Here is a 72,089-nt window from a genome sequence, read left to right as displayed (position 1 = left end):
TATACACTGTTTGTATCATTACATTCCCTAAAAGGGGAATAAAACATAAAGTGAAATGAAAAATTGTATTAGAAAAAAATAAGGCATGAAAATTTCCCAAATATAACTAAAGACACAAACTTACAGATGAGAGAACCCAAACATAAGAAACACAAAGAGATCCATCACAAGACACATAATAAACTGCTTAAAATTTAAGAAAAAGAAAAAAAATTAAAGCACCTAGAGAGAAATGTGTAATTACCTATATAGAAAAGCCATATTAAAAACAGTGGATCACTTATTTGAAATCATTAAGCCAGAGAGTAATGAATAGGATTTTCAAGTGATGAAAGAAAAAGACTCTCAATCATAAATTATATTCTTCTATTCTCAATAATTTTATAACCATTAATGAAATGGAAGTCATAATTTAAAACCTCCAAAAAAGAAGTCACCCAAACAATATTGTTTCACTGCAAAACTATTACCAAATGTCGAAAAAGAATAAGGAAAAAATTCTGTAGTTTTTATAAGAAAATAGAAACATTTTACAACTTACTTTATGAGACCAACATTACCCTTATACCAAAACAAGATGGAGAATATATTTCTTTTAAAAAGTCAGTATATCTCATGAACATAAACACAATATTTTGCAAAGCAAAATATTAGCAGCCAACATTCAACTATGCAAACAAGTGTGGTTCACCCCTGGTATGCAAGTTTGGTTTATCTTTTAAAAAATCAACCAATAACTAAATACCTAGTAGAACAATTAATGGATTAGAAGTTAATTTTATTTATTTTTATTTTGTATTTTTATTTTTTATTTTTTTTATTTTTTATAAACATATATTTTTATCCCCAGGGGTACAGGTCTGTGAATCACCAGGTTTACACACTTTACAGCACTCACCAAAGCACATACCATCCACAATGTCCATAATCCCACCCCCTTCTCCCAAACCCCCTCCCCCCAGCAACCCTCAGTTTGTTTTGTGAGATTAAGAGTCACTTATGGTTTGTCTCCCTCCCAATCCCATCTTGTTTCATTTATTCTTCTCCTACCCACGTAAGCCCCCATGTTGCATCACTACTTCCTCAAATCAGGGAGATCATATGATAGTTGTCTTTCTCTACTTGACTTATTTCACTAAGCATGATACACTCTAGTTCCATCCATGTTGTCACAAATGGCAAGATTTCATTTCTTTTGATGGCTGAATAGTATTCCATTGTGTATATATACCACATCTTCTTGATCCATTCATCTGTTGATGGACATCTAGGTTCTTTCCATAGTTTGGCTATTGTGGACATTGCTGCTATAAACATTCGGGTGCATGTGCCCCTTTGGATCACTACATTTGTATCTTTAGGGTAAATACCCAATAGTGCAATTGCTGGGTCATAGGGCAGTTCTATTTTCAACATTTTGAGGAACCTCCATGCTGTTTTCCAGAGTGGCTGCACCAGCTTGCATTCCCACCAACAGTGTAGGAGGGTTCCTCTTTCTCGGCATCCTTGCCAGCATCTGTCATTTCCTGACTTGTTGATTTTAGCCATTCTAACTGGTGTGAGGTGATATCTCATTGTGGTTTTGATTTGTATTTCCCTGATGCCGAGTGATATGGAACACTTTTTCATGTGTCGGTTGGCCATCTGGATATCTTCTTTGCAGAAATGTCTGTTCATGTCCTCTGCCCATTTCTTGATTGGATTATTTGTTCTTTGGGTGTTGAGTTTGCTAAGTTCGTTATAGATTCTGGACACTAGTCCTTTATCTGATATGTCGTTTGCAAATATCTTCTCCCATTCTGTCAGTTGTCTTTTGATTTTGTTAACTGTTTCCTTTGCTGTGCAAAAGCTTTTGATCTTGATGAAATCCCAATAGTTCATTTTCTCCCTTGCTTCTCTTGCCTTTGGCGTTGTTCCTAGGAAGATGTTGCTGTGGCTGAGGTCGAAGAGGTTGCTGCCTGTGTTCTCCTCAAGGATTTTGATGGATTCCTTTCGCACATTGAGGTCCTTCATCCATTTTGAGTCTATTTTTGTGTGTGGTGTAAGGAAATGGTCCAATTTCATTTTTCTGCATGTGGCTGTCCAGTTTTCCCAGCACCATTTATTGAAGAGGCTGTCTTTTTTCCATTGGACATTCTTTCCTGCTTTGTCGAAGATTAGATGATTCTAGAGTTGAGGGTCTATTTCTGGGCTCTCTATTCTGTTCCATTGATCTATGTGTCTGTTTTTGTGCCAGTACCATGCTGTCTTGATGATGACAGCTTTGTAATAGAGCTTGAAGTTTGGAATTGTGATGCCACCAACGTTGGCTTTCTTTTTCAAAATCCCTTTGGCTATTCGAGGTCTTTTCTGGTTCCATATAAATTTTAGAATTATTTGTTCCATTTCTTTGAAAAAGATGGATGGTACTTTGATAGGAATTGCATTAAATGTGTAGATTGCTTTAGGTAGCATAGACATTTTCACAATATTTATTCTTCCAATCCAGGAGCATGGAACATTTTTCCATTTCTTTGTGTCTTCCTCAATTTCTTTCATGAGTACTTTATAGTTTTCTGAGTATAGATTCTGTGCCTCTTTGGTTAGGTTTATTCCTAGGTATCTTATGGTTTTGGGTGCAATTGTAAATGGGATTGACTCCTTAATTTCTCTTTCTTCTGTCTTGCTGTTGGTGTAGAGAAATGCAACTGATTTCTGTGCATTGATTTTATATCCTGATATATTACTGAATTCCTGTATAAGTTCTAGCAGTTTTGGAGTGGAGTCTTTTGGGTTTTCCACATTTAGTATCATATCATCTGCAAAGAGTGATAATTTGACTTCTTCTTTGCTGATTTGGATGCCTTTAATTTCCTTTTGTTATCTGATTGCTGAGGCTAGGACCTCTAGTACTATGTTGAATAGCAGTGGTGATAATGGACATCCCTGACGTGTTCCTTACCTTAGCAGAAAAGCTTTCAGTTTTTCGCCATTGAGAATGATATTTGCTGTGGGATTTTTATAGATGGCTTTGATGATATTGAGGTATGTGCCCTCTATTCCTACACTTTGAAGAGTTTTGATCAGGAAGGGATGCTGTACTTTGTCAAATGCTTTTTCAGCATCTATTGTGAGTATCATATGGTTCTTGTTCTTTCTTTTATTTATGTGTTGTATCACATTGACTGATTTGCGGATGTTGAACCAACCTTGCAGCCCTGGAATAAATCCCACTTGGTCGTGGTGAATAATCCTTTTAATGTACTGTTGAATCCTATTGGCTAGTATTTTGGTGAGTATTTTCGCATCTGTGTTCATCAAGGATATTGGTTTATAGCTCTCTTTTTTGATGGGATCCTTGTCTGGTTTTGGGATCAAGGTGATACTGGCCTCATAAAATGAGTTTGGAAGTTTTCCTTCCATTTCTATTTTTTGGAACAGTTTCAGGAGAATGGGAAATAGTTCTTCTTTAAATGTTTGGTAGAATTCCCCCGGGAAGCCGTCTGGCCCTGGGCTTTTGTTTGTTTGGAGATTTTTAACCACTGTTTCAATCTCCTCACTGGTTATGGGTCTGTTCAGGCTTTGTATTTCTTCCTGGTTCAGTTGTGGTAGTTTATATGTTTCTAGGAATGCATCCATTTCTTCCAGATTGTCAAATTTGTTGGTGATGAGTGCTCATAGTATGTTCTTATAATAGTTTGTATTTCTTTGGTGTTAGTTGTGATCTCTTCTCTTTCATTCAGAATTTATTTATATGGGTCCTTTCTCTTTTCTTTTTGATAAGTCTGGCCGGGGGTTTATCAATTTTATTAATTCTTTCAAAGAAGCAGCTCCTAGTTTCGTTGATTTGCTCTATTGTTTTTTTGGTCTCTATTTCACTGATTTCTGCTCTGATCTTTATGATTTCTCTTCTCCTGCTGGGCTTAGGGTTTCTTTCTTGTTCTTTCTCCAGCTCCTTTAGGTGTAGCTTTAGGTTGTGTACCTGAGACCTTTCTTGTTTCTTGAGAAAGGCTTGTATCGCTATATATTTTCCTCTCAGAACTGCCTTTGTTGTGTCCCACAGATTTTGAACCGTTGTATTTTCATTATCTTTTGTTTCCATGATTTCTTTCAATTCTTCATTAATTTCCCGTTTAACCCATTCATTCTTTAGAAGGATGCTGTTTAGTCTCCATGTATTTGGGTTCTTTCCAAACTTCCTTTTGTGGTTGAGTTCTAGCTTTACAGCATTGTGGTCTGAAAATATGCAAGGAATGACCCCAATCTTTTGATACCGGTTGAGTCCTGATTTAGGACCAAGGATGTGATCTATTCTGGAGAATGTTCCATGTGCACTAGAGAAGAATGTGTATTCTGTTGCTTTGGGATGAAATGTTTTGAATATATCTGTGATGTCCATCTGGTCCAGTGTGTCGTTTAAGGCCTTAATTTCCTTGCTGATCTTTTGCTTGGATGATCTGTCCATTTCAGTGAGGGGAGTGTTAAAGTCTCCTACTATTATTGTATTATTGTTTATGTGTTTCTTTGATTTTGTTATTAATTGTTTTATATAGTTGGCAGCTCCCACGTTGGGTGCATAGATATTTAAATTTGTTAAATCTTCTTGTTGGACAGACCCTTTTAGTATGATATAGTGTCCTTCCTCATCTCTTATTATAGTCTTTGGCTTAAAATCTAATGGATCTGATATAAGTATTGCCACCCCTGCTTTCTTCTGATGTCCATTAGCATGGTAAATTATTTTCCACCCCCTCACTTTAAATCTGGAGGTGTCTTCGGGCTTAAAATGGGTTTCTTGGAGGCAACATATAGATGGGTTTTGTTTTTTTGTCCATTCTGATACCCTGTGTCTTTTGAGAGGGGCATTTTGCCCAAATATTCAGGGTAACTATTGAAAGACATGAATTTAGTGCCATTGTATTGCCTGTAAGGTGACTGCTACTGTATATGGTCTCTGTTCCTTTTTATCTACCACTTGTAGGCTCTCTCTTTGCTTAAAGGACCCCTTTCAAGATTTCCTGTAGAGCTGGTTTGGTGTTTGCAAATTCTTTCAGTTTTTGTTTGTCCTGGAAGGTTTTAATCTCTCCTTCTATTTTCAATGGTAGCCTAGCTGGATATAGTATTCTTGGCTGCATGTTTTTCTCGTTTAGTGCTCTGAAAATATCATGCCAGGTCTTTCTGGCCTGCCAGGTCTCTGTGGATAAGTCAGCTGCCAATCTAATATTTTTACCATTGTATGTTACAGACTTCTTTTCCCGGGCTGCTTTCAGGATTTTCTCTTTGTCACTGAGACTTGTAAATTTTACTATTAGGTGACGGGGTGTGGGCCTATTCTTATTGATTTTGAGGGGCGTTCTCTGAACCTCCTGAATTTTGATGCTCGTTCCCTTTACCATATTGGGGAAATTCTCCCCGATAATTCTCTCCAGTATACCTTCTGCTCCCCTCTCTCTTTCTTCTTCTTCTGGAATCCCAATTATTCTAATGTTGTTTCATCTTATGGTGTCACTTAATCTCTCGAATTCTCCCCTCGTGGTCCAGTAGCTGTTTGTCCCTCTTTTGCTCAGCTTCTTTATTCTCTGTCATTTGGTCGTCTATATCACTAATTCTTTCTTCTGCCTCATTTATCCTAGCAGTGAGAGCCTCCATTTTTTATTGTACCTCATTAATAGCTTTTTTGATTTCAACTTGGTTAGATTTTAGTTCTTTTATTTCTCCAGAAAAGGCTTTTATATCTCTCAAGAGGGTTTCTCTAATATCTTCCATGCCTTTTTCGAGCCCGGCTAGAACCTTGAGAATTGTCATTCTGAACTCTAGATCTGACATATTAACAATGTCTGTATTGATTAGGTCCCTAGCCTTCGTTACTGCCTCTTGTTCTTTTTTTTGTGTTGAATTTTTCCGTCTTGTCATTTTGTCCAGATAAGAGTATATGAAGGAGCAAGTAAAATACTAAAAGGGTGGCAACAACCCCAGGAAAATATACTTTAAACAAATTAGAAGAGATCCCAAATAGTGAGGGGGTAGAAAGTGATAAAAAGAGGTTCAAAAAGGAAGAAAGAAAAAAAAATAAAAAAGAAAAAAAAACAAAAGAAAAGAATTTAAAAAAAAGAAAACAAATAAGAAAAAAAAAAAATATATATATATATATATATATATATATATATATATATATATATATATATTGGATAAACTAGTTAAAAAACGTTAAAAAAGAAAAAGGTAAAAGTTAAAAAAAAATTACCAGAAGGCGAGAAAAAAAGACAAAAAATGAAAAAGAAAAAAATAAAATTAACTGCAAGACTAAAAAAAATCACAGAAAAAAAAGCCATGAGTTCCGTGTTTTGCTTTCTCATCCTCTGGAACTTTGCTGCCCTCCTTGGTATTGAAACCACACTCCTTGGTAGTTGAACTTGGTCCTGGCCGGATTTCTTGTTGATCTTCTGGGGCAGGGGCCTGTTGTAGTGATTCTCAAGTGTCTTTGCCCCAGGTGGAATTGTACCGCCCTTAACAGGGCCGGGGTGAGTAATCCGCTCGGGTTTGCTTTCATTGCTTTTGTTCCCTGAGTGCTTTCCGTAGAGTTCCGGAGGACGGGAATACAAATGGCGGCCTACTTGTTTCCTGCCCTTTGGAACCGAGAGCCCAGGGCCCCACTCCTCAGTGCGCCCTCAGATAACAGCGCCCAGTTACTCCCTTCTGCCTGACCTCCGGCCGCGCTCCAAGCTCACCGAGCCTGCGACCGGTTCAAGGTAACACCGAGGTGTGAGCTTACTGTTGGCTCTGTCTCTGTAGCCGGCTTTCCCATTCCAATACCCGCAAGCTCTGCGACACTCAGACACCCCCGATCCTTCTGTGACCCCGCAAGACCTGAGGCCACGCTGACCCTGTTTGGGCTTCGCCCCAGTTTAGCCTCTGGAGCGATGTCCCTCAGCGGAACAGACTTTTAAAAGTCCTGATTTTGTGCTCTGTTGCTCCGCCGCTTGCCGGGAGCTGGCCCCTCCCCCCGGGGTCTATCTTCCCATCACTTTGGATTCACTTCTCCGCCGGTTTTACATTTCAGAAAGTGGTTGCTTTTCTGTTTCCAGAATTGCTGTTCTTCTTCTCTTCGATCTGCCGACGGATTTTCAGGTGTTTGCAATCTTTAGATAAGCTATCTAGCTTATCTCCAGCTAGCTGAAGTAGTCTCAGCCGAGAAGTTAGTTTTATTTTTAACTTTTTGAGGAACCTCCATAATTTTCCCAAAGAATATAAAAATACTAATTCAAAAGGATATATGCACCCCAAAGTTTTTAACAGCATTATCTACAATAACCAAATTACTGAAAATCTTGCCATTTGCAACAACATGGATAGAGCTAGAGAGTATTATGTTAAGCAAAATGAGTCAATGAAAGACAAATACTCTATTATTTTACTCATATGTGGAATTTAAGAAACAAAACAAATGTGCAAAGGCAAAATAAGAAAGAGAGGCAAACCAAGAAACAGATTCTTAACTGTAAAGAACAAACTGGTGTTTATCAGGGTGGTGGTAGATGGGGAGATATGTTAAACAGGTGACAGAGAGGAGTTCTTTATAGACCTGGGATATCAGCCCTTTGTCCATAGTGTCATTTGAAAATATCTTCTCCCATTCCATGGGTTGTCTCTTTGTTTTGCTGACTGTCTCCCTTGCTGTGCAGAATATTTTTATCTTTTTTAAAAAAGATTTATTTATTTATTCATTTGACAGACGGAGATCACATGTAGGCAGAGAGGCAGGCAGAGAGAGAGAGGGAAGCAGGCTCCCTGCTGAGCAGAGAGCCCAATGCGGGGCTCAATCCCAGGACACTGGGATCATGACCTGAGCTGAAAGAAGAGGCTTTAACCCACTAAGTCACCCAGGTGCCCCGAATATTTTCATCTTGATGAAGTCCCAAAACTTCATTTTTTGTTTTTGTTTCCCTTGCCTTTATACAATGGAATATTATTCAGCTGTCAGAAAGCATGACTAACCACCATTTTCAATGACATAGATGGAACTGGAGGAGATTATGCCAAGTGAAATAAATCAAGCAGAGAAAGACAGTTTTCATATGGTTTCATTCATATGTGGAGTGTAAGGAATAGCGTGGAGGACATTAAGAGAAGGAAGGGTAAAATGAAGGGGAGGGGGAATTGGAGGGGGAGATTAACCATGAGAGACTATGGATTCTGGGAAACAAACTGAGAGTTTCAGAGGGGAGGGTAGTGAGGGAATGGGTTAGCCCAGTGATGGTTATTAAGAAGGGCACATATTACATGGCGTTGGGTGTTATACACAAACAATGAATCATAGAACACTACATCAAAACCAAATGATGTATTAAAGAAGATGGGATTGGAAGGGAGACAAACCATAAAAGACTCAATCTCAAAAAACAGACTGAGGGTTGCTGGGGGAAGGGGGGATGGGAGATGGTGGTGGGGATCTGGACACTGGGCAGGGTATGTGCTATGATGAGTGCTGTAAATTGTGTAAACCTGGAAATTCACAGACCTGTACCCCTGGCGATAAAAATTGTTATATATTTATTTAAAATAATTAATTAATTAATTTTTTAAAAAATGATGTACTGTGTGGTGACTAATGTAACATAATAAATATTAATTAATTAATTAATTCTTCCATAATAAAAGAAACAAACAAAAAACAAAGGTCACCTGCAAATTGGAATATTTCCAATTGTAAAGTGCTTTGTACACAAAGACCTTTGTCCAAAATCTCCCTCATCATTTATATCTCAATAATTTCACCCAAATGCCCTAACAGAAGTTACAAGGGGTCATTGTTCTATTATAGCAGGATATCCCTGGAGTGCTCAACTTCCTCACTCCAATTTCTTGATTAACCTTTAAAAGAAACTCAGGTAGAGACACCTCAATTAATGGCCAGTCAGCTAATCTATTATGGAAATATTATGATTAGCTTCATTTGTAAGATAGATAAATGAATATTGATGAGGTGACTTGATTTGCTTTAGGAGATCCAATCGATTATTGATAGGGTTCTATTTGCTTCCAATGTTTTCCCTTCCACAACTTTGGTCCTTCTTTCTGAACAGAATTAGTACTCAGAGCATACTGAAAGTTATACAAAGAGAAGGGTTCCAAGAAACCCTGAGTGAACATAAAGTAGCACCAAGAAAGCAGTCTGACAGATGTGCCCATGTCAGTAAAGAAGTTTAATTTGACTACTTGCATCCCTAGCCCTCTCTGCCACAGACCACATGGCATTTACACTTGGATTTAATGGAAAGGGAACCTAAAACTCAACCATGCAACCAATTACTACACAGTGCTTCTCTTTGTTTTTAGAACTTTCATGTAATATAATATTCGTCATCCCAAAGATTTCTTCCTTTGCAATGCATCCTTCTCACCCTTCCCTCATTCTAACTCCTCACATTACAACCATCCTCATATAATTACTAAGGTGTTTTATTCAAAAATTAGTTTGCATATTCTAAAATTTTAAATCAAGGGCATCATTATCATTTGTGATATATTTGGCTTCTTTCAATCAACAAAATTATTTTGAGATAAATTTATATGATCGTGTGGATCTATAGTTTTTTTAATTGTTCAGTAGTGTTCTATTGCATAAATGTACCACAATTTTTCCCCCATGGACAATTCTAGCAAACATTTTTTAAAGTATGTATATATGTATATATCTCAAAGGTCAGAGGTTCTACAAGATTTACAGATGTTCCTGGAGTATATAAGTGGCGGCAGCAGGAAATTGGTAGCAGCTAAGAACAACCTGATAGTCCAGTTTTGTAAGCAAGGCCTTGGGTTTCTATCTGCCCAATTGTACTTATCAGGCAGTTTTCTTATTTCCAGGATACCTGCTTCAACTTGATGGTTCTAGGATCTGGGTCTAGACAGTGAAGGCACAGAAAATGTCACAGAAATGGAATGTAAAGTCTTCTAATGTGAAGTTTTCTGACATCAGTTTTGTTGATCCCTGGGTTTGTTATACATTTCCATATGGGAAAGCACCAACAGACTTTGGAAATGGCTTTATAGCTGGACTTTGGTACTTTTGGTACTGAGCAACAACTATACAATTGTTTGATTTAGTCAAAGAATTATTTCAGCAAGCACAAAGTCCCCTTCCTACCCAGGCTCAGAGCAAAAATTTTCCAATCCTTGTCCTCAAGCACACATAACAGATTTATATCTTCCCAATACAAACACAGACATTCATACATACACTTAGCTCCACAGTTTTCTAACACATACAGATGCACACTCACCACCCCAAAACCAAGATTTATATACCTCTAAAATGCATACATTTTCACCTCCACACAAACACATAGCAGCATACGTTCATGCCTATGCATGCTCACATATTCACACTGTACACATATTGGAAAGATGACTCTACTGTCCCTGATCCTGAAGTGGAAATTATAAAGAAAGATGAGTAAGGCACATTTTAATCTTTGAGATATTCATATTCCAGTGAAGTATGGAATATAGTGAGTATAAAGGTCAAAAGATAAATACACAAATAAAGGTAAAACAGAGGAAACTGTAAACATGCTCTAGAGGTTGCTGGAGAGGAGGTGGGAAGGGGGATGGGTTAGGGGATGGATTTTTAAGGAGAGCTCTTGTGTATATTGCATGGAGCACTGGGTGTGGTACATAAACAATGAATCTTGGAACACTGAAAAAAAATACCCTCCCCTTAAAGAAAGGAGGGCACTTGTGATGAGCACTGGGTGTTGTATGTAAGTGATGAATCACTGAAGTCTACACCTGAAATGAATATTACACTGGATGTTAACTAACTAGAATTTAAATAAAAATTTAGAGAAAGAATAAAAATAAGCATGCTGTTAGAGATGTATGACCAAATTTCCCACAGGGTTTCAATGAAACAAAAGATAATTCTTAGCAGTGGACATTGAAGAGATCTTGGTGGAGAATTCATTGGACAATTTCTCTAAAGAAAAGATGGATTTCAATAGTTTTTCTCATTTTCATCAAGTATCTCAGTCAATTTGGGATAAGTTTGAATTGAATAACATTCTTTATAAAGTCAAACACATGGAAGGTAGACTGTTTTTTAATCCCAGTTGTATTGTTTTTTGCTAAGCATCTTTGGTAAGCAAAAGCCTCTATCCTGAGACTCAGTTTTCTTGTCTACAAAATGGGAATGATATCTCTATGTCACAAGATTGCAATGAAGTTCATTTGAGAGAATGAATGTTCATTTGAGGTGACAGATATTATATTAGTCCAGGTAGATCAATTACTCTACTAAGAAACTACAAAAACTTAAAAATTCTGTTGCTTTAAACAATACTTTTTTTTTAAGATTTTATTTATTTATTTGATGGACAGAGATCACAAGTAGGCAGAGAGGCAGGAAGAGAGAAAGAAGGAAGCAGGCTCCCTGCTGAGCAGAAAGCTCTATGAGGGACTCCAGTCCAGGACCCTAAGATCGTGACCTGAGCTGAAGGCAGAGGCTTAACCCAATGAGCCACCCAGGAGCCTTTTTTTTTTTTTTTTTAACCCACTAATTTTACAACCTAATGCAGTTTAGTGGGGACTTTGCTGTACATAGTCATTAAGGGGTCCAGACTCATTCCATCTTGTGGTTCTACACTCTTCTTGGTACTTGGATTACTCTTCATTCAGATGTTGGATAGGAAAATTGAGAGAGGATTGCACAGGGAAATTTGTTAGGATTAAATTTCAGAATGATATACATTACTTCTCACATTATATTAAGCAATTTCAGTCATATGGCTGCACCCAAGGACAAGGGAATTTGGGAAACTTATGCCCAGGAAAAAAGATTTTTTTAAAATGGATAATAATGAGTATCGATAGGACCAATAATCTCTGATATTGATGTAAAAGATCATGGTTAATTGTGAGAACCTATTCATATTATCAGACATTATGTATCATTTTAAACATGTAGCCTCCTCTGAGCCCCTATCTCAATTTTCACTGGGTTGGAGACAGGCAAAACTGAACTCAGTTAAGTAAAATTGAAGCTGGGGTTTCTTTAATTCAGTGTTTCCTCAACTCTTCTGATAATGAGAATTATCTGGTGAACTAGTAAAAATTCACATTCATTTTTTAAAGATTCTATTTATTTGACAGAGAGAGAGAGAGAAAGGCAGCAACAACAGAGGGAGAAACAGATTCCCCATTGGGCAGGGAGCATGATAGCATGATGCAGGGCTCAATATCATGACCCTGGGATTATGACCTGAGTCCAAGGCAGGCACTTGACTGAGCCACCTATGCACTCCTCAAAATTCACATTCAAAAATCCTAACCCAGAACTGTTAAATCAGAATTTTTGGAGAAGAGTTATGGTAACCTGTATATCTAGCTAGTGTTCCAAATAGTTATCACAAGGGAAGCTTGAAAAACACTGTTCTAGAAGAAGTCAGTTACTGTGACATATAACCTGAGTTTCTATGCATTTATTCATCAATTTGCTTATTCATCTACTGCCTATTTTGTACCAGTCACATGCTAGGCTGAGAGAGTCAATACAAAAAAGTCAGGAAATGAGCCCTGGGTGTTATACTTAACTGATGAATTGTTGAACACTACATCAAAAACTAATTGTGTATTATACAGAGGCTAACTAAATGTAAAAAAAAAAGTCAGGAAATACGAGCAAGGGAGTAGAAATCAATTTCTAAGTAAATTTAAAATTAAGAGAACATGCACATCATTGATATTTCTACTTCATATGCCCCATTTTGTTAGGAAATTTTACTGTGATAGACACCCTGTCATAGTTGCCTTCTTAACTGTCAGCTCCTCAAGGTAAGTGGCTATATCTTACTTCTTCCCAGTCTATTGCAATCTAAGGTTAATTAAAGAGAATTCCTGAGTTTGTTGTAGATAAGTCACTTCACTTTCTCTGAACCTCATTCTGTTCCTTTGTTTCAACAGGGATGCTGCAGGACTAAATGAGTGGAAAAACTGGGAAAATATCTCCACCAACTGGCAGACACTGGTTCAAAATGATATTTTTCCCCCTAATTTTGCTTGTGCTTTACAGGAATGTGCTGTCTTATGGCCCCCTTTCCCCAGTTATAACACGAAAGTTCTGAGGCTTTTGGGCACTGAGCAAAAAAGATAGAATGCATACCCCTTGTCATCCCTTTACCAGAGACTATTAGATTTATCATTTATTTTATTCCCCTAGGGTTCATTATTGCCAGTTCCCAAAGCATGTATTTGAACTTTTGAGCTTCATGATTTCTGACTCCTGAAACAAACACAACATCTTTGAGGTTCAAAATCCATTTACTCTTGGCAAAGTCACAACATCTTGTTTCAAAGAAAAAGGGAGTGAAAGAATTCTAACCCACAAAATCTTAGGGAGTTTTATAACCAAAACTTATAAGACATTTTTGGAGCTGAGTCCACTCTTAAAACAGAATTTTTGGATGATTTAAGTATAAATGAATCAGGAGAGTCCAGATCGGATTTCCCTTGAAATATACAAAGTTTAGAAATGGAAGGCATAGATCCTCAGCCAAGAGCATTCTCTGAGAAGAGCCCCCAGGGAGGTTGGGATCATACAGTATTTGAGATTTCCCACAAGGACAAAAGTGAGTCCTAGAGAACTGTAACATTAAGCAGCAGAGGACTCTAGGCACCTTTCTCAATCATTAAGCCTGTTCCCTGGCCACCCAAAGGCCATGGAGTCTCCTGGGTAAGGGACTGCCAACTTCCAGGAATGCTTCTACAAATGAGCATCTCAGGATATAAGAGAAAAAAAAAAAAGCAAAGTTTTCCTTCCAACTTAGAGCCCCTTAACACAGTAGTACAGACAAACAGAGTACATAGGATGTTGCACGGAAAAAGCAAGCTTCTATGGCCTGGAAGAGGTCTTAGTGAAAGCTAATGGCAGCAGCAAGGAAAAGTAAGTGGCTTAGATAAATGGTTAAGCATTGGAATAGTTAAAAGACTTCCAGATCTGAATTCTTCCATTCTTCTTTCACACTCCTCCAACACAGTTTATGCCCAATCAATCAAAACCCAAGTTTTGTGGGGGCATCCATGTGGTGAAGTTGGTTAAGCATCTGGCTCTTGGTGTCACTCAGGTCATGATCTCAGGATCCTGATATCAAACTTTCTCTCCACCCACCCCCCATATTGAGAATCTGCTTGGGATTCTCTCTCCCACTTCCCCCTCAAATAAATAAATAAATATTTTTTTTTAAAAATTGTGTTATGAGGGGCACCTGGGTGGCCCAGTGGGTTAAGCCTCTGCCTTTGGCTCAAGTCATGATCTCAGGGTTCTGGGATCGAGCCCTGCATCAAGCTCTCTGCTCAGAGGTTGCCTGCTTCACCCCCCTTCTCTCTTTGCCTGCCTCTCTGCCTACTTGTGGTTTCTCTCTGTCAAATAAATAAATAAAATCTTTTAAAAAATTATGTTATGTTTGTCACCATACATCACATCATTTTTTAGTGTAGTATTTCATGATTCATTGTTTGCATATAACACCTAGTTCTCCATGCAATACATGCTCTCCTTAATACCCACCACTGGGCTAATACATCCTCCACCATCCCCTCTAAAACCCTCAGTTTGTTTCCTGGAGTCCATAGTCTCTCATGGTTCATCACCCCCTCTGATTTCCTCCCCTTCATTTTTCCCTACCTTCTCCTAATGTCTTCCATGTTATTCCTTATGTTCCATAAGTAAGAGAAGCCATGTAATTGACTTTCTCTGCTTGACTTATTTCACTTAGCATAATTTCCTCCTGTTGCATCCATGTTGATGCAAAAGTTGGGTGTTCATCCTTCCTGATGGCTGAGTAATATTTCATTGTATATATGGACCATCTCTTCTCTATCCATTTGTCTGTTGAAGGGCATCTTGGCTCTTTGGCTATTGTGGACATTGCTGCTATGAAAACTGGGGTGCATGTGCCCCCTCTTTTCACTAAATCTGTATATTTGGGGTAAATATTCAGTACTGCAATTGCTAGGTCATAGGGTATCTCTATTTTTAACTTTTTGAGGAACCTCCATACTGTTTTCCAATGTGGCTGTACCAACTTGCATTCCCACCAATAGTGTAAGAGGATTTACCTTTCTCCACATCCTCTCTAATATTTGTTGTTTCCTGTCTTGTTAATCTTTTCCAGTCTAACTGGTGTAAGGTGAAATCTCAATGTGGTTTTGATTAGAATTTCCTTGATGGCTAATAATGTTGAACATTTTTTTTTTACCCCATGGATCTGTTAGCCATTTGTATGTCTTCTTTGGAGAAGTATCTGTTCATGTCCTCTGCCCATTTTTGATTTTATTATCTGATTTTTGGGTGTTGAGTTTGAGAAGTTCTTTATAGATCTTGGATACCAGGCCTTTATCTGTACTGTCATTTGAAAATACATTCTCCCATTCCATGTGTTGTCTCTTCATTTTGTTAACTCTTTCTTTTGCTGTGCAGAAATTTTGATCTTGATGAAGTCCCAAAAGTTCATTTTTGCTTTTGTTTCCCTTGCTTTTATGCAATGGAATATTACTCAGCTGTCAGAAAGGATGAATACCTACCATTTGCACTGACACGGATGGAACTGGAGGAGATTATGCTAAGTGAAATAAATCAAGCAGAGAAAGACAATTTTCATATGGTTTCATTTATATGTGGAGCATAAGGAACAGCATAGAGGACATTAGGAGAAAGAAGGGAAAAATGAAGAGGGGGAATTGGAGGCGGAGATGAACCATGAGAGACTATGGATTCTGGGAAACAAACTGAGGGTTTCAGAGGGGAGCGGAGTGGGGGAATGGTGTAGCCCGGTGATGGGTGTTATGGAGGGAACATATTGCATGGAGCATTGCATGTTTTACACAAACAATGAATCATGGAACACTACATCAAAAACTAATGATATACTGTGTGATGACTAACATGACATAATGAAAATAAATCAATTAAATAAATAAATGAGTAAATTAATTAATTAATTAAAAAGTTATTCCATAATAAAAAGGAAGCAAACAAAAAACAAAAGTTATCTACAAAGTAATGTTTCCAAATGTAAAGTGTTCTTTAACTGAAAAAACTGTTGGCAAAGAAACCAGAGAAGTTATTTTTACCCTTGCTCCTCAACTTCTCTTACTAATCAGAGTTACATAGGTAAATGAAGCTAGAGGAAAATGGCTTAAAATAGTTAAAGAAAATGAGACATGTATGTCTAAAGGCAGGCAATGTGGCACAGTAGAGAGACTCAGAATCTAGAAACCTGGGTCAAAGGCTGGGCTCTGGCACTGACTCCCTGTGGCACCTCAGGCTAGTTCCTTTTCTTCCCTGGGCCACATTTTCATGCTTCAAAAATGTAGGTTTCTAAATCCCATAATTCTCTCATAGGGTCCTTTGGATTCTCTCTTATTCCATGAGAGGTAGCTAAAAGGTGGGGAAAATACTTATAGCCCCAAAGCAGGATACCTGGATTCTATACCCAGAACTAGTAATTATTTTCTGTGTTACTTTGGAAAAGTAGCTTTCCTTTTCTGAGAATATTTATCTTCATTAGTTGGATTAGATGATCTATTGATACTCTTCTAAATCTATCATTTTGAAGTTCCTCCAAAAGAGCTGATCCATAAACTCAGTCGTTTACAGGAATCAAAAAATATTACCTTACAGTTTTAGATTTCAGAAGTCAAACACAGATTTTATTGGACTAAAATCAAGTAGTCAACAGGGCTGACTTACTTTCTGGATGTTCTAGAGGATAAACTGTTTCCTTACTTTCACTGGAAAAGGCCAGTAAACAGGCTGCAAGGAAACAGGAAAGGCAAGGAAACAGGAAGGAGGGATATCTGCATTTCTTGACATTAGCTACTTTCTCCATCTTCAAGGCCAGAAACAGAATCATCAAATCTTTTCCTTATTCTGGCCCTCTTGCCTCTGTCTTGTGGTTACATTTAGTCACCCAGATAATCCAGGATATTCTTCCTATCTTAAGATCTTTTACTTAATCACATTCATAGAGTATTTTTTGCGAAGTAGGGTAACAGATTCATAGGTTCTGGGAATTAAAATGTGGACATCTTTGGGCGCCATTACTCAGCTCACCACAGCATCTTTACATTAAAAGATGATACTCGTGTACCAATATGAAAAAGAAAAAAAAAAACAGTGAAAGGAAATGGATAAATGTTTGAAAGCCCTTGTGAGTGCAGAAGGTGATTGGCTGGTCCAAATAATAACAAAATTTTAGATTGTAGTAATAGATACCAAATCTTCAAAATGTGGGAGAAGACAGTTGTCAGCAATGGTCAGATACATCTGAATTACTTTGTCCCATTAAAGATACCATATTCTAAGTGAGACCAAACTAAAAAGTAAAACATGTTCAGAGGGGAGTGAGAAGGATTTACAGGCTCAAAACACTGTCATATAAGAAGCAGTGAATGAACTAAGGATATTTGTCCCAAATAATGGGACAAAAAAAGGAAACAGGATAGTTCTCCTTAAAGAAAAAAAGGAGTATTTAATTAAAGATGTATTAGACATTAACTCTGACTTCTGATGGCAGAACCAGGACCAGTGATGAAAGCTATAAAAAAGGGAGATTTCATGGGCACCTGGGTGGCTCAGTGGGTTAAGCCGCTGCTTTCAGGTCAGGATCTCAGGGTCCTGGGATCTAGTCCCACATTGGACTCTCTGCTCAGCGGGGAGCCTGCTTCCCTCTCTCTCTCTCTCTGCTTGCCTCTCTCTCCGTCTACTTGTGATCTCTCTCTGTCAAATAAATAAATAAAATCTTTAAAAAAAAGGGGGAGATTTCAGGTCAACTTGGTGGAGGGAACTGTTAATAGAAAGGACATAAGGTTAATCATATTTGCAGTGTGTTTGTAAGAATTTATGTGTATTGGTATGGATAGGGAGTGATAAAGGCCAAAGCATATAAACAAGGTAAAATATATGTGGTAACAATATTTTAGAAGGATTAAAATGGAAACTGTTAAGGTAGAACAATTCCTAAACCTGGTCAATCATCAGAAAAGCCTGTTAAAAACACAGGTTGCAGATCCCCACCTACAAAGATTCTGATTCTGTAGACTTCAGGTGGTGTCCATGAATCAGTATTTTAACTTTTTTACTGGTTATTCTAATAATTATCCTGGCTTGAAACTACTGTAATAAGTTACTCCAATACTAAAAGGTCTATCATTCTCTGATTTTTTTTTTAGTGGATCTGGCACTTCAGGGTGTCTAAAGAATTTATCCAGGAGCTTCTGGGAGTCTCTAAGATGTGTAGATTATCCGTGGGAATGGAAGTTGGTAGAGTAAAGCTGATGGAAACCTATAGAGCTAGATTAACTCTTCATGGAGGTCTGCCTTCAGGAGAAGTGGGTTTCTAAAAGCAGAAAAAGATTAACATAATAAATAAAAGCACAGGCTTCAGAGCCTAGTTGCCTAGATTCAAATACTAGTTTTGCCATTTATAAGTCCTGTAACTATGGATAACTACTTTACTTCCCTGTCCCTCAGTTTCCTAAATAATAAAGTAAGAGTGATAAGAGCATGCATCTAATAGGGCTACTTTAAGTTCTAATTCAGTTCTTTTTTTTTTTTTAAGTTTATAGTATGGCAGGTGATTTATTTATATATTTATTTTTATTTTCAGCATAACAGTATTCCTTGTTTTTGCATCACACACAGTGCTCCATGCAATCCGTGCCTTACAAATACTCACCACCTGATTGCCCCAATCTCCCAACCCCTGCCGCTTCAAACCCCTAAGATTGTTTTTCAGAGTCCATAGTCTCTCATGGTTCACCTCCCCTTCCAATTTTTCCAAACTCCCTTCTCCTCTCTAACTCCCCTTGTCCTCCATGCTATTTGTTATGCTCCACAAATAAGTGAAACCATATGATAATTGACTCTCTCTGCTTGACCTATTTCACTCAGCATAATCTCTTCCAGTCCCGTCCATGTTGCTACAAAAGTTGGGTATTCATCCTTTCTGATGGAGGCATAATACTCCATAGTGTATATGGAACACATCTTCCTTATCCATTCATCCGTTGAAGGGCATCTTGGTTCTTTCCACAGTTTGGTGACCATGGCCATTGCTGCTATAAACATTGGGGTACAGATGGCCCTTCTTTTCACTACATCTGTATCTTTGGGGTAAATACCCAGGAGTGCAATTGCAGGGTCATAGGGAAGTTCTATTTTTAATTTATTGAGGAATCTCCACACTGTTCTCCAAAGAGGCTGCACAAACTTGCATTCCCACCAACAGTATAAGGGGGTTCCCCTTTCTCCACATCGCCTCCAACACATGTTGTTTCCTGTCTTGCTAATTTTGGCCATTCTAACTGGAGGAGGTGATATCTCAATGTGGTTTTAATTTGAATCTCCCTGATGGCTAGTGATGATGAACATTTGTTCATGTGTCTGATAGCCATTTGTATGTCCTCATTGGAGAAGTGTCTGTTGTTATCGTCTGCCCATCTTTTGATATGATTATCTGTTTTGTGTGTGTTGAGGTTGAGGAGTTCTTTATAGATCCTGGATATCAACCTTTTATCCATACTGTCATTTTCAAATATCTCCTCCCATTTTGTGGATAACCTTCTTGTTTCGTTGACTGTTTCCTTTGCTGTGCAGAAGCTTTTGATTTTGATGAAGTCCCCAAAATTTATTTTCACTTTTGTTTCCTTTGCCTTTGGAGACATATCTTGAAAGAAGTTGCTGAGGCTGATGTCGAAGAGATTACTCCCTATGTGCTCCTCTAGTATTGTGATGGATTCCTGTCTCAAGTTGAGGTCTTTTTTCCATTTTGAGTTTATCTTTGTGTACGGTGTAAGAGAATGGTCAAGTTTCATTTTTCTACGTACAAATGTCTAGTTTTTCCAGCACCATTTATTGAAGAGACTGTCTTTTTCCCACTGTATATTTTTTCCCGTTCTGTCGAAGATTATTTGCCCATAGAGTTGAGGGTCCATATCTGGGCTCTACCCTGTTCCACTGCTCTATGTGTCTGTTTTTATGCCAGCACCCTACTGTCTTGGTGATCACAGCTTTGTAGTAAACCTTGAAATCAGGTAACATGATGCCCCCCGTTTTATTTTTGATTTTCAACATTTCCTTAGCAATTCGGGGTCTATTCTGATCCCATACTAATCTTTGGATTATTTGATCTAGGACTTTGAAAAATACTGGTGGAATATTGATTGGAATGGCATTAAAAGTATAGATTGCTCTAGGCAGTATAGACATTTTAACAATATTTATTCTTCCCATCCAAGAGCATGGAATGGTCTTCCATCTTTTTGTGTCTTCTTCAATTTCTTGCATGAGTATTCTGTAGTTCCTCAAATACAGTTCCTTTACCTCTTTGGTTAGTCTTATTCCCAGGTATCTTATAGTTCTTGGTGCTCTAGTAAATGGAATCAATTTTCTAATTTCCATTTCTGTATTTTCATTGTTAGTGTATAAGAAAGCCACTGATTTATGTACATTGACTTTGTATTCTGTCACGTTACTGAATTGCTCTATGAGTTTTAGTAGTTTGGGGGTGGAGTCTTTGGGTTTTCCTTATAAAGAATCATGTCATCTGTGAAAAGAGAGAGTTTGACATCTTCATTGCCAATTTGGATACATTTTATTTCTCTTTGTTGTCTGATTGCTGTTGCTAGGACTTCTAATATTATGTTGAACAAGAGTGGTGAGAGTGGGCATCCTTTTGGTGTTCCTGAACTCAACAGGAAGGTTGCAAGCTTTTTCCCATTGAGGATGATATTTGCTGTGGGTCTTTCATAGATAGATTTGATGAAGTTCAGGAATGTTCCCTCTATCCCTCTACTTTGAAGCATTTTAATCAGGAATGGATGCTGGATTTTGTCAAATGCTTTTTCTGCATGAGTAGAGGACCATGAGGTTCTTCTCTCTTCTCTTACTTGTTCTATCACGTTGATTAATTTGTGAATGTTGAACGATCCTTGTAGCCCAGGGATGAATCCCACCTGAACATGGTGGATAATCTTTTAAATGTTGTGTGGATTCTATTAGCCAGGATCATGTTGAGAATCTTAACATCCATATTAATCAGTGATATTGGTGTGAAATACTCCTTTTTGGTAAGGTGTTTGCCTGGTTTGGGGATCAGGGTAATGTTGGCTTTATAGAAAGAGTCTGGAAGTTTTCCTTCTGCTTCAATTTTTTGAAACAGCTTCAGGAGAATAGGTGTTATTTATTCTTTGAAAGTTTGCTAGAATTTCCCAGGGAACCTGTCAGTTCTTGGGCTCTTGTTTCTTGGGAGGTGTTAATCACTGCTCCAATCTCGTTACTAGATATCAGTCTATTCAGGTTGTCAATTTCTTCCTGGTTCAATTTTGGGAGTTTATAGTTTTCCAGAAATGAATCCGTTTCATCTAGTTTGCTTAGCCTATTGGCATATAACTGTTGATAATAACTTCTGATGATTATTTCCACTTCCCTGCTGTTAGTGGTGATCTCTCCCTTTTCATTCATAATTTTATTGATTTGGGCTTTCTCTCTTTTATTTTGGATTAGTGTGGCCAGTGGTTTATCGATCTTATTGATTCTTTCACAACACCAGCTTCTAGTTTCATTGATACGTTCTACTGTAACACTGGTTGCTACCTCATTGATCTCTGCTCTAACCTTGATTATTTCCCTTTTTATGTGTGGAGTTGGTTTGATTTGTTGTTGGTTCTTCAGTTCTTTAAGGTGTAGAGACAACTGGTGTATTCTGGATTTTTCAGGTTTTTTTTGAAGGAGGCTTGGATGGCTGTGTATTTCCCCTTAGGACAGCCTTTGCTGTATCCCATAGGTTTTGGACCGAAGTGTCTTCATTCTCGTTGGTTTCCATGAATTGTTTCAGTTCTTCTTTGATCTCCTGGTTGATCCAAGCATTCATAAGCAAGGTGGTCTTTAGCTTGAGGTTTTGAGTTCTTTCTGAACTTTTCCTTGTGATTGAGCTCCAGTTTCAAAGCATTGTGATCTGAGAATATGAAGGGAATAATCTCAGTCTTTTGGTATTGGTTGAATCCTGATTTGTGACCCATTATGTGGTCTATTCTTGAAAAGGTTCCATGTGCACTTGAGAAGAATGAGTATTCTGTTGATTTAGGGAGGAATGTTCTGTATATATCTATGAGGTCCATCTGATCCAATGTGTCATTCAATGCTCTTGTTTCTTTATTGATTTTCTGCTTCGATGATCTATTTCTGAGAGAGGTGTGTTAAGATCTCCTACTATTAGTGTATTCATATCAATATGCCTCTTTATCTTGGTTAACAGGTTTCTTATGTATTTGGCTGCTCCCATATTGGGGGCATAGATATTTACAATTGTGAGATCATCTTGGTGGATAGTCCCTTTAAGAATGATGTAGTATCCTTCTTTATCGTTTATTACAGTGTTTAGTTTAAAATCTAATTAATCTGATATGAGAATCGCTATCCCAGCCTTCTTTTGAGGCCCATTAGCATGAAAGATGCTTCTCCATCCCTTCAATTTCAGTCTGGGTGTATCTTTAGGTTCAAAATGGGTCTCTTGTAGGCAACATATGGATGGGCCCTGTCATTTTATCCAATCTGCAACCCTGTGCCATTTTATGGGTGCATTTAGGACATTCACATAGAGAGTGATTATTGATAGATACGTTTTTGTTGACATCGTGTTACCTTTGATGTCTTTCTTTCTGTATATTGTCTCTATTTTTCTGTTCAATGCTATTCTTAGGATTTTTCCTCTTTTATATAACCCCCCTTAATATTTCCTGCAATGTTGGCTTGGTGTTTGCATAGTCTTTTAAGCCTTGCCGGTCTTGGAAACTCTGTATCTCTTCATCCATTTTGAATGTCAGTCTTGCTGGATAAAGTATTCTTGGCTGCATGTTCTTCTCATTTAGTGCCCTGAATATATCTTACCAGCCCTTTCTGGCTTGGCAGGTCCCTGTGGACAGGTCTGATGTTATTCTGATGGGCTTTCCTCTGTAAGTAAGGAGCCTCTTTGTCCTAGCAGCATTCAAGAGATTATATCTACAATTATGATTCCTCAATTTGACTATCAGGTTCCTTGATGCTTTTCTAGAATCTATAATCTTGGGTGGAGACCGTTCAGCCTCTAGTACATGAATGCTGGTTCCATTTGCCAGATTGGGAAAATTTTCATGAAGGACTTGTTCCACTATATCTTCTAGATTTCTTTCTTTCTCCTCCCCTTCAGGGATTCCAATAATTCTGACGTTGGAACATTTCATGACATCATTTATTTCCCTGATTTTGTTTTTGTGGCTTCTTAGCTGTTTGCTCCAGGCTTTCTCCTGATCTTTTCTCTCTATCTGTTTGTCCTCCAGATGACTAATTCTATCTTCTGTCTCAGTTACCCTAGATTTGAGAAAATTTAGATTAGATTGGAACTCATTGAGAGCATTGTGAAGCTCATCCCTGGTAGCTTTCAGCTCTGCCCTAACATTGTGAACATCATCTCTGGTCGCTTTCAGTTCAGCCCTAATCAATTCCGTTTGGTCATGAATGGCTTTCTCCAACCTAGCTATTGCCTGCATAATTGTTAGCCTGAATTCTCTTTCCAACATATTGTCTATGTTGATAGCCATTAGCTCTGTTGCAGAATGTCCATCCTCTGTATTTTTATTCTGTTGGGCCTTCCTACTCCTAGTCATTTTGGTGAGAGATGACTGAACATACGTAGCTGGATGTATTGACCGTGGTGTAGTCAAAGTGCACCCTAGAACACTTGTGAGCAATCAGGTTTCCCCACCCAAACAAGAGAAAAAAGAAAAGAAAAAGAAGAAAAAGAGAGAGAGAGAGGAAAGAAAGGGAAGATAAAAGAGAAGTTTCAGCCCATATGGGTCCCAAGGTAAGATTTATGAAGTATACAAACAAAAACAAACAAAAGGACTGATAAAAGTTTATGACAAGAGAAAAAAAAAAAAAAAATATATATATATATATATATATATATATATATATATATGCAAATAAAGGAAGAACCTCGTCAAAAAAAAAAAAAAAAAAAAACCTAAGTATAAGATTTATATACTATCAGGACAAACACAAAAACACAGGAACACTGGTGGAAGAAAAAGATGAGAGAGTGGTTATAAATTCTCAGTGTGGGCAAGGAAGTTTGTTTTGATTCTTCCTGGATGTATCTTGATATCTTTGTTAAAGGCCTCAACTTTCCTAAGATAAAGGGGGATTAAAAACTGGTTTATCTATAGGGTAGTATTGATTGGGGAAGGGGGATTACTTTGAAGTTTCACTCTATATGAATATTAGTAAATAAAAATAAAAAAGGAACAAACTGGACTAAACTAAACTAAAATTTTAAAAATTTTAAAAAAAGAAATGCAAAAGAAAAACACAGGTGTATGTATCAAAAAGTTCAGGTTAGAAGGTTATTATGGATTCTGACGTACTGGACAGCTCACTTTCATAGTAAATAGGTTAAAAATTATCTATATTAAAAAAAATCCAGAATAGTTGGAACAAATTAAAAATAAAATTGTCTTATGAAGTAGTGGTGGTTGGTCTCTTGTTCTTTTTTTTTTTTTTTTTTTTTTGTTTTTTTCCTGGTTGGTTTTCTGGGGGAGGGGCCTGCCACGTGTGTTTTCAGTCAATGATATTCCCTGAGTTAAGTTCTCCTGCTCCGTCAAGGGGGTGGGCTCTGAAGAAACCGTTTTTTTCAGGCTTTCATTCTCTGGAGGTTTTTATGTTTGTTCACTTTTTTTTTTTTCTCTCACCTTGACTGCTTTTGATGGTGTTTGTAGGTTTAGAGGAAAGAAAACAGCACCCTGACCTCCCTCTCAGAGAGAAGCCTCAGTCTGGCTGCAAAGCCCATATAAATTCCCCCTTGGCCACTGGCAGAGCAGGTTCTGAGTCGCGGTCCCTGGGGATGCAGGATCTTCTTCTTGTACCCCAAACCACAGCAGCAGCAGCTCCAGGCCGCCAGAAAGTTTCCAAGCAGAGATCTCACAGTGATATTTTCCTGCTGGCCTGGGCTAGAGTGCATGGTCTTTCTGGGTCTGAGTGTGCCTGACTTGCGCACACCTTTCACAGGGGAGGCTGTGGGTTAGGTGCGCGTGCTCCTCTCAGGCTCTGAAAGCGGGGCACAGGTTCAAAAGCACCAGGCTGGGCCTTCAGGTACCTCTCTTAGTGGAGAGTTTGGGGTGCACATCTCAGGCTCTGAAACAATGGCGTAGGTCTAAGAGCGCCAGGTGGGCTTTTGTACACCTCTCTCAGGGGAGGGTGAGGGGCGCGTGTGTCTTAGGCTCTGTAGCAAGGCTCAGCATTCTGCCATCTGGCATGGTTCCCAGCCCCTCACAGGAGCCAGACCCTATGCAATCTCAGGCACGCTGGCAGCTCAGGGACCAAGACCTGGTTTCTTCGCCACACTCTCTCTGACTCAGCGCCAGGGGAGGCTGTCCTGCTCCAGTGACTTAAGCACCTGTCCCTAGCTGTCCCAGTTCCCACAATTTCCCCCCCATGATCCTTTGCTCTTTTGGAGTGCTTTTAACCAATCTCCAAGTTCATGCTGATCCCCAGATACAGGGCACTCTCATATTAGGGGTATTACTTTCCAATGAGTCGCCTCTGGTGGCTCTCTCCCCTTTTTGTTTATCTTCCGATATCAGTCCGTCATTCCCACACCACTTTACCTGCCCACTGACGTCTTCGGCCCTTGTAGAGATCCAGACGTGTATAATTCTGATCTCAGACTGATTTAATAGGTGATCAGAGTTCTTTGGTACGTAATCAGCTCACTTTAGGGTAGAGGTTGAAAAGGCGCCTCCTCCTACTTCCCCGCCATCATATAAAACTTGGCTGAGCCTAAGAATCACCCAATGAGCTTGTTTACAATACAGCTTCCTGAGGTCCAGTTCAGGCCTACTGAATTAGAATCTGTGGTTTGGGGGTAGAGGGGAACGGGATGTTGTGGTTAATTTTATGTGTCAATTTGGACAGAGCCAAGGTCAAACAATATTCTAGATGTTTCTGTGAGAGAGTCTTCACATAAAATTCACATTTAAATTGGTGGACTATGAGTAAAGTAGATGGGCTCCTATAATGTTTGTGAGTCTCATTCAATCAGCTCAATGCCTAAAGAGGACAAAAAGCTGACCTTTCCCAAGCAAGAGGGAATTCTGTAGCAGACTGCCTTTGGACCTGGACAGTAACTCTCTTGATTGTTCAGCCTGCTCATCTCTCATTAGATTTTGGATATACAAAGTCTCCACAATTCTGTGAGTCAATTCCTTAAAATAAATATCTTTCTATATAAATACACATTCTATCTGTTCTGTTTCTCTGAAGAACATTGATCAACACACTATGGGACAAGAATCTGTGTTCTTAACAAACATTCCAACCTAGTTAAGAAATATTTTCTTCTGTAACTAAATCTCTTCTAAAACATCCTCTTCAGTTACTACTTAAATCCTGCCTGCATTTTTCAAGAGACAAAAAGCTAATTAGCCCCAGGGACCAGAAGCAGTCCAGTTAATTAGTGCATAGCATGACCTGTTAAAGCTATTGATCACTGTGAAGCAAACTACTCATTCAAAGCTCTTGTTTCTTTTCTTTTTTGTTAAATTTTTTATTTTTTATAAACATATATTTTTATCCCCAGGGGTACAGGTCTGTTAATCACCAGGTTTACACACTTCACAGCACTCACCAAAGCACATACCCTCCCCAATGTCCATAATCCAACCCCCTTTTCCCAAACCCCCTCCCCCCAGCAACCCTCAGTTTGTTTTGTGAGATTAAGAGTCACTTATGGTTTGTCTCCCTCCCAATCCCATCTTGTTTCATTTATTTTTCTCCTACCCACTTAAGCCCCCATGTTGCATCACCACCTCCTCATATCAGGGAGATCATATGATAGTTGTCTTTCTCTGCTTGACTTATTTCGCTAAGCATGATACGCTCTAGTTCCATCCATGTTGTGGCAAATGGCAAGATTTCATTTCTTTTGATAGCTGCATAGTATTCCATTGTGTATATATACCACCTCTTCTTGATCCATTCATCTGTGGATGGACATCTAGGTTCTTTCCATAGTTTGGCTATCGTGGACATTGCTGCTATAAACATTCGGGTGCACGTGCCCCTTTGGATCACTACGTTTGTATCTTTAGGGTAAATACCCAGTAGTGCAATTGCTGGGTCATAGGGCAGTTCTATTTTCAACATTTTGAGGAACCTCCATGCTGTTTTCCAGAGTGGCTGCACCAGCTTGCATTCCCACCAACAGTGTAGGAGGGTTCCCCTTTCTCCGCATCCTCGCCAGCATCTGTCATTTCCTGACTTGTTGATTTTAGCCATTCTGACTGGTGTGAGGTGATATCTCATTGTGGTTTTGATTTGTATTTCCCTGATGCCGAGTGATATGGAGCACTTTTTCATGTGTCTGTTGGCCATCTGGATGTCTTCTTTGCAGAAATGTCTGTTCATGTCCTCTGCCCATTTCTTGATTGGATTATTTGTTCTTTGGGTGTTGAGTTTGCTAAGTTCTTTATAGATTCTGGACACTAGTCCTTTATCTGATATGTCGTTTGCAAATATCTTCTCCTATTCTGTCAGTTGTCTTTTGAATTTGTTAACTGTTTCCTTTGCTGTGCAAAGCTTTTGATCTTGATGAAATCCCAATAGCTCATTTTTGCCCTTGCTTCCCTTGCCTTTGGCGATGTTCCTAGGAAGATGTTGCTGCAGCTGAGGTCGAAGAGGTTGCTGCCTGTGTTCTCCTCAAGGATTTTGATGGATTCCTTTCGCACATTGAGGTCCTTCATCCATTTTGAGTCTATTTTTGTGTGTGGTGTAAGGAAATGGTCCAATTTCATTTTTCTGCATTGGATGTCCAATTTTCCCAGCACCATTTATTGAAGAGGCTGTCTTTTTTCCATTGGACATTCTTTCCAGCTTTGTCGAAGATTAGTTGACTGTAGAGTTGAGGGTCTATTTCTGGGTTCTCTATTCTGTTCCATTGATCTATGTGTCTGTTTTTGTGCCAGTACCATGCTGTCTTGATGATGACAGCTTTATAATAGAGCTTGAAGTCCGGAATTCTGATGCCACCAACGTTGGCTTTCTTTTTCAATATCCCTTTGGCTATTCGAGGTCTTTTCTGGTTCCATATAAATTTTAGAATTATTTATTCTATTTCTTTGAAAAAGATGGATGGTACTTTGTTAGGAATTGCATTAAATGTGTAGATTGCTTTAGGTAGCATAGACATTTTCACAATATTTATTCTTCCAATTCAGGAGCATGGAACATTTTTCCATTTCTTTGTGTCTTCCTCAATTTCTTTCATGAGTACTTTATAGTTTTCTGAGTATAGATACTGTGGCTCTTTGGTTAGGTTTATTCCTAGGTATCTTATGGTTTTGGGTGCAATTGTAAATGGGATTGACTCCTTAATTTCTCTTTCTTCTGTCTTGCTGTTGGTGTAGAGAAATGCAACTGATTTCTGTGCATTGATTTTATATCCTGACACTTTAGTGAATTCCTGTATAAGTTCTAGCAGTTTTGGAGTGGAGTCTTTTGGGTTTTCCACATATAGTATCATATCATCTGCAAAGAGTGATAATTTGACTTCTTCTTTGCCGATTTGGATGCCTTTAATTTCCTTTAGTTGTCTGATTGCTGAGACTAGGACCTCTAGTACTATGTTGAATAGCAGTGGTGATAATGGACATCCCTGCCATGTTCCTGACCTTAGCGGAAAAGCTTTCAGTTTTTCTCCATTGAGAATGATATTTGCGGTGGGTTTTTCATAGATGGCTTTGATGATATTGAGGTATGTGCCCTCTATCCCTACACTTTGAAAATTTTTGATCAGTAAGGGATGCTGTACTTTGTCAACTGCTTTTTCAGCATCTATTGAGAGTATCATATGATTCTTTTTTTTTTAAGATTTTATTTATTTGTCAAGAGAGAGAGGGAGCGAGAGCGAGCACAAGCAGACAGAATGGCAGGCAGAGACCGAGGGAGAAGCAGGCTCCCTGCCGAGCAAGGAACCCGATGTGGGACTCGATCCCAGGACGCTGGGATCATGACCTGAGCCGAAGGCAGCTGCTTAACCAACTGAGCCACCCAGGTGTCCCAAGTATCATATGATTCTTGTTCTTTCTTTTATTGATGTGTTGTATCACATTGACTGATTTGCAGATGTTGAACCAACCTTACATCCCTGGATTGAATCCCACTTGGTCGTGGTGAATAATCCTTTTAATTTACTGTTGAATCCTATTTGCTAGTATTTTGGTGAGTATTTTCGCATCTGTGTTCATCAAGGATATTGGTCTATAGCTCTCTTTTTTGATGGGATCCTTGTCTGGTTTTGGGATCAAGGTGATGCTGGCCTCATAAAATGAGTTTGGAAGTTTTCCTTCCATTTCTATTTTTTGGAACAGTTTCAGGAGAATGGGAAATAGTTCTTCTTTAAATGTTTGGTAGAATTCCCCCAGGATGCCGTCTGGCCCTGGGCTTTTGTTTCTTTGGAGATTTTTTTTTTTTTTTTTAAAAGGTCTTTTTTTTTTTATTTATTTGACAGACAGAGATCACAAGTAGGCAGAGAGAGAGAGAGAGAGAGGAGGAAGCAGGCTCCCCGCGGAGCAGAGAGCCTGATGTGGGGATCGATCCCAGGACCCTGGGATCATGACCTGAGCCGAAGGCAGAGGCTTTAACCCACTGAGCCACCCAGGCACCCCTCTTTGGAGATTTTTAATGACTGTTTCAATCTCCATACTGGTTATGGGTCTGTTTCAGGCTTTCTATTTCTTCCTGGTTCAGTTGTGGTAGTTTATATGTTTCTAGGAATGCATCCATTTCTTCCAGATTGTCAAATTTGTTGGCGAAGAGTTGCTCATAGTATGTTCTTATAATAGTTTTTATTTCTTTGGTGTTAGTTGTGATCTCTCCTCTTTCATTCATGATTTTATTTATTTGGGTCCTTTCTCTTTTTTTTTTTTTTTTTTTTTGATAAGTCTGTCCAGGGTTTTATCAATTTTATTAATTCTTTCAAAGAACCAGCTCCTAGTTTCGTTGATTTGCTCTATTGTTTTTTGGTCTCTATTTCATTGATTTCTGCTCTGATCTTTATGATTTCTCTTCTCCTGCTGGGCTTAGGGTTTCTTTCTTGTTCTTTCTCCAGCTCCTTTAGGTGTAGGGTTAGGTTGTGTACCTGAGACCTTTCTTGTTTCTTGAGAAAGGCTTGTACTGCTATATATTTTCCTCTCAGGACTGCCTTTGTTGTGTCCCACAGATTTTGAACCGTTGTATTTTCATTATCTTTTGTTTCCATGATTTTTTTCAATTCTTCATTAATTTCCCGGTTGACCCATTCATTCTTTAGAAGGATGCTGTTTAGTCTCCATGTATTTGGGTTCTTTCCAAACTTCCTTTTGTGGTTGAGTTCTAGCTTTAGAGCATTGTGGTCTGAAAATATGCAGGGAATGACCCCAATCTTTTGATACCGGTTGAGTCCTGATTTAGGACCAAGGATGTGATCTATTCTGGAGAATGTTCCATGTGCACTAGAGAAGAATGTGTATTCTGTTGCTTTGGGATGAAATGTTTTGAATATATCTGTGATGTCCATCTGGTCCAGTGTGTCGTTTAAGGCCTTAATTTCCTTGCTGATCTTTGGCTTGGATGATCTGTCCATTTCAGTGAGGGGAGTGTTAAAGTCCCCTACTATTATTGTATTATTGTTTATGTGTTTCTTTGATTTTGTTATTAATTGTTTTATATAGTTGGCAGCTCCCACGTTGGGTGCATAGATATTTAAATTAGTTAAATCTTCTTGTTGGACAGACCCTTTGAGTATGATATAGTGTCCTTCCTCATCTCTTATTATAGTCTTTGGCTTAAAATCTAATGGATCTGATATAAGGATTGCCACTCCTGCTTTCTTCTGAAGTCCATTAGCATGGTAAATTATTTTCCACCCCCTCACTTTAAATCTGGAGGTGTCTTCGGGCTTAAAATGAGTTTCCTGGAGGCAAAATATAGATGGGTTTTGTTTTTTTATCCATTCTGATACCCTGTGTCTTTTGACAGGGGCATTTATCCCATTAACATTCAGGGTAACTATTGAGAGATATGAATTTATTGCCATTGTATTGCCTGTAAGGTGACTGTTACTGTATATGGTCTCTGTTCCTTTTTATCTACCACTTGTAGGCTCTCTCTTTGCTTAGAGGACCCCTTTCAAGATTTCCTGTAGAGCTGGTTTGGTGTTTGCAAATTTTTTCAGTTTTTGTTTGTCCTGGAAGGTTTTAATCTCTCCTTCTATTTTCAATGGTAGCCTAGCTGGATATAGTATTCTTGGCTGCATGTTTTTCTCGTTTAGTGCTCTGAAAATATCATGCCAGGTCTTTCTGGCCTGCCAGGTCTCTGTGGATAAGTCAGCTGCCAATCTAATATTTTTACCATTGTATGTTACAGACTTCTTTTCCCGGGCTGCTTTCAGGATTTTCTCTTTGTCACTAAGACTTGTAAATTTTACTATTAGGTGACGGGGTATGGGCCTATTCTTATTGATTTTGAGGGGCATCTCTGAACCTCCTGAATTTTGATGCTTGTTCCCTTTGCCATATTGGGGAAATTCTTCCCGATAATTCTCTCCAGTATACCTTTTGCTCCCCTCTCTCTTTCTTCTTCTTCTAGAATCCCAATTATTCTAATGTTGTTTCATCTTATGGTGTCACTTATCTCTTGAATTCTCCCCTCGTGGTCCAGTAGCTGTTTGTCCCTCTTTTGCTCAGCTTCTTTATTCTCTGTCATTTGGTCTTCTATATCACTAATTCTTTCTTCTGCCTCATTTATCCTAGCAGTGAGAGCCTCCATTTTTGATTGCACCTCATTAATAGCTTTTTTGATTTCAACTTGGTTAGATTTTAGTTCTTTTATTTCTCCAGAAAGGGCTTTTATATCTCTCGAGAGGATTTCTCTAATATCTTCCATGCCTTTTTCGAGCCCGGCTAGAACCTTGAGAATTGTCATTCTGAACTCTAGATCTGACATATTAACAATGTCTGTATTGATTAGGTCCCTAGCCTTCGGTACTGCCTCTTGTTCTTTTTTTTTGTGTTGAATTTTTCTGTCTTGTCATTTTGTCCAGATAAGAGTATATGAAGGAGCAAGTAAAATACTAAAAGGGTGGCAACAACCCCAGGAAAATATGCTTTAACCAAATCAGAAGAGATCACAAATCATGAGGGTGTAGAAAGGGGATAAATAGAGGTTCAAAAAGGAAGAAAGAAAAAAAAAAGAAAAAAGAAAAAAAAAGAAAAGAAAAAAATTAAAAAAGAAAACAAATAACTAAAATATAATAAAGAAAAAATATATATATTAGATAAACTAGTTAAAAAACGTTAAAAAAGAAAAAGGTAAAAGTTAAAAAAAAATTTACCAGAAGGCGAGAAAAAAAAACAAAAAATGAAAAAGAAAAAAATAAAATTAACTGCAAGACTAAAAAAAATCACAGAAAAAAAAGCCATGAGTTCCGTGCTTTGCTTTCTCCTCCTCTGGAATTCTGCTGCTCTCCTTGGTATTGAAACCGCACTCCTTGGTAGGTGAACTTTGTGTCGGCTTGATTTCTTGTTGATCTTCTGGGGGAGGGGCCTGTTGTAGTGATTCTCAAGTGTCTTTGCCCCAGGCGGAATTGCACCACCCTTAACAGGGGCAGGGTGAGTAATCCGCTCGGGTTTGCTTTCAGGAGCTTTTGTTCCCTGAGTGCTTTTTGTAGAGTTCTGGAGGACGGGAATACATCGGCGGCCTCCTGGTTTCCGGCCGGGAGGAGCCGAGAGCCCTGGGCCCCACTCCTCAGTGCGCCCTCAGAGAACAGCGCCCAGTTACTCCCTTCTGCCTGACCTCGGCCCCGCTCCGAGCTCACCGAGCCTTTGACCGGTTCAAGGTAACACCGAGCTGTGAGCTTACTGTCGGCTCTGTCTCTGTAGCCAGCTTTCCCGTTCCAATACCTGCAAGCTCTGCAACACTCAGATACCCCCGATCCTTCTGTGACCCTGGGAGACCTGAGGCCCTGCTGACCCCATGTAGGCTTCGCCCCACTTTAGCTTCTGGAGCGATGTCCCTCAGCAGAACAGACTTTTAAAAGTCCTGATTTTGTGCGCCAGTTGCTCCGCTTCTTGCCTGGAGCCGGCCCCTCCCCCCGGGGTCTATCTTCCCGTAGCTTTGGATTCACTTCTCCGCCAGTCCTACCTTTCAGAAAGTGGTTGTTTTTCTGTTTCCAGAATTGCTGTTCTTCTCTTCGATCTGCCGACGGATTTTCAGGTGTTTGCAATCTTTAGATAAGCTATCTAGCTGATCTCCAGCTAGCTGAAGTAGTCTCAGCCTGCTACTTCTCTGCCATCTTGACTCCAATGCTCTTGGTTCTTTATTGATTTTCTGCTTCGTTGATCTGTCTATTTCTGAGAGAGGTGTGTTAAGATCTCCTACTATTAATGTATTCATATCAATATGACTCTTTATCTTGATTAATAGTTTTCTTACGTAATTGGCTGCTCCCATATTGGGGGCATAGATATTTATAATTGTTAGATCATCTTGGTGGATAGTCCCTTTAAGAGTTATATAGTGTCTTTCTATATCTCTGACTATAGTCTTAGTTAAAAATCTAATTTATCTGATGTGAAAATCGCTACCCTGGCCTTCTTTTAAGGCCCATTGGTATGAAAGATGCTTCTCCATCCTTTCACTTTCAGTCTGGGTGTATCTAGGTTCAAAATGGGTCTCCTGTAGACAACATATGGATGGGTCCTGTCGTTTTATCTAATCTGCAACCCTGTGTCATTTTGGGGGCGAATTTAGGCTATTCACATTGTGAGTGAGTATTGATAGATACGTTTTTACTGACATTGTGTTACCTTTGAAGTATTTCTGTAGATTGTCTCTATATTTCTGTTTAATGCTATTCTTGGGATTTTTCCTCTTTTATAGAACCCACCTTATTACTTCCTGCAATGTCTGCTTGGTGGTTGCATAATCTTTTAAGCCTTGCTGGTCTTGGAAACTCTTTATCTCTCTATCCATTTTGAATGTCAGTCTTGCTGGATAAAGTATTCTTGGCTGAATGTTATTTTCATTTTGTGCCCTGAATATATCATGCCAGGTCTTTGTGGACAGGTCTGACACTATTCTGATTGGCTTTCCTCTGTAGGTAAGGAGCCTCTTTGTCCTAGCAGCTTTCAAGAGATTGTATATACAATTATGATTTCTCAATTTTAGTATCACATGCCTTGAATTTTTTTTTTAATCTATAATTTTGGGGGGGAGACCGTTCTGCCTCTAGTACATGAACACTGGTTCCATTCGCGAGATTGGGTAAATTTTCATGAAGAACTTGTTCCACTATATCTTCTAGACTTCTTTCTTTTTCCTCCCCTTCAGGGATTCCAATAATTCTGATGTTGGAATGTTTCATGGCATCATTTATTTCCCTGATTCTGTTTTCGTGGTTTCTAAGCTGTTTGTTCCAGGCTTCCTCCTGATCCTTTCTCTCTATCTGTTTGTCCTCCAGACCACTAATTCTATCTTCTGTCTCAGTTACCCTAGATTTTAAAGAATTGAGATTAAATTGGAATTCATTGAGAGCACTGTGAACATCATCCCGGTGGCTTTCAGTTCTGCCCTAATCAATTCCGTTTCTTCATCCATGGCTTTCTCCAACCTAGCTATTGCCTGGATAATTGTTAGCCTGAATTTTCTTTCTGACATGTTGTCTATGTTGGTAGCCATTAGCTCTGTTGCAGAAGGTCCATTTTCTGTATTTTTGTTCTGTTGGGCATTCCTCCTCCTAGTCATTTTTGTAGAGATGACTGAATGGATGTAACTGGATGTATCGACCGTGATGTCGTCAAGGTGCAACCTGGAATGCTTCTGAGCAATCAGGATTCCCCACCCAACCAAGAGAAACTAAAGAAGAAAAAGAAAAAAGAGAGAGAGAGGGAGACAGGAAAAAAAAAAGGGAAGATAAAAGAGAAGGTTCAGCCCAAATGGGCCCCAAGGTAAGATCTATAAAGTATACAAACAAAAAAGACAAACAAAAAAACTGATAAACTGATAAAAGTATATGACAAGAGAAAAAACTATATATATATATATATATATATATATATATATATATATATATGCAAAAAAAGGAAGAACCTTGTCAAAAAGAACCCCAAGTATAAGATTTATATACTATAAAGACAAGCACAAAAACACAGAAATACTGGCAGAAGATAAAGTTGGGAGAGTGTTTATAAATTTTCAGTGTAGGCAAGGAAGTTTATTTTTATTCTTCCTGGATGTATCTTGATATCTTTGTTAAAGGACTCAACTTTCCTAAGATAACGGGGGATTAAAAATTGGTTTACCTATAGGGATAGCATTGATTGGGGAAAGGGGATTACCTTGAAGTTTAACTCTATATGAATATAAGAAATAAAAATAAAAAGGAACAAACTAGTCTAAACTAAACTAATATTTTTTTTAAAAAAAATTAAAAAAATAGAAATGCAAAAGAAAAACACAGGTATATGTATCAAAAACTTCAGGGTAGAAGGTTATTATGGAATTTGATGTACTGGACATCTCACTGTGATGGTAAATAGGTTAAAAATCATGTATATTAAAAAAATGAGCCAGAATAGTGGGAAAGAGTTAAAAATAAAAGTTGTACCTATGAAGTAGTGGTGGTTGTTCTCTTGTAGTCTTTTTTTTTTTTTTTTCTTTCCTGGTTTTCTGGGGGAGGGGTCTTCCACGTGGGTTTTCAGTCAATGACATTCCCTGAGTTAAGTCTTCCTGCCCCCTTCAGAGGGGTGGGCTCTGAGGAAACTGTTTTTTTCAGGCTTTTGTTCTCTGGAGGTTTTTATGTTTGTTCACTTTTTTCTCTTGCCTTGACCACTTTTGATGGTTTTTGTAGGTTTAGAGGAAAGCAAACTGCACCCCGACCTCCCTCTTAGAGAGAAGCCTCAGTGTGCTCCCCTGTGGGTGCTTCAGAGCCCATATAAATTCCCCCTTGGCCACTGGCAGAGCAGGTTCCAAGTCACGGTCCCTGGGGACACCGGATCTTCTGCTTGTACCCAAAACCACGGCAGCGGCGGCTGTCTGAGCAGCTCCAGACCACCAGGGTGTTTCCAAGCAGCGATCCCACACTGAGATTTTCCTGCGGCCCCGGGCATTGAGTGCCTGGTGTTTCTGGGTCTAAGAGCGCTGGGCTTGTGTGCTCCTCTTAGGGGATGTTGTGGGGTGCACGTGTCTCGGGCTCTGATAGCAGGGTGCATGTCTGAGAGCACCAGGCTGGGCTTTCATGCACCGCTCTCAGGGGAGGATGAGGGGTACATGTGTCTCTGGCTCTGATAGCAAGGCGTGGGTCTAAGAGCACCAGATTGGGCCTACGCACACCTCTCTAAGGGCAGGGTGTGGGACGCGCATGTCTCAGGCTCTGTTAGCATGGCTTGGCATTCTGCCATCTGGCGAGGCTCACAGCCCCTCACAGGAGCCAGACCCCACACATTCTCGGTCACACTGGCGGCTCAGGGACCAAGACCTGGTTTCTCCACCGCACTCTGTCTGGCTCAGTGCCAGGGAAGGCTGTCCTGGGTCTGGGAACTTAAGCCCCTGTCAATAGCCACCCCGATTCCCACAATTTCTCCCACGATCCTTTGCCCTTTTTGAGTGCTTTCAACTAGACTCCAAGTTAATGCTGGTCCCCAGATGCAAGGCGCTCTCATATTGGGGTATTACTTTCCAATCAGTAGCCTCTGGTGGCTCCCTACCCCTTTTATTTATCTTCTGATATCAGTCCAACGTTTCCACTCCACTTTACCTGCCCACTGGCATCTTCTGCCCCTATAGAGATCCAGACATGTATAATTCTGATCCAGGCTGATTTCATGGGTGATTGGAGTTCTTTGGTAGGTAATCAGCTCACTTTAGGGTATAGGTTGAAAAGGCACCTCCTCCTATTTCCCTTCCATCTTGTGTCCCCCCAATATTTATTATATGTTGCTGAAACAAACCCCAGAGCCTATCACCATGCAGGACATATAGTAGATGTTCAATGAATACTGAGTGACTAAATTAATTTTCAAAATCTCATTAGCTTCCCCAATATTTCTTATATCTTGTCCTTCCCTTTTTTTCTTTTTTTAAATTTATTTTCAGCATAACAGTATTCATTGTTTTTGCACCACACCCAGTGCTCCATGCAATCTGTGCCCTCTCTAATACCCACCACCTTGTTCCCCCAACCTCCCACCCCCCGCCCGTTCAAACCCCTCAGATTGTTTTTCAGAGTCCATAGTCTCTCATGGTTCACCTCCCCTTCCAATTTCCCTCAACTCCCTTCTTCTCTCTAACTCCCCTTGTCCTCCATGCTATTTTTAATTGACTCTCTCTGCTTGACTTATAGCAGCAATGGCCATGGTCGCCAAACTGTGGAAAGAGCTGAGATGCCCTTCAATGGACAAATGGATAAGGAAGATGTGGTCGATATACACTATGGAGTATTATGCCTCCATCAGAAAGGATGAGTACCCAACTTTTGTAGCAATGTGGATGGGACTGGAAGAGATTATGCTGAGTGAAATAAGTCCTTCCTTCTTTAGTGCCTCCTCAGGTAATAATTATTTCTCTCTGGGTTATTGGAAATTCTCCAACTAGTTTCCCAAACCTAGTCTTACTCCAGTTAAGATAATTAAACACACACACACACACACACACACTTCTACAACACTATTTTTTGTTCCAAAATCTTCCAGGACTCCCTATTGCCTTTAGGATCAAGTCTAAATTCTCTCACCAAGCAATCAAGAACCTTCTTCAACCTATTGAACCAGCCAAACAGATTGTTTCTTTTTTCCTCAACTCAGGTCCTACTTGTTCCACTCCATACACAATAAGATCAGGCAAGAAATAATAAGGATCCAAATGAGGTCTGGGCAGTGGGGTTGAAGAAGAAGGGATGGATGTGAAGACATGCACACTTAAAATTCAGGTTTCCCTTTATTCTTCCTGTTTCCTTCCTTTCATATGTGCTGCCAATCTTCATGAAGCACATATTTCTCTCATTTTGGAAATAATACAAGCCAACATTCATTGGGAACGTCTTGTGTGTCAAACATTGTTGGAAGTGCTTTGTATGTGTTAGTGCATTTAATCATCCCAATAGTCTTTGTGGAAAGTATTTAAAATTTTTTAAAAAATATTTTATTTATTTATTTGAGAGAAATCAGAAGTAGGCAGAGAGGCAGGCAGAGAGAGAGAGAGGGGTAGCAGGCTCGCAACTGAGCAGGGAGACTGATGTGGGGCTTGATCCAAGAACCCTGGGATCATGACCTGAGCTGAAGGCAGAGGCTTTAACCCACTGAGCCACTCAGACACCCCTCTTTTTGGAAAGTATTATTGGTGTTCTCTCTTTACATATAAAAACACTGAGGCAAATTTAGGATTACATAACCTGTTCAATGTTGTGTAACCATTAAAAATAGTACAAATGGGACTTATCACAGGTTAAGGGTTGTGGGGGTTATGATCTTAATTGCCACATTACATTACCACATGCTTCTGTCGACTCTTGTGATACTGCCTATTTCTAATTCTTTTTATTTAATCTCAAATTCTTTATCTTTATAATAACATCACCCTCTTTCTTTTCTTTTTTTTTATATTTTATTTACTTATTTGACAGACAGAGATCATAAGCAGGCAGAGAGGCAGGCAGAGAGAGAGGAAGGGAAGCAGGCTCTGCTGAGTAGAGAGCCCAATGTGAGGCTTGATCCTAGGACCCTGGGGTCATGACCTGAACCATAGGCAGAGGCTTAAACCCACTGAGTCACCCAGGTGCCCCAACAACACCCTCTTTCTTTACTGGATCCCACCATTCCCAAATATATACATCTCACAAAGTTCTGTCTTTCCAAAATGCTTAAATAGGTAACATTTATTGAGTACATTGTGTAAGAGACAACCTTAGCATGCTTATACGCTTTTCTCACTGACTCTTTTCAGTAGCCCTCTGATTTATGATTTATTATTACTTCTGTTTCATAGGGGAGAAAACAAAAGCGTGCACACACACACACTCACACACACACAAGCTCGCAAATGTCAGAGCTTGAATTGGGACCCAGGCTATCTGATTCCTGAGGCCACATTTGTGTAGTTCATACATTTGTGCTATTCTGTTTTGTAGTTAAGAGCCAGACTCTAGGGCTAGACTGTTGTTTGCAAATCCTAACTTATTCTGCTTTCTAGCTGTGTGAAGTTGGGTAAGTGGCTTCACTTGGCTGAGCTTCAGTTTCCTCATCTTAAAACAGAATTATGAGGTTGATAGGAAGATAAAATGAGCTCATCTGTAAATGATTTTCTGTAAAAAATGCTTAGAATAAATTCTGATACCAGGTAAGCATTACATAAATATTATCTATATTTATTATTTTATTTTTATATCATCTGGACTTTTTAATTTTTATATTGCTTTTATCTTTTTCCTGCTTTATTGAGATGTTACTAACATATAACATATGTAAGTATAAAGGGAAAAATGTGATGCTTTGATGAACCTATATGTTGTAAAATGATTACCACAATAAGATTAGTTAACATTTTGGGGCATCTGGGTGGCTCAGTGAATTAAGCCTCTGCCTTCAGCTCAGGTCATGATCCCAGGGTCCTGGGATTGAGCCCCACATCAGGCTCTCTTCTCATCAGGGAGCCCACTTCCTCCTCTCTTCTGCCTGCCTCTCTGCCTACTTGCGATCTCTCTCTGTCAAACAAATAAATAAAATTAAAAAAGAAAGATTTAGTTAACGTTTGAATTCCCTCACATAACTACCATTCTTTTCATAGCACTAACATTTAAGATCTACATGCAACACTTTTCAAGTATATAATACAGTAATGTTCATTATAGTTATAAAGACATGCATTTGAACCCTAGAACTTATTTATCTTATTGCAGGAAGTTTGTGCCTTTGACCAATATCTTTCCATTTCCTGCACACCACAGTGTCTGACAATCACTGTTTTACTCTTATTTCTATGAAATGCCAATAGTATTTTTTACAGAACTAAAACAAACGATCTTAAAATTTGTATGGAACAACAAAAATCATGAATAACCAAAGCAGCATTGAAGAAGAAAAACAAAGGTGGCAACATCATAACTTCACATTTCAAGATTTATTACAAAACTGTAGAGATCAAAATAATATGTAATGGCAAAAAATAGACATGTAAGTCAATGGAAAAGAATAGAAAACCCAGAAATGAGTCCAGAACTATATGGTCAATTAGTTGTGGACAAAGTAGGAAAGAATATCCAATGGGTAAAGATAGTCTTCAACAAATGGTTTTGCAAAAATTTGACAGCTTCATGCAAAAGAATGGACTGGACTACTTTTTTAATATCATAAGCAACAATAAATTCAAAACTAATTAAAGGCCTAAATGTGAGACCTGAAACCATAAAAGTCCTATAAAAGAGAACAGGCAGTAATTTCTCTGACATCAGCTGTAGCAACATTTTTCTAGATATGTCTCCTAAGGAAAGGTAAACAAAAGCAAAAATACACTATTGGGACTAACAATGATAAAAAGCTTCCACACTGAGAAAGAATTGATCAACACAACTAAAAGGCAACCTACTAAAAGGGAGAAGACACTTGCAAATGACATATCTGAAAAAAGGTTAGATCCAAAATATACAAAGAATTTTAAAACTCAACACAGAAAAACCCCCAAATAATACAGTTTAAAAATAGACAGATGTGGGACACCTGGGTGGCTCAGTTGGTTAAGTGTCCAACTCTTGATTTCACTTGAGGTCATGATCTCAAGTTTGTGAAATAGATCCCTGCATTGGGCTCTGTGCTGGGTATGGAGGCTGCTTTAGATTCTCTTTATCCCTTTCCCTCTTCTCCTCCCCTGCCTTAAAAAAAAATGGATAAACATTTTTCAAAAAAGACATCTAGTTGACCAACAGATACATGAAAAGATGTTCAGCATCACTCCTCAGGGGAAATATAAATCAAAATTACAATGAAATATTACATCACAGCAGTCAGAATGGATAAAATTAAAAAAAAAAAAACCACAAGAGACAAAGAGTGTTGGTGAGGACATGGAGAATGAGGAAACTTCTTGTAATCTTGGTATGAATGTAAACTGGTGCAGCAATGGTGGAAACCAGGATGGAAGTTCTTTAAAAAGTGAAAAATAGAATTATCTTACAAACTGGTAAGAGAACTATTGGATACTTACCCCCAAAATACAAAAACACTAATTCAAAGTGATAAATGAACCCCTATGTTTATAGCAGGATTATAAATAATATTCAACTTCTGGAAAAAGCTCAAGTGTCCCTAAGTAGATAGATTGATAAAGAAGTTATGTGTGTATGTGTGTGTTTGCATATATATAATATAATATATTAAATATATATTATATATATAGTTATAATATAATTATATAATTATAATATAATAATTATACTATAATATATAATTATATTTTATATTATATATATATATATATAAAATGGAAAATTATTCAACCATACAAAGAATGAAATCTTGCCATTTGCAACAACATGGATATAATTAGAGGGTATAATTAAATAGAAAATAATTCAACCTGAGAAAGGCAAATAATTTATGAATTCACTGGCATGTGGAATTTAAGAAACAAAACAAATGAGTAAAGGTAAAAAGTTGAGAGAGAGAGAGAGAAACCAAGAAATGGACTCTCTACTATAGAGAACAAATTGATGGTTACCAGAGGGGAGGTGGGTGAGAGGATGAATGAAATAGGAGAGAGAGATTAAAGAATATATGTAATATGAAGAGCACTGATTTACATGTTGAATTGTTACATCACTACACTGTATATATGAAACTAGCATAACAGTGCATAAGAAATACATTAGAATTTTAAAATAAGAAACATATTGTAAGACTAGAGGAGGTCATATGGCAGAAGAGTAGGGGACCTAGTTTCATCTACACCTTTGAATTCAACTAGATATCTATCAAATCATTCAGAATACCTGTGAATTCAGCCTGAAAGGTAAGAAAATAATTGCTGGCATTTTACAAATAGAAAAGCGGCCACTCTTTACAAGGTAAGGGGCTCAGAGACACGAATCTGAGGGAGTATATCAGAAGGTAAATGGCAGGCATGGAAGGGGGAGAGTCCCCATAAGCCAGCTAATGGAAAGTGATATAACCATGGTGCACAAAATTGGAACTTCTAGAAATCTAGAATCTATGAGGGATGTCTCTGCCTGAAATGTGCTCAGGTGGCAAAGCAGGGAACAATCCTAGGTGAGGTAGTGTGGTCTCAGGATCCCCAGGATCACAGAAAGAACAAGGGTGCCTGAGTGTGGCAGAGTTTCTGAGCACTGGAGTTGGGGAAGCCAGCTACAATTAGCAAGCCCTGGAGTGTCCTCTCAGCAAACCATGATATAATCATGTGACCGCTCTCCAAGCAGTGTCCCAGCAGGTGACAAATGCTGTGAGACCCTGTTCCTTCCCCTTGGAGGAGTGCTATGGATACATGAATAGTCAAGCAACCACTCCCCAAGCAGGGTCCCAACAGACAGTCAGGACATGGTGAGACACCCTTCCCTCCACTGGCAGGATTGGTGCAGGTGTGCACCACAAGAGTCTGCAGAGTTTGGTACACACAAAGGGGATTGATTGCTTCTCCCTGAGCATGCACTAAAGAGTTGGGGCAGTAGTCATTCAGATCTAGGGCTGGAGATCAGGACACTGCCATCTTTACTTTTTTTTTTTTTTCATCATCTAAAGCAGCATGGAAAGTCTTCAGGGAAAAAAAAAAGGTCACATAGGGGCGCCTGGGTGGCTCAGTGGGTTAAGCCGCTGCCTTCGGCTCAGGTCATGATCTCAGGGTCCTGGGATCGAGTCCCACATTAGGCTCTCTGCTCAGCAGTGAGCCTGCTTCCCTCTCTTTCTCTCTCTGCTTGCCTCTCCATCTACTTGTGATTTCTCTCTGTCAAATAAATAAAATAAAACCTTAAAAAAAAAAGAAAAAAGAAAAAATGCCACATAGAACATCCTTATGTAACTTACACTGAGCCTAGCCCCCAGGCAAGGTGTGAAGCAACTCTGCCCAAGCAAAGACACCTGAGAATCAGTACAACAGGCCCCTCCCACAGAAGACTAGCAAGAACGTCAGGTAAATACCAAGTTTATGGTTCACACAGAACTAAAATCACCTATGCTAGGGTAAATAGTATATGCATGGATTGCATGGAGCACTGGGTGTGGTGAAAAAATAATGAATACTGTTTTTCTGAAAATAAATACATTGAAAAAATTAAAAAAAAAATAGAGCTTCCCTATGACCCTGCAATTGCACCACTGGGTATTTACCTCAAAGATACAGATGTAGTGAAAAGAAAGGTCATCTTTACCCCAATGTTCATAGCAGCAATGGCCGCAGTTGCCCAGCTGTGGAAAGAACCAAGATGCTCTTCAACAGACAAATGGATTAAGAAGACATGGTCCATATATACAGTGGAGTATTATGCTTCTATCAGAAAGGAGGAATACCCAATTTTTGTATCAACATGGACAGGACTGGAGGAGATTGTGCTAAGTGAAATAAGTCAGGCAGAAAGAGTCAATTATCATATGGTTTCACTTATTTGTGGTGCATAAGGAATAACATGGAGGACATGGGGAGATGGAGAGGAGAAAGGAGTTGGGGAAAATTGGAGGGGGAGACTAACCGTGAGGGACTGTGGACTCTGAGAAAAAAACTGAGGGTTTTGGAGGCGAGAGGGGTGGGAGGTTGGGTGAGCCTGGTGGTGGGTATTATGGAGGTCACGTATTGCATGGAGCACTGGGTGTGGTGCATAAACAATGAATCTTGGAACACTGAAAAGAAATTTAAATAAATAAATAAACTTTTTTAAAGAATAGTATATGGAATTGAAGGCTTTTCCTTATGAGTCTTTAGTCTTTCAGTTTAAAATTTTATTTTTTCTTTTTTCCCCCTTTTCAACCAGTTTCTTATTTTATCAACTCTTTGTTTTTAAGTCTTTTTTTAACTTCCATTTTTATATTCTTCATTTTGTTTTCTTTCACTGTATTCTATTTTAATTTTGTTTATATATAAGCTTTGCTTTCTTTAAAATTTGGGATTTAGTGTCTTCTAACAAACAAACAAACCAAAATACACACAGGACCAAGTGATGTCCTTGTTTTGTCCACTTGGGAGATTATATTATCCCCCCACAGACTTTTTTTTTCTTTTCTTTTTTGGTTTCTGACCTCTGTGGATTTGTCTAGTGTGTATTTCATTGGGGTAATGGTTTGTATTTTTTATTTTGTTCCCTTGTTCATACATTCTTCTCTGAGAAAAATTACTAGAAGGAGGAATTCAAAACAAAAACAGAACCAGAGGTAATACCCTTTGTCACAGACCTAACTGATATGGATACAAGTAAAAATCAGAGCTGGAATTCAGGATAACAATTATAAAGTTACTAGCTGGGCTTGAAAAAAAAAAAGCATAAAAGACACTAGAGAATCTCTTAGTGCAGAAGTAATATCTAATAAGGCTGAAATTAAAAATTCTTAACTGAGATGAGGTCTAAAATGAATGCTTTAATAGCTAGGGTAAATGAGGCAGAAAAGAGGCTCAATGACACAGAAGTCAAGATGACGGAAAGGAAGGAAGCTGAGGAAAAGAGAGAGAAACAACTAATGGACCATGAGGGCAGGGTTTGAGAAATCAGTGATACCATAAAACAAAACAAGATTAGAATTATTGGGGGAAAAATATATATATATATATATATATATATATATATATATATATATTCTCCAGTGGGATATAAAAAAAGAAGGCAACCTTGCCATTTGCAATGGCATGAATGGAGCTAGAGAGTGTAATGCTAACCAAAATAACGCAGTCATGGAAAGACACTTATCATATAGTTTTTACACATATATGGAATTTAAGAAACAAAATAAGCAAAGAGGAAAAATAAGAAAGAGACAAACCTATAAAGAGTCTCAGTTATAGAGAACAATGTGATGGCTACCATAGGTGAGGGCAGTGGGGGGGGGATGGATAAAATAGGTGATGGGTGATAAAAGAAAGAAGTAGGTGATGGGAATTAAAGAGCGTACTTGTGGTGGGCATTGGGTGATGTATACAAATGTAGAAGTACTCTATTGTACAATTGAAAGTAATGTAATTCTATATGTTAACTAACTGGTTTAAAATAAAAACTTGGAAAAGAAAAAAAAATGTATTCAAAATTAAATCACCATCAACTTCATACAGTCTGCAATATGCAGAAGAGGTTATATATAAACCTAATAATAGTCATATACCAAAAATCACTAATAAATATGCAAAGAATAAAGATAAAGAAATTCAAATATCACTAAAGTAATCAGCAAACTGAATAGAGAAAGACAAGAAAGGATCAGAGAAAATCTCCAGAAGCAACCACAAAACAAATAATAAAATAATAATAAATACATGTTTACCAACAATTATTTTGAATTTAAATGGATTAAATGCTCCAATCAAAAGAGATAGGGTAACAGAATGAATAAAAAAAAAATAAGACCCATGTATATGATGCCTAGAGGACTCTCATTTTAGAGCTAAAGACAACGGAAGATTAAAAGTGAGGGGATGGAGAAATAACTACCATAAAAATGGATGCCAAAGGAAAGCCAGAGCAGCTCTTCTTATATTGGATAAAGTAGACTTTAAAACAAAGACTGTAACAAGAGACCAAGGACAATATATAATAACGAAAAGGGAAAATCCAACAAGAAGATATAACAATTGTAAGTATTTATGCCCCCAAATATGGGGGCACCCAAATATATAAAGCAATTAATTAGAAACATAAAGGATCTAATTGATAATAGTACAATAATAGTAGGGAACCCTAATGCCCCACTTACATTAATGAACAGATGATCCAAACAGAAAATCAATAAGGAAATAAAAGCTTTGCATTACACACTGGACCAGATGGATTTAAGAGATATTTTCAGGGCATCCCATTTTAATACAGCAGAATGCACGTTCTTTTCAATCATGCCCAAAATGTTCTCCAAAAGAGATCACATATTAGGATATAAAACAAGCCTCAGCAAATTCAAGGTCAAATTCATACCATGCATCTTTTCTGACCATAACGTATGAAAGTAGATGTCAACCACAAGAAAAATCAGTAAAGACCAAAATACATGTTGGTCTAATAACATGCTACTAAACAATGAATGGATCAATTAAGAAATCAAGGAAGAAATTTTTAAAAAGCATATGGAACAAATGAAAATGAATACACAATGTACAAAACCTGTGAGATACAGCAAAAGCAGTTTTAAGGGAAGTTTATAGCAAAACAGGCCTACCTTAAAAACCAAGAAAAATCTCAAATAAACAACGTGAACTTTTGCACCTAAAGGAGCTAGAAAAATAACAAATGAAGTCCAAAGAAAGCAGAAAGAAGGAACTAATGATTATAGCAAAAATTAATGACATAGAAACTAAACAAACAAATAAAGAGTAGACCAGATCAATGAAATCAGGAGCTGGTCCTTGTATAAAGTCAATAAAATTGATAAATATCTTGTCACATTTATGAAGAAAAATATAGAACTCAAAGAAATAAAATTACAAATAATAGAGGAAAAATAACAACCAATACCACATAAATACAATCATAAGAGAATATTATGAAAAAACCATATACCAACAAATTGGACAACATAAATGTAATAGATGAATTCCTAGAAACACATCAAGTACCAAAACTGAAAAAAGAAGAAATAAAAATTTTGAATAGACCAAAAACCTGCACAGAAATTGCATCAATAATCAAAAATCCCCAACAAATAAGAATCTAGAACAAGATGGAGTCACAGATAAAGTTTTTCCAAACATTTGAGTTAATACTTACTCTTCTCAAACTATCCTAAAGAAATAGAAGTGGAAGTAAAAATTCCAAATTCTTTCTATGAGGCCAGCATTACCCTGATATGAGAACCAGATAAAGATTCCACTAAAAAAGAGAACTACAGTCCAATATCCCTAATGAACATGGATTAAAAATTTCTCATTAAAATACTAGGAAACCAAATCCAACAATACATTAAAAAATAATTCACCACAATCAAATGGCATTTATTATTGGGTTACAAGGTTACTTCAATACTCACAAATCAATGTGATATATTGATATGATATGATAATGTGATATATCACATTAATAAAATAAATTATAAGAACTGTATGATCATTTTAGTAGATGCAGAAAAAGTATTTGACAAAGTACAACATCAATTAACAGTAATCACCCTTCCCTGCAAAAAATAGGTTTATATAGAACATGCCTTAACTTAATAAATGCTATATGTTAAAAACCTACAGCTAACATCATCCTCAGGGAGGAAAAACTGACAGCTTTTTCCTTAAGGTCAGGAAGAAAACAAGGATGTCCACTCTGACTACTTTTATTCACCATGGTACTGGAAATCCTAAACACAACAATCAAACCACAAAAAGGAATGAAAGGTATCCATATCAGTAAGGAAAAGGTAAAACGTTTCCTATTTGCAGATGACATGATACTTTGTATAGAAAACCCAAAAGATTCCACCAAAAAAAAAAAAAAAAAAAAAAAAACTACTAGAACTGATAAACAAATTCAGTAAAGCCACAGGAAAGAAAATCAATGTACAGAAATTTGTTGCATTTCTATACACAAATAATGAAGTAATAGAAAAATAAATTAAGAGAACAATCTCATTTGCAATTGCACCCCAACTCTTATGGTATCTAGGAATAAACCTAACCTAAGATATCAAAGAGCTATTCTCTGAATAATATAAAACACTGATCTAAGACGTTGAAGAGGACCAAAAAATAGACATTTCATGCTAATGTATTGGAAAAAAATATTGTGAAAATGTATATACTACCCCCAAAATGTACACATTTAATGCCATCCCTATCAAAATACCAACATCATTTTCCACAGAACTAGAATAAATATTCTTACCTTTTGTGTGGAACCACAAAAAACTTGAATAGACAAAGCAACCTTGAAAAGGATGGAAAACTGGAGGCATCACAATTTTGAACTTCAAGTTATATTATAAAGCTTGCAATAAACAAGAGACTATGGTATTGGTACAAAAATAGGTGCAGAATTAAATGGAACAGGGTAGAAAAACAAACAAACAAACAAACAAAAAACACAGAAAGAAACCCACAATTATATGGCCAATTAATCTTTGACAAAGCAGAAAAAACTAGCCAATGGGGGGAAAAAAAGAAAAGACTGTGTCTTCCACAAATGGTTTTGGAAATACTGGACAACAACATGCAGAAGAATAAAACCTTTATGATGCATCCTTTATGATGGATGCATAATACTCCATAGTGTATATGGACCATATCTTCCTTATCCATTCATCCATTGAAGGGCATCTTGGTTCTTTCCACAGTTTGGCGACTGTGGCCATTGCTGCTATAAACATTGGGGTACAGATGTACTACATCTGTATCATGGACCACTTTCTTACATTGTACACAAAAATAAATTCAGAATGGAGTAAAGACCTGCATGGGAGACCTGAAACCATAAAAATCTTAGAAGAAAACATAGGTAGTAACTTCTTTGATATAGACTGATGCAACTTTTTTTCTAGATATGTCTGCTGAGGCAAGGGACACAAAAGCAAAAATAAATTATTGTGACTACAATAAAATTAGAACTTCTGCACAGCAAATGAAACAATCAACAAAACTAAAAGGCAACCTACTGAGAGAAGATATTTGCAAATGAAATATCTGATAAAGGGTTAGTATCCAAATATATAAAGAACTTATACAACTCAACCCCCAGGAAGCCAATAATGCAAATAGTAAATGGGCAGGAGACATAAACTGACGTTGTTCCAAAGAAGATATTCAGATGACCAACAGACACATTAAAGGATATTCATCATCACTTACCATCAGGGAAATGCACATTGAAACTACAGTGAGATATCACCTCATAGCTGACAGAATGGCTAAAATCAGAACACAACAAATAACAGGTGTTAGGGAGGATGTGAACAAATAAGAACACTCATGAATGTTGGTAGGAATGAAAACTGGTTCAGCTACTGTGGAAAAACTGTAAGGAGGTTCCTCAAAAAGTTAAAAATAGAACTGCTCTATGCTCCAGCAATTGAACATAAAAATACATATTTTTTTAAAGTTGTAAGGTAGAAAGACATTATTCAAAATGCACTCATATTTCTATATACTAATGACAAACTTAAAGATATATAATTTAAGAAGAAACACTCATTTGCAAATGTGTTGAGAGAGATTAAAAAATAAAATATCTTTTTTAAAATTTCTTTTCAGCATAACAGTATTCATTGTTTTTTTAAGTATATATATATATATATATATATATATATATATATATATATAAAGATCTTATTTATTTATTTATTTGACAGAGATCATAAGCAGGCAGAGAGGCAGGCAGAGAGAGAGTAGGAAGCAAGCTCCCTGCTGAGCAGAGAGCCTGATGCGGGGCTCAATTCCAGGAACCTGGGATCATGACCTGAGCTGAAGCCAGAGGCTTTAACACACTGAGCCACCCAGGCGCCCCATGCAATATGTGCCCTCCATAATACTCACCACCTGGCTCCCCTGACCTCCCACCCCCAGCCCCTTAAAAACCCACAGGTTGTTTTTCAGAGTCCATAGTCTCACATGGTTCATCTCCCCTTCCAATTTCCCTCAACTCTCTTCTCCTCTTCATCTTCCTATGTTCTCCATGTCATTTGCTTTGCTCCACAAATAAGTGAAACCATATGATAATTGACTCTCTCTGCTTGACTTATTTTACTTAGCATAATCTCTTCCAGTCCCGTCCATGTCGCTACAAAAGTTGGGTATTCATCCTTTATGATGGATGCATAATACTCCATAGTGTATATGGACCATATCTTCCTTATCCATTCGTCCATTGAAGGTCATCTTGGTTCTTTCCACAGTTTGGCGACTGTGGCCATTGCTGCTATAAACATTGGGGTACAGATGTACTACATCTGTATCATGGGGAAAATACCCTGTAGTGCAATTGCAGGGTCATAGGGAAGCTCTATATTTCATTTCTTCAGGAATATCTACACTGTTCTCCAAAGGGCTGGCAAGATATATTCAGGGCACTAAATGAGAAGAACATGCAGCCAAGAATACTTTATCTGGCAAGACTGACATTCAAAATGGATGGAGAGATAAAGAGTTTCCAAGACCGGCAAAGCAAGGCTTAAAATATTATCCAACCACCAAGCCGACATTGCAGGAAGTATTAAGGTGGGTTCTATAAAAGAGCAAAAATCCTAAGAATAGCTTTGAAGAGAAATATAGAGACAATCTACAGAAAGACTTCAAAGGTAACACGATGTCAATAATCACTCTCAATGTGAATGGCCTAAATGCGCCCATAAAATGACATAGGGTTGCACATTGGATAAAACGACTGGACCCATCCATATGTTGTCTACAGGAGACCCATTTTGAACCTAAAGATACACCCAGACTGAAAATGAATGGATGGAGAAGCATCGTTCATGCCAATGGGCCTCAAAAAAAGGCCAGGGTAGCAATTCCATATCAGATGAATTAGATTTTAAACTAAAGACTGTAGTCAGAGATACAGAAGGACACTACATAACTCTTAAAGGGACTATCCACCAAGATGATCTAACAATTATAAATATCTATGCCCCCAACATGGGAGCACCCAATTACGTAAGAAAACTATTAATCAAGATAAAGAGTCATATTGATAGGAATACATTAATAGTAGGAGATCTTAACACACCTCTCTCAGTAATAGATCATCCAAGCAGAAAGCCAAGAAGGAAACAAGAGCATTCAATGACACATTGGACAATATGGACCTCATAGATATATACAGAACATTCCACCCTAAAGCAACAGAATACTCATTCTTCTCAAGTGCACATGGAATCTTCTCCAGAGTAGAACACATACTGGGTCACAAATCAGGACTCAACCGATACCAAAAGATTGAGATTATTCCTTTCATATTCTCAGATCACAATGCTTTCAAACTGGAGCTCAATCACAAGGAAAAGCTCGGAAGGAACTCAAACACCTGGAAGCTAAAGACCACCTTGCTTAAGAATGCTAGCATCAAAGAGGAGATCAAAAAGAACTTAATTCATGGAAACCAATGACAATGAAGACAATTTGGACCAAAACCTATGGGCCAGAGCAAAGGCTGTCCTAAGGGGGAAATACATAGCCATCCACGCCTCCCTCAAAAAATCTTTAAAAATCCAGAAAACACCAGCTGTTTATACACCTTAAGGAACTGGAGAATCAACAACAAATCAAATCAACTCCACACATAAGAAGGGAAATAATCAAGATTAGAGCAGAGATAAATGAGGTAGAAACCAGAGCTACAGTAGAACGTATCACTGAAACTAGAAGCTGGTGTTTTGAAAGAATCAATAAGATCAATAAACCATTGGCCACACTAATCCAAAACAAAAGAGAGAAATCTCAATTTCATAAAATTATAAATGAAAAAGGAGAGATCACAACTAACACCAAAGAAGTGGAAACAATCATCAGAAGTCATTATCAACAGTTATATGCCAATAAGCTAAGCAACCTAGATGAAATGGATGCATTCCTGGAAAACTATAAACTCCCAAATTTCAACCAGGAAGAAATTGACAACCTGAATATACTAATATCTAGTAATGAGATTGAAGCAGTGATCAAAAACCTCCAAAGAAACAAGAGCTCAGGACCTGACAAATTCCCTGGGGAATTCTACCAAACTTTTAAAGAAGAAATAACACTTTTTCTCCTGAACCTGTTTCAAAACATTGAAGCAGAAGGAAAACTTCCAGACACTTTCTATGAAGCCAGCATTACCCTGATCTCCAAATCAGGCAAAGACCCTACCAAAAAGGAGAGTTTCATACCAGTATCATTGAGGAATATGGATACTAACATTCTCAACAAGATCCTAGCAAAGAGGACCCAATAGCACATTAAAAGGATTATCCACCATCCCCAGGTGGGATTCATCCCAGGGTTACAAGGGTGGTTCAACATTCACAAATCAATCAATGTGATAGAACAAACCAATATGAGAAGAGAGAAGAACCACATGGTCCTCTCAACTGATGCGGAAAAAGCATTTGACAAAACCCAGCATCCATTCCTGATTAAAATGCTTCAAAGTATAGGGATAAAAGGAACATTTCTGAACTTCATAAAATCTATCTATGAAAGAAACACAACAAATATCATCCTCAATGGTAAAAGGCTCACAGCCTTCCCATTGAGATCAAGAACATGACAAGGATGGCCACTCTCACCACTCTAGTTCAACATAGTATTAGAAGTCCTAGCAACAGCAATCAGACAACAAAGAGAAATAAAAGGTATCCAAATTGGCAATGAAGGAGTCAAACTCACTCTCTTCACAGATGACATGATTCTTTATATGGAAAACACAAAACACGCCACCCCCAAACTACTGGAACTCATACAGCAATTCAGTAATGTGGCAGGATACAAAGTCAATGTAGAGAAATCAGTGGTTTTCTTATACACTAACAAGGAAAATACAGAAATGGAAATTAGAGAATCAATTTGATTTACTATAGCACCAAGAACTATAAGATACCTGGGAATAAACCTAACCAAAGAGGTAAAGGAACTCTACTCGAGGAACTACAGAACACTCATGAAAGAAACTGAAGAAGACACAAAATGATGGAAGACTATTCCATGCTCTTGGATCAGAAGAATAAATATTGTTAAAATGTCTATACTGCCTAGAGCAATCTATACTTTTAATGCAATTCCAATCAAAATTCCACCAGTATTTTTCAAAGAGCTGGAATAAATAATCCTAAAATTTGTATGGAATCAGAGTAGACCCCAAATCACTAAGGAAATGTTGAAAAACAAAAACAAAACTGGGGTCATCACGTTACCTGATTTCAAGTTTTACTACAAAGCTGTGATCACCAAGACAGCATGGTACTGGCATAAAAACAGACACATAGACCAGTGGAACAGAGGAGAGAGCCCAGATATGGACCCTGAACTCTATGGTCAAATACTTTTCGACAAAACAGGAAAAAATATACAGTGGAAAAAAGACAGTCTCTTCAATAAATGGTGTTGGGAAAACTGGACCGCTATATGTAGAACAATGAAACTCGACCATTCTCTTGCACCATACACAAAGATAAACTCAAAATGGATAAAAGACCTCAACATGAGACAGGAATCCATCAGAATCCTCTAGGAGAACATAGGCAGTAACCTGTTTGACATCAGCCACAGCAACTTCTTTCAAGATCTGTCTCCAAAGGCAAAGGAAACAAAAGTGAAGATGAACTTTTTGGACTTCATCAAGTTCAAAAGCTTCTGCACAGCAAAGGAAACAGTCAACAAAACAAGGAGGCAACCCACGGAATGGGAGAAGATATTTGCAAATGACAGTACAGACAAAAGGTTGTTATCCTGGAGCTATAAAGAACTCCTCAAACTCAACACACACAAAACAGACAATCAAAAAAAAAAAAAAATGGGCAGATGATATGAGGAGACTCTTCTACACTGAAGACATACACATGGCTTTTTCATACACATGAAAAAATGTTCATCATCTCTAGCCATCAGGGAGATTCAAATTAAAACCACATTGAGATACCATCTTACTCCAGTTAGAAAGCCCAAAATTAGCAAGACAGGAAACAACATGTGTTGGAGGCGATGTGGAGAAAGGGGAACCCCCTTACACTGTTGGTGGGAATGCAAGTTGGTACAGCCACTTTGGAGAACAGTGTGGAGATTCCTCAAGAAATTAAAAAATAGAGCTTCCTGATGACCCTGCAATTGCACTACTGGGTATTTAGCCCAAAGATACAGATGTAGTGAAAAGAAGGGCCATCTGTACCCCAATGTTCATAGTAGCAATGGCCATGGTCACCAAACTGTGGAAAGAACCAAGATGCCCGTCAACGGATGAATGGATAAGGAAGATATGGTCCATATACACTATAGAGTATTATGCCTCCCTCAGAAAGGATAAATACCCAACTTTTGTAGGAACATGGACGGGACTGGATTAGATTATGCTGAGTGAAATAAGTCAAGCAGAGAGAGTCAATTATCGTATGGTTTCACTTATTTGTGGAGCATAACAAATAACATGGAGGACAAAGTGAAATGGAGAGAAGATAGTTGAGGGAAGTTGGAAGGGGAAGTGAACCATGAGAGACTATGGACTCTGAAAAACAATGTGAGGATATTAAAGGGGTGGGGCGTGGAAGGTTGGGGAGCCAGTTGGTGGGTATTAGGGAGGGCACGGATTTCATGGAACACTGGTTGTAGTGCAAAAACAATGAATACTGTTATGCTGAAAAGAAATAAATAATTAAAAAGCTATATAATGTAAAACAAACAAACAAAAAACCAAATATTTATTGAACAATGACAATGTCAAGCATTGTTCTGGGAGCTGAAGATTCAGCAGTGGTTCCTGTTTTCAAGGATATCAAAGCCTAGACTGGAGGAAGATAAAAAAGGTAGATTTTGCGAATGCTAAGATAAAGTTCAAATTAGCATCTAACCTAGTCTGTTCTGGCAATGGGAGCCACACTACCTAAACTGTGTCGTCTGTGGGAGTTAAATGACAAGGGTGGCAGTCAGATAGAAATTTTCACAACACAGTTTTCACAATAGAAAAGTTTGAACTCTTTCTTTTGGGGCAAAATGTGTGTGACCCAATTTTAGAGATGTTGCTCTGAGAGTTAAAGTTGTGGGTGGATTTTTTTTGTAAATGTAAAGACAGTGTAGAATGTAAAGAGCAGAGAAGACTCCCAAATTTCTAGCAGGTCAGAAGAGTCTTATAGAGATCCTCTAATATTAACCAACTTCATTCAGTTTTATAGATTGAGATTCCAGAGAGGTAAAGTTACGGTCATACAGCTAATAAAGTACCAAAACTTAAATCTATTGGGCTGCCCTGATTCTCAATATAGTGTTCTGATTACTGATTCCTGGTTTGGAACTGGAAGATGGTCAATGAAAAGGACTACAAGAATAGGGAGGGATGGCAAGTATGAACAGTAAGATAATGAGAGAGATTAGAAGACAGGATCTTAAACTGGGTCTTGGTGGAGGGGACAGTGAGGGGTGGAGGGTGGAAGGAACTTCGTTTTTTCCACATTAGTAACTCCAAAGTTTTACAAACCTTATCACTAAAATAAGAGCATTCCTTGGTCACAAGGCCAAGGAAAAGTGAATGACAATAGAGTTGGAAGGTTGCCTGCTAAGGAAGTATATGCAGTCTGTAAAGGAAACATGGGATGTAAAGAGCAGGTTAGAAAATTTAGACTTTTGCCTATTTGGCTAACCGCAGCTTCAATCAGGAAAGATGTACTCCAGTGCCATCTGCTGAATCCTAAAGGCTGTCTATCCATCTCTTAGCGAGGCAGGCAGTAAGAGAAGAAGCTAAAATGGCGGCGACGCCCGTACACTATATGTCTGTCATAGAGCATAACGGGAAGGACTTGGAAGCAATGACTGGAGGATGGACCCCAGACGCAGACCGCTGGGATTTGGGGTTTTGGACCCCAGAGCTATGACAGCACTTTTCTTGAGAAAGCATTTTGGAAAAATCTGAAGCGTTCTCGGACAGGTATGGCGAAATTGTCATTAATGCGGATAGTCCACTAGGCGGTGGTAGAGGGCAGCATGATAGCCACAGCCATTCCTTACTTTTGTCTAGAACTGAGATGTTAGGACAGGATTTGAAGCTGAGTTAAAGTTTAAGGTTGGTGGAATTTAGACTTTAGAGCAAAGAGTTTTAATCTAAGACACTTGTGTGAGTCACATAGCAGGGCTTTGTGGCAGTGGTGAAGGCCAATGAGTGAAGGCTTTGATATAGTATGTAAAAACATGCATGTGTAATTTTCTGTGCATTTTGGGATAGAGAGAGTTCAAAGATTTCGTTAGATTTTCCCAAAGGGATTGGTGAATTTTTCCTTTAGAATTATGAGGTTCTAGGACAAGGATAAGGTACTATAATGATTATGTAGAATTATAGAGTCAGACTCTGGTTTCACATCTATACTCCACTAACCTCTAGCTGTGTGATCTTAGGCAAGCATCTTAACCCAAATGTGCTTCAGTTACTCACCTGTATAAATAAGGATAATAGCAGTGACTACCTCTCAGGTTGTTATAAAATGAGTTTATTAACTAAAATTTGTTATAGTAAGCATTTATTAAGTAAAAAATACTTTAATAGCTTCCCCAAAAGTTTAAGAACTCTTGGCTGCTTTAGAGGATCTCATGCTGTTACATTATCAACATCAATTCTCTCCTTTAATCCTCCTTATGACTGTGTAGGGTTGGTTTACACATAAGGAACATTGAGACAGAGATAGGCTAAATAACCTTTATAAGGTTGTTCAGCTTGTCAGTGACAAAGTTAGGATTCTAGATTCTTAGTTTAGTGCTCTTTATATTATTCTGTGATGGACTCATGCAAAGGACCTTGTAGAAACTTGGGTTAAATCTTCTAACCATGACTCACATTTTGTAGTTGAGAATAAATCCTCTGGTGGTTCTGTGGTTCTTGGGCTTGAACACATGTGACAGGGAGCAAATTACATGTTGGTCAGCCCAACTCATTTATCGTAGAGTAACTTAATTTTGATGTGCCTTATTAACATTCAGATTTATCCAAGTTTCTCACACGTTAAAAGAAGGAAAATATTTCCTTGACACTGCTCCATCTCTAGCTGTCACCTTCTCTACTTCTCTTATGAGCAGGCTTCAAAAAAGAGAGCTGTGTTTCACAGCCTTCACATCTGATTCCCTTAACAACTCATTTCTCTAAGCATTTTATCAGTGTCCTTCTCATTGGCAAAGCAAGTAGACACTCTTCTCACCCATGTGTTACTTAAAACTTTATTGACCCTTGATCTATAAGATACCATCTCCCTCCCCCTTTATGGTTTATTTTCCCCTGCCTATCCCTTAAGTATTGATATTCTGTAGAGATATGTCCTTGCCCTTTTATTCTTTTGTTACATTTATTTCCTGGATGATCTTACCCCTCACTCAGTTTCAAACAACATCTGAAGCTAATGGATATTAAATTTATGTCCATAGCCCAGGCTGTTTTCCTCAAACTAAGACCTACAAATCAAACTGCCTACCATGTATCTCATAAGCACCTCCAACTCTTTCTTCAAAAGAATACTGTATTTGTCATTTTCCCCTTGCCTTAGGTCCAAAGTGCTGCCATCCAACTTAGTCACCAAAACCAGAACTTTAGCTATAATTCTTGATTTATTTTTTCTACCTTAACTCTTATATCTCACCAAGCATCAATTTATCTGTTCATTTAACAAGTACTAACTGAACACCTACTTTGTTCCCAGAATTATGTTAGGTGCTGAGGATATAGCACCTAGTTCAGTCCCAAGCAAAGCCCCTGTCTTCATGCAACTTTCATTACAGTACCAAGACCAATATTAAGCTGTGACTTACACACTTAATTACAATTTTAAATCCTGAGAATGATGAATGGTGTACAATGGAAACACCTAATCGAGAATCATGGAAGACTTCCCCGAAGAGGTGATATTTGAATTGAGGGATGAGGAATGAATAGGCATTAATTAGATAAAGAGAAGTGAGAGAATCTAGGCAGAGGAGAGACTGTGTGTACAAGGTCCTGAAGCAGTGAGGAGAGTGACATATTTGAGAATCAAAAAGGCTATTTTGTGCTTGGCACTTAGAGAACACAGGACAAAGTGGCATGAAACAAGGCTGGGAAGGTGGGTGGAAGCTTTATAGGCTGTAGGAAGAATTTGGACTTTTCCCTAAAACTAATGAGGAGCAACTGAAAAGTTTCCATCAGAGAAGTGACATGATCAGATATGGGCTTTGAAAAGATCATTCTGCCTGCTGAAAAGCAAATCAGAAGACTGGGGAAACCAGTTAGGATGTTTTTGAGGTAGATCAGGCAAGAGATGGTGGTTTCTATTAGTTTTATAACAGTGAAGGTCAGAGAGATGGGCATATTCAGGGATTATTTTAGCAAATAGAACAATAGGACATGGGGATTGGCTAGATATAAGGGCTAAGAGGTGGAGAGGTCAAGAGAATAAATGTCCTAGGTTTCCAGTTTCTTGCTTGAACAACTAAGTGAAGGTAGTGTAATTTCTTAATTGGGAACAGTACCAGAAAGAGTAAGTTTTGGAGTGCAGTGAAATGATTAGTTGAATTTGAGGTATCATAGTTTAATTGAAAATATATTTTTTAATTTACCAGTGATACATAAAATAATGATACTACTTGAAGTGGATCTCATATTAATTTTAGTTAAATTTTCTTGTTGAAACCAGGAACACGAATGAGATCACTTAGGGAGAAAATATTACTCAAAAGAGAAGGAGATAGAGTTTTGAACCTTGAGAATTTCTAACATTGAAAAATCCAGGAGAGAGATATGAATTGGCAGGGACACACACACACACACACACAGCACCAGCACTTGCACAGGCAAATAGGTAAGAGGAAATCTAGAAATGTCTAGTGCTCCAGACGGCAAAAGACAGTACTTTAAAAAGAAAGGGAATCAAGAAAGATGGAGATCAAAATATATTTTTTGGCTTTATTGACATGGAGATCATTAGGGACCTTGCAAAAATTGAATTTGGGTGATGAATTTGACATAGAAACCATATTAGAATAGGTTGAGAAGTAAATGAAAGGTGGGGGAAGTGTTATCAAATAGTGCAGACAGGCCTTTTAAGAAGATTAGTTATGAAAGGCAGGCAAAAGTGGGGAAATATATGGAAGTAAATTTAAAATCCTGTTTTTGTCTCCTAGTTAGCTCTGAATTTTTTTCTTTCCTCTGAGGTTCCTTTACTGCTGTCTTGGTTCAGACTCTCATTTTCTATTGCCTAAACTGTTGCAATAGCTTTCTCTGGATATGCTCCTCCTGATCTATTTTCCATACTGCATCCACAGTGTTCTATCTAGAAGCCAGATCTGACCATTTAACTCCCTAGTCTGAAGCCTTTGAATGATTCTACAGCTGTACTAGATAATATCCAAGATACTCAACCCCCTGCCTATCACTTGCCCTTTATAATTACATAAATATACCATGATATTCCATGTTTCTATAACTTTGACTACTATTTCTTCTTCTTATAATGCATAGTCTCACCCAGACTGCCTAGTAAATATGTGTTTGGATTGTTCAGGCCATCACATCTTCTTTAAAGCCTTCTCTTACTTCCTTGGTTCATTACATTCTTCTACTATTTCTTTATTCTGTATATATTTCTATTACATGAAATTACTATGTTGTAATTATTTGCTGTGCCTTTTGTCCTTCATCTATCTCCAGTGCCATGAACTGTACTTAGCCCATAGTAAGCACATGAAGAAGAAAACAAAATATTTTTTCAAGGCACAAGGACAAAAATTCATAGAAGAAAATATTGAGAAACTTCAATATATTGACATTAAAATGAAATGAGTTAAACTATTTCTATAGTAGACGCTTCTCAGAGAGGACTTCTGAAGTGGCTTCCTCTTGTTTCACATTCTTCCTTTCATTAGTCTCATGATTTCTCTAACTGCTCCATCAGAGACAGGTGTCACCCGAAATACTTTGCGATTTCCCAAATCTGCTCAGATTTTCCTAAGGACTTATGTAAACATCACCCTTGTATTTATCATAACTCTCCTTGAGCCGATTGATATTATCTCCTGTCCAGTTTTCTGAGGGAACAAGGACCTGAATTTATGTCATTGTTTTATTTGTTCTAAATCTACACCCAATTTAGCATACACAACTTCCAAACACTCCAGATTTCAACTGAAGATACAAAGACCTCAGAAGTCCACATTCCCCTGTCAGTGTGTATCTATTTATTTATTATTTCTAGTTCTGTTACACTACAAAATTATGTATATGAGGATGTTAAGTGTCTAAATTACATATCTTCTGCTGTTTTTTCAGTTTACATTCCTTGGAACATTGAATGGTATTGCACTGTGTGTTTGTGTGTGTGTGTGTGTGTGTGTGTGTGTGTGTGTGTGTAAAATTCCCCGAAGTATGTTGTCATTAACGTACTGGAATTGAGAAATGCAAATTATAGTCCTGAATCTGTTATTGTTATTTCTCTGATTCATTCATCCAGCTAATAAACATATTAAGGTTCTATGATGTACAAACACAATACAAGATTTTCTATGGGACACAGAGTCCAATATTTTCCCTTCATCAGAATACTGTGATTTATCAATCTCAGCATTATCTCACGGGCTTAAAGAACTTCATTTATTCATTTATTCAGTAGATAATTATTGAAAACCTATTTTTTTTTTTTTGCCAGATAAGGTACTGGAAAATGTGATAATGAAGACAAACATGTGATCCTTTCCCTTGGCGAGTTGATAACCCTATAGATAACCTATGGAAGGCAATAACTCATTTAACAGATGGAGAAGAGACTCAGAGAGAGAACACAGTAATTTTCCAATGTATAAATTGCCTATTTGATGACCTGCAACTCCTTTAATTTTTCTTTTTCTCTTAACTGCATAATTTTATATTATTTTTTAAAAATATTTCAATTATTTACTTGAGAGAGAGAGAATGGGCAAGAGCATGAGCAGGGGGAGGAGCAGAGGGAGAGGGGGATGCAGACTATCTGCTGAGCAGGGACCCCAATGTGGGGCTTGATTCCAGGACCCTGGGATCATGATCTGAACCAAAGGCAACTGAGACACCCAGGTGACCCTTAACTACATAATTTTACACCACAGAATCTATAATATGGTAAATTTCTGAGCCTACAGGCTCCGGTGAATCAAACCTTAGCTATGGTAGGGAAATAATATTTTTTATTTTTATTATTTTCCTTGAGTCTCCTGAACAACCTCCTACTTATTCATGAGCTAGGCATTGTGCTCGAAAACATCTGGCTCTCCAAGAGTTGAGTATATGACTCAAACACTACAATTCTGCTAGTACTGCTAAAATTTTATATCCTTCATTTGAATTCTGCTGCCTTTGGAAGATGATTCTTTTGGACCCACAGTTTGGGCTGAGGATCTTCCACCATACATAATGGAAAAATGTTAAAAACTGAAGAAGAAAGTAAAAGGAATAGATTAATACATTTGAAAGAAAGTAATGAAGTATAAAATGTACAATAAGCCATGGAGTTGGTCAGTAAAACCAAAAGCTGTTTTTTTAATTTTTTTCTGGAAGACCAATTAAATAGACAAATATTTGACAAGTGGTTCAAAAAATAAAAAGAGAAGGCACAGATAACATTAGAAGTAATATTTTAGACATAACCAAAGATACAAGAGGCATTTTTAAAAATATTACTAATGAACAGAGAATTACAAAAATAAATCTTGTATACATTGGAATTTAATATAGGTTGACAGTTCAAGTCAATGAAGAAGCTGTGGCCTATATTTAAAATGTTTTTGAGTCTATTAGCTAGCTGTATTAGGGGAAAAATCTCTACCTCAGGTCATTCACAAAAGTAAATTACCAGGCACCTGGATGGCTCAGTTGGTTAAGGGACTGCCTTTGGCTCAGGTCATGATCCAAGAGTCCTTGGATTGAGTCCTGCATCAGGTACCCAGCAACATGAGGAGTCTGCTCTCTCTCCCTCTCTCTCTCTCTCGATCTTTCTCAAATAAATAAAAATATATTAAAAAATAAATTACCTATAGATTACGAATCTAGATGTAAGATATAACACTTACAAAAACTGAGGGGCTGGTGAAGGTGACAAGAACTGTTGGGGCTGCTCGCTGGTTGTGAAGCCCATAGGTGCTACCTGGGAAAACTTACAGAAGTGGGTAAAAGGCTTACTAGACTGGAAAATCATAAAAATGCAATAGACAAGAAATATTCAGATTTTGAAACCTGGAGAAAAGAAAGTAGGAAAGAATATGACAGGCAATAAGGTGACAAAGAAGAAAACAGAGGATCTCATCTGATTTGGTTAAAATATATTTTCCTGGGGTCTTTGCCACCCTTTTAGTATTTTACTTACTCCTTCATATACTCTTATCTGGACAAAATGACAAGGCAGAAAAATTCACCACAAAAAAAAATAACAGGCAATACCAAAAGCTAGGGACCTAATCAATACAGACATTGGTAATATGTCAGATCTAGAGTTCACAATGAAGATTCTCAAGGTTCTAGCCAGGCTCGAAAAATGCATGGAAGATATTAGAGAAACACTCTCAGGAGATACAAAAGCCCTTTCTGGAGAAATAAAACAACTAAAATCTAACCAAGTTGAAATGAAAAAAGCTATTAATGAGGTGCAATCAAAAATGGAGGCTCTCACTGCTAGGATAAATGAGGCAGAAAAAAGAATTAACAATATAGAAGACCAAATGACAGAGAATATAGAAGCTGAGCAAAAGAGGGACAAACAGCTACTGGACCTCAAGGGGAGTATTCAAGATATAAGTGACACCATAAGATGAAACAACATTAGAATAATTGGGATTCCAGAAGAAGAAGAAAGAGAGAGGGGAGCAGAAGGCATACTGGAGAGGATTATTGGAGAGAATTTCCCTAATACGGCAAAGGGAACAAGTATCAAAATCCAGGAGGTGCAGAGAAACCCCCTCAAAATCAACAAGAATAGGTCCACACTTCATCATCTAATATTAAAATTTACAAGTCTTAATGACAAAGAGAAAATCCTGAAAGCAGCCCGGGGAAAGAAGTCTGTAACATACAATGGTAAAAATATTAGATTGGCAGCAGACTTATCCACAGAGACCTGGCAGGCCAGAAAGAGTTGGCATGATATATTCAGAGCACTAAATGGAAAAAAAAAAAAAAAAAACATGCAGCCAAGAATACTATATCCAGCTAGGCTATCATTGAAAATAGAAGGAGAGATAAAAAGCTTCCAGGACAAACAAAAATTAAAAGAATTTGCAAACACCAAACCAGCTCTACAGGAAATATTGAAAGGGGTCCTGTAAGCAAAGAGAGAGCCTAAAAGTAGTAGATCAGAAAGGAACAGAGACAATATACAGTAACAGTCACCCTACAGGCAATTCATATCTCTCAAGAGTTACCCTGAATGTTAATGGTCTAAATGCCCCAATCAAAAGACACAGGGTATCAGAATGTATAAAAAAACAAAACCCATCTGTATGTTGCTTACAAGAAACTCATTTTAGGCCCGAAGACACCTCCAGATTTAAAGTGAGGGGTTGGAAAACAATTTACCATACTAATGGACATCAGAAGAAAGCAGGGGTGGCAATACTTATATCAGATCAATTAGATTTTAAGCCAAAGACTATAATAAGAGATGAGCAAAGACATTATATCATACTCAAAGGATCTGTCCAACAATAAGATCTAAAAATTTTAAATATCTATGCCCCTAACATGCTAGCAGCCAATGATATAAACCAAAACCATTTAATAACAAAATCAAAGAAACACATCAGCAATAATACCATAATAGTAGGGGACTTTAACACTCCCCTCACTGAACTGGACAGATCATCCAAGCAAAAGATCAACAAGGAAATAAAGGCCTTAAATGACACACCAGATGACCAGATGGACATCACAGATATATTCAGAACATTTCATCCCAAAGCAACAGAATACACATTCTTCTCTGGTGTACATGGAACATTCTCCAGAGTAGATCACATCCTCGGTCCTAAATCAGGACTCAACCCATATCAAAAGATTGGGATCATTCCCTGCATATTTTCAGACCACAATGCTCTGAAGCTAGAACTCAATCACAAGAGGAATTTTGGAAAGAACCCAAATGCATGGAGACTAAACAGCATCCTTCTAAAGAATGAATGGGTCAACCAGGTAATTAAAGAAGAATTGAAAAAAAATCATGGAAACAAACAAAAAGGAAGACAGAACTGTTCAAAATCTGTGGAACACAGCAAAGGCAGTCCTGAGAGGAAAATATATAGCAGTACAAGCCTTTCTCAAGAAGCAAGAAAGGTCTCAAGTACACCACCTAACCCTACACCTAAAGGAGCTTAGAAAGAACAAGAAACAGAGCCTAAACACAGAAAGAGAAGAGAAATCATAAAGATCAGAGCAGAAGTCAATGAAATAGAAAAAACAATAGAGCAAATCAACGAAACTAGGAGCTAGTTCTTTGAAAGAGTTAATAAGATTGATAAACCCCTGGCCAGACTTATCAAAAAGAAAAGAGAAAGGACCCAAATGAAATCATGAATGAAAGAGGAGAGATCACAAATAACACCAAAGAAATACAAGCAATTATAAGAATATACTATGAGCAACTCTACGAAAACAAATTTGACAATCTGGAAGAAATGGATGCATTCCTAGAGACATATAAACTACCACAACTGAACCAGGAAGAAATACAAAACCTGAAAAGACCCATAACCAGTAAACAGATTGAAACAGTCATCAAAAATCTCCAAACAAACAAAAGTCCAGGGCCAGACAGCTTCCCAGGGAAATTCTACCAAACATTTAAAGAAGAACTAATTACTATTATCCTGAAACTGTTCCAAAAAAAAAGAAAAAGAAAAAGAAAAGAAAAGAAAAGAAAAGAAAAGAAAAGAAAAGAAAAAAAAAGAAATCGAAAGAAAACTTCCAAACTCATTTTATGAGGCCAGCATCACCTTGATCCCAAAACCAGACAAGGATCCCATCAAAAAAGAGAACTACAGACCAATATCCTTGATGAACACAGATGCAAAAATTCTCACCAAAATACTAGCCAATAGGATTCAATAGTACATTAAAAGGATTATTCATCACAACGAAGGGGGATTTATTCCAGGGCTGCAAGTTTGGATCAACATCCGCAGATCAATCAATGTGATACAACACATTAATAAAAGAAAGAACAAGAAACATATGATACTATCAATAGTTGCCTAAAAAGCATTTGACAAAGTACAACATCCCTTCCTGATCAAAACTCTCCAAAGTGTAGGGATAGAAGGCACATACCTCAATATTATCAAAGCCATCTATGAAAAATCCCCCAAAATATCATTCTCAATGGAGAAAAACTGAAAGCTTTTCTGCTAAAGTCAGGAACATGGCAGGGATGTCCATTATCACCACTGCTATTCAACATAGTACTAGAGGTCCTAGCCTCAGCAATCAGACAACAAAAGGAAATTAAAGTCATCCAAATTGGCAAAGAAGTCAAACTATCGCTCTTCACAGATGATATGATACTATATGTGGAAAACCCAAAAGACTCCACTCCAAAACTGCTAGAACTTGTACAGGAATTCAGTAAAGTGTCAATCAATGTGATACAACACATTAATAAAAGAAAGAACAAGAAACATATGATACTCTCAATAGTTGCTGAAAAAGCATTTGACAAAGTGTCAGGATATAATAATCAATGCCCAGAAATCTGTTCCATTTCTCTACACCAACAACAAGATAGAAGAAAGAGAAATTAAGGAGTCAATCCCATTTACAATTGTACCCCAAACTGTAAGATACCTAAGAATAAATCTAACCAAAGAGGCACAGAATCTATACTCAGAAAACTATAAAGTACTCATGAAAGAAATTGAGGAAGACACAAAGAAATGGAAAAATGTTCCATGGTCCTGGATTAAAAGAATAAATATTGTGAAAATGTCTATTCTACCTAAAGAAATCTACAAATTTAATGCAATTCCTATCAAAATACCATCCATTTCTTTTCAAAGAAATGGAACAAATAATCCTAAAATTTATATGGAACCAGAAAAGACCTCGAAAAGCCAAATGAATATTGAAAAAGAAAGCCAAAGTTGGTGGCATCACAATTCTGGACTTCAAGCTCTATTACAAAGCTGCCATTATAAAGACAGCATGGTACTGGCACAAAAACAGACCCATAGATCAATGGAACAGAATAGAGAGCCCAAAAATAGACCCTCATCTCTATGGTCAACTGATCTTCAACAAAGCAGGAAAGAATGTCCAATGGAAAAAAGACAGCCTCTTCAATAAATGGTGTTGGGAAATTTGGACAGCCACATGTAGAAAAATGAAATTGGACCATTTCCTTTTACCACACATGAAAATAGACTCAAAATGGATGAAGGGCCTCAATGTGAGAAAGGAATCCATCAAAATCCTTGGGAGAACACATGCAGCAACCTTTGATCTCAGCTACAGCAACTTCTTACTATGAACATCGCCAAAGGTAAGGGAAGCAAGGGCAAAAATGAACTATTGGGATTTCATCAAGATCAGAAGCTTTTGCCCAGCAAAGAAAACAGTTAACAAAACCAAAAGACAACTGACAGAATGGGAAAAGATATTTGCAAATGACATATCAGATAAAGAGCTAGTGTCCAAAATCTATAAAACTTAGCAAACTCAACACCCAAAGAACAAATATTCCAATCAAGAAATGGGCTGAAGACATGAACAGACATTTCTGCAAAGAAGACATCCAGATGGCCAACAGACCCATGAAAAGGTGCTCCATATCACTCGGCATCAGGGAAATACAAATCAAAACCACAATGAGATATCACCTCAAACCAGTCAGAATGGCTAAAATTCACAAGTCAGGAAATCACAGATGCTGGCAAGGATGTGGAGAAAGGGGAAGCCTCCTACAGTGTTGGTGGGAACGTAAGGTGGTGCAGCCACTCTGGATAACAGCATGGAGGTTCCTCAAAAATTTGAAAATAGAGCTACCTTATGACCCAGCAATTGCACTACTGGGTATTTACCCTAAAGATACAAACATAGTGATCCGAAGAGGTATGTGCCTCCGAATGTTTATAGCAGCAATGTTTATAGTAGCAATGTCCACAATAGCCAAACTATGGAAAGAACCTAGATGTCCATCATCAGATGAATGGATAAAGAAGATGTGGTATATATACGCAATGGAATACTATGCAGCCATCAAAAAAAATGAAATCTTGCCATTTGCAACGATGTGGATCGAACTAGACGGTATCATGCTTAGCAAAATAAGTCAATCAGAGAAATACATCTATCATATGATCTCCCTGATATGAGGAAGTGGTGATGCAATGTGGGGTTTAAGGGGGTAGGAGAAGAATAAATGAAAGAAGATGGGATTGGGAGCGAGACAAACCATAAGTGACTCGTAATCTCACAAAACAAATTGAGGATTGCTGGGGAGAGGGGGGTTGGGAGAAGGGGGGTGGGGTTATATACATTGGGGAGGGTATGTTCTACGGTGAGTGCTGTGAAGTGTGTAAACTTGGTGATTCACAGACCTGTACCCCTGGGGATAAAAATATATTATATGTTTATAAAAAATAAAACATTAAAAATTAAAAAAAAAATTGAGGGGCGCCTAGGTGGTTCAGGAGGTTAAAGCTTCTGCCTTTGGCTTAGGTCATGATCCCATGGTCCTGGAATTGACCCCTTTTCGGGCTTTCTGCTCCACAGGAAGCCTTCTTCCTCCTCTCTCTTTCTCTGTCTGCCTCTCTGCCTACCTGTGATCTCTGTCTGTCAAATCAATAAATAAAATCTTAAAAAACTTTTAAAAATTGAAAGAATATTAACAGAATATGTAATAAATTTGGGAAAAGTAATATTTTTTATATCAGAAAAAAAGGTTTTATTTTTTTCAGATTTTTTTAAATGAATGTATTTATCTTCAGAAAAAAACAGTATTCATTATTTTTTCACCACACCCAGTGCTCCATGCAATCCGTGCCCTCTATAATACCCACCATCTGGTACCCCAACCTCCCACCCCCCCGCCAATTCAAACCCCTCAGATTGTTTTTCAGAGTCCATAGTCTCTCATGATTCACCTCCCCTTCCAATTTACCCCAACTCTCTTCTCTTCTCTAACACCCCTTGTCCTCCATGATATTTGTTATGCCTCACAAGTAAGTGAAACCATATGATAATTGACTCTCTCTGGGATAAGTAATATTATTCTAAGGCACAAGCAGAAAAAAAGCCATAGAGGAAAAGATTGAGTTATTTGATCATATACATTTCATTCTATTTTATTTTTATTTTACTATTTTTAGTTTTGGTTTTTCAGTGTTCCAAGATTCATGGTTTATGCACCACACCCAGTGCTCCATGTAATATGTACCCTCCTTAATACCCACCACCAGGTTCACCCATCCCTTCACCCTTCCCTTCTAAAACCCTCAGTTTGTTTCTCAGATTCCACAGTCTCTTATGCTTCATCTCCCCCTCCAATTTCCCCCAATTCACTTATCCTTTATTCTCCTAATGCCCTTCATGTTATTTCTTATGCTCCACAAGTAAGTGAAAACATGATAATTGACCCTCTCTGCTTGACTTATTTCAGTCAGCATAATCTTAAAAACAAAAACAAAAACACACAAAAAACTTATGCATAGGGGCACCTGGGTGGTTCAGTCATTAAGCATCTGCCTTCTGCTCAGGTCATGATTCTGGGCTCCCAGGATTGAGGCCCACCTTGGACTTCCTGCTTGGCCAGGAGCCTGCTTCTCCCTCTCCCACTGCTTGTGTTCCATCTCTCACCGTGTCTCTCTCATCAAATAAATCTTTTAAAAAACCGTTATACATTAAAAAAAGAAAAAAAAAGAGAAAAACTTATGCATTTCAAACGACACCATAAATAAAAACAGATGACAGTTGACAAGAAATATGCAAATAAATATTGCAATAAATATAAATAAAATCTTAAAAAAAACAACTGAGGAAGAGATTTCCTTTTTATGGACTAGAATGAGGGCAGACATAAACCTTTTACTAGTGGGGGATGCCCTATGATGAGAGCATTACAAAGTGACATCAGTATAGGGGAAAGGGGGGCAAAGATATTGGGTCCTGGTGATATGGGTTGGACCCTTAGATACAGCCATGACTGAAGTCATTTATTCCTACATTTTTTCAGTGTATTTATTTAGAAAATATTTGTTGAGTGCCTATTACATTTCAAGCACTGCTTCAGGTATTGAGAAATTGAGATATTGCAGGAAACAAGACAGATGTGGTCCTTTATCCTTAGCTACATGAGTTAATAAATTCCTTTCTCTGCTTAAACTCAATCTGAGCTTTTAAAAATTTCTTTCACTTCAACTGAAAGAGTCCTTACTATTACAAGAATAGTAACAATAACTTCTAAGGGTATTTGTGTGGATTGAAATGCTGTAATATTTGTATATTAAGTGCTTAGCATAGCATCTGGCATGTACTAAGTGCCCAATAAATAATTTTGTGACTCCATATTGAATATCCTCAGGGACTTTTCTAAATGGATTATTCTATTTCACAATAATATACTAGCAAATCAAATACAATAATACACTGAAAGTATTATTCACCATGATTAAGTGGAATTTATTTCTGAGCTGAAGGAGTGGTTCAACATTCACAAATCAATAAATACGATATACCGCATTAATAAAAGAATGATCCTGGGGTGCTTGGGTGTCTCAGTCATTAAGAATCTGCCTTCAGCTCAGGTCCTGATCCTCCAGTCCTGAGATGTAGCCACACATGGGGCTCCCTGCTCAACAGGAAGCCTCTTTCTCCCTCTGCCTGCTGATCCTCCTACTTGTACTCTCTCTCTCTGCCAAATAAATATATAAATAAAATCTTTTAGAAAAAGAACCATATGATCCTGTCAATATATGCAGAAAAAAAACATTTGACAAAATACAGCATCTTTTTTTTTATTTGTTTGTTTGCTTTGTAGGGTATAGGGTTCTTTTATTTTTATTTCTTTTCAGTGTAACAGTATTCATTGTTTTTTCACTACATATTGACATACCACCTTACATCAGTTAGAATGGCCAAAATTAGCAAGACTACACTACAGTGCTCCATGCAATCCGTGCCCTCTCGAGTACCAACCACCTGGTTCCCCCAACCTCCCACCCCCTGCCCTTTCAAAACCTTCAGGTTGTTTTTCAGAGTCCATAGTCTCTCATGGTTCACCTCCCCTTTCAATTTCCCTCAACTCCCTTCTCCTCCCCATCTCCCCTTGTCCTCCATGTTATTTGTTATGGTTCACAAATAAGTGAAACCATATGATAATTGACTCTGCTTGTCTTATTTCACTCAGAATAATCTCTCCCAGTCCTGTCCATGTTGCTACAAAACTTGGGTATTCATCCTTTCTGATGGAGGCATAATATGTATATGGTCCATGTATATGGACCACATCTTCCTTATCCATTCATCCATCAAAGGGTACCTTGTTTCTTACCACAGCTTGGTGACTGTGGCCATTGCTGCTATAAACATTGAGGTACAGATGGCCCTTCTTTTCACTACAGCTGTATCTTCAAGGAAAATACCCAGTAGTGCAATGGCTGGGTCATAGGGAAGTTCTATTTTTAATTTCTTGAGTAACCTCCACACTGTTCTCCAAAGAGGCTGCACCAACTTGCATTCCCACCAACAGTGTAAGGGGGTTCACCTTTCTCTGCATCCTCTCCAACACATGTTGTTTCCTGTCTTGCTAATTTTGGCCATTCTAACTGATGTAAGGTGGTATGTCAATGTGGTTTTAATTTGAATCTCCCTGATGGCTAGTGATTATGAACATTTTTTCATGTATCTGATAGCCATTTGTATGTCCTCATTGGACAAGTGTCTGTTCATATCTTCTGCCCATTTTTTTGATATGATTATTTGTTTTGTGTGTGTTGAGTTTGAGGAGTTCTTTATACATCCTGGATATCAACCTTTTGTTTGTACTGTCATTTGCAAATAACTTCCCCCTATTCCGTGGGTTGCCTCCTTGTTTTGTTGACTGTTTCCTTTGCTGTGCAGAAGCTTTTGATCTTGATGAAGTCCAAAAAGCTCATCTTCACTTTTGTTTCCTTTGTCTTTGGAGACGTATCTTGAAAGAAGTTGTTGTGGCTGATATTGAAGAGGTTACTGCCTATGTTCTCCTAGAGGATTCTGATGGATTCCTGTCTCACATTGAGGTATTTTATCCATTTTGAGTTTATCTTTGTATATGGTGTAAGAGAATGGTCAAGTTTCTTTCTTCTACATAGAACTGTCCAGTTTTACCAGCACCATTTATTGAGGAGACTGCCTTTTTTCCACTGCATATTTTTTCCTGTTTTGTTGAAGAGTATTTGACCAAAGAGTTGAGGGTCCATATCTGGGCTCTGTACTCTGTTCCAATGATCTATGTGTCTGTTTTTATGCCAGTACCATGCTGTCTTGGTGATCACAGCTTTGTAGTAAAGCTTCAAATCAGGTAACATGATGCCCCCTGTTTTATTTTTGTTTTTCAACATTTCCTAGCGATTTGGGATCTCTTCTGATTCCATCCAAACTTTAGGATTATTTTCTCCAGCTCTTTGAAAAATACCGGTCGAATTTTGATCAGAATGGCATTAAAAGTATAGATTGCTCTAGGAAGTAGAGACATTTTAAGAATGTTTATTCTTCTGATCCAAGAGCATGGAATGGTCTTCCATGTTTTTGTGTCTTCTTCAGTTTCTTTCATGAGTTTTCTGTAGTTCCTCGAGTACAGATCATTTACCTCTTTGGTTGGGTTTATTTCCAGGTATCTTAAGGTTCTTGGTGCTATGTAAATGGAATCAATTCTCTAATTTCCCTTTCTGTATTTTCATTGTTAGTGTATAAGAAAGCCACTGATTTCTCTACATTGACTTTGTATTCTTTCACGTTGCAGAATTGCTGTATGAGTTCTAGCAGTTTGGGGGTGGAGTCTTTTGGGTTTTCCATATAAAGAATCATGTCATCTGCAAAGAGAGTGAGTTTGACTCCTTCATTGCCAATTTGGATACCTTTTATTTCTCTTTGTTGTCTGATTGCTGTTGCTAGGACTTCTAATACTATGTTGAACAAGAGTGGTGAGAGTGGCCATCCTTGTCACGTTCTTGATCTCAACGGGAAGGCTATGAGCCTTTTCCCATTGAGGAT

This window comes from Mustela lutreola, chromosome X (genome assembly GCF_030435805.1).
Source record: "Mustela lutreola isolate mMusLut2 chromosome X, mMusLut2.pri, whole genome shotgun sequence".
NCBI lineage: Eukaryota > Metazoa > Chordata > Mammalia > Carnivora > Mustelidae > Mustela > Mustela lutreola.
This window is presented reverse-complemented; position numbering follows the sequence as displayed.